The sequence below is a fragment of the Narcine bancroftii genome, chromosome 5 (assembly GCF_036971445.1).
Source record: "Narcine bancroftii isolate sNarBan1 chromosome 5, sNarBan1.hap1, whole genome shotgun sequence".
NCBI lineage: Eukaryota > Metazoa > Chordata > Chondrichthyes > Torpediniformes > Narcinidae > Narcine > Narcine bancroftii.
The window spans coordinates 90,113,541-90,185,629 of record NC_091473.1 but is presented as its reverse complement, the minus strand read 5'-3'; the positions used below and the strand labels follow the sequence as shown (position 1 = coordinate 90,185,629).

Sequence of the window (72,089 nt, the reverse complement as noted above, 5' to 3'; positions counted from 1 at the left end):
TAAAACAATAGTACATGAAGTTCCAAAAATCTCCACCACCACACTGAAAGAAAGGATTAAAGAGTAGTGGAGCCAGGAATAGCCAGCTGAGAAGAAGTTTGTGCTCCTCCCCTGTTTCCACCTCCTTCCCCCATTTTATTCAGGCACCTGCCTACATTTTGCTCATATCTTGATGAAGGGTTCAAGCCTGAAACATTGGTTATGTATCTTTATCTTTGCTATATAAAGTAAGCAAATTGACCTGCTATGTTTCTCCAACATTCTGTTTTTACTTCAATCACTGCATCTGCAGATTTTCATGTTTTACTCAAAAAGAGTGTTAGTCAGAATACTGAGATCCAATAAAGCAACAATTATATCAAATTAGCATGTAAATCACAACCCAGTTACTTTACATTAACTCATTTCTCTTTTCACAAATGCTGTCTTACCTACTGTATTTCCAGCATTTTCAGATTTTATTTCAAAATTTCAGCAAGTGCATTTCCAACTGGTTACTGTGCTTGATTCTGAAGCATGTTAGCTGAATTTGGACTAACTTTATCTATATTATACATATTATGTCTTCCCATAAATGTGGGTGTGTATATTAAAGACCAATTATAACTGCTTTGATACCCTTAGCCCGATAAACTATTGAATGAAAGATAAGATCTTTTTCCTCCAGGAATAGGATACAGATCTAGAGGTATCAATTGTCAATCACATTTGAACACTTGGGTTCATTGTGATTTTATCACCAAGACCTTGTGTTTCGAACCACTCTGCCAATCAAACAGCCTCTCTTCCATCTGAAATATTTTATAATTTTTAAAATCACAATTCACAAACAAAATTTAAAAAGCAAGAAACTTCATAATACTGTAACCCTTTATTGTACTATCATGAGTTTATCTTAGCAGTGGCCAGATGTATCTACAAATGCTCAAGGTTCAAAGATAACTAATTAAAGCATCACTACGTCCAACATCTTCTGATTAATTTTGTACTTAAAAAGTTGCCACCAGGACTGTAACTTTTTTTTCCAGAACTGCAACAATTAGCTATAATAATTGGATGCAGAGCATAATTTCTTTTTCACTCATTCAACACTGAACCTTAATGCAACTTCAGAGGAGTATCCATATATGCATTTGATACCCATTTCCCATACTGCCACCTTGTGGTACCTTGGTGAGATTACCAATTAAGTGCCAATTAATATTGAATGGAAAATTGTTGCCCATTTTTGGATCCTATGTCTAATGGGAAAAAGATGATGAGGTGCATTTCAGGTAGAGGAGTCAAAAGATTAGCAGAAATGTTGAATAATTAGTCTGCCCAGACTTTAATCTCCAAGACTAGTTTTTATATTGTTATATACACTGTGGCACAAAAACAAAGTGCAAATGGAGATTATACGACAAAGGCCAAATACTGCAGACACTAGATCCTCATGTCTGTTATGAGTTTAAAAGGGGGGGGGGGGGCAACTGAATTAGATGGTATTACACAATTTTCAGATTTTCAAATGTCTGATGCAATTTCCTTTCCCAATGTTTAATTTTGTTTGTGAACAAGGAAGATATCCAAGCACCTGCTTTTCTTTTAATGAGAAAACTAGGCAAAGGGTAAGGCCCACAGTACATGGTATTAATAAATTTGAAAAACACAGAAAAAAGGTAAAATAGAAAAACATTTACCAGATGAATGACTGATTATAGAATAAAGTAATAAATATTGCATTTTTGAGGACCTAAAATTATTAAAGTATGTAATATTTTGATATTTCCACAATGAAAATAAAGGTTTATATGTAACCAGAATAAAAAGAAAACTTAATATGTATAAAAAAAATAAATAGGCAGAAGAAGCAATATTTGAAGTTTCAGTCTCAGTGTTTATGTATGGGAATATTTTGGATTCACACACATTTGTGCAGCATTTGTAAGATCTGGAATTAAATGACCACTTTTATTATGTAGTCTTCATTAATATGGCTGTCTTTTTTTTCTTAAACTAATAAAGGATGTTTAGCAACAGGAGACTTTGGGAGTAACTCACCATGAACTGCCCTAAAAGAAAAATAATTCTGGATCAACTAGTGATCAGTCTTGCATTGCAGGAGGGGGTAAAATGAAAACAACAGGCCAGACCAATGCATTTACCGTGATACTTAACAGCAGGACTGTTCTCTATACCAAAGCTCAGCAGTAACAAAGCATAAACTTTTCCCACTTCTTAGAACCCCAGGAATCAATTAATTTGAAACAAAATTAAATGAGCAACCTGGTTGAAGCTTATGTGTCAAGTAATGTTATTCATAGCGACATCAGTATTTCAGCTTTCCATTATTCAGTTTGTATTGCCAATTGTTATAACATAATTAAAAGTAATATGGAAACATGCTTTATGTCCAAGCTGTTAGATGAACATGTTAATGATTTGATTCTAAGATGAAAGGTATATTGTGTACATTGTTTCAATTAAAGCTTAAGAATATATTTTAACTAAATCTAGAAATATTTAAATGCACTGCAGCCCCAAATCTGTAAATTATAAACACTGGTGTCACAACCTTTGTGTACATAGATTTCTTTTTCTTCAAAAGGTCAGAGGTCAATGTTAGAATATCCCTATAGCAGCCATTAACTACACCCAGTGAACTTATTCCATATTGATCTGTGTTTTCAAAGTATTCATTGTGTCACAGATAAAAGATGGCCAGATCATAGCGTTCTAAAGCAGATAATTCATAAATGGTGCAAAGGGTCATGCAGACTTGATATATTACCATTCCACTTCAAAAATTGGTTAAAAGTCACTGAAAATGGCTTAATATCACTTGAGTTCTTACTACTACTGGCATGAAGAAAAATACAGCTGAAATTATCTGCCTTGCTTTGAGAGCAAGCTTTCAAGATCCACAACGTGCAGCAATGAAGTGCCTTAATTATTTCAGAGGAAAGGAGAAAAGTCAGATTATTGCTTACATTATATTCTTCTTTTTCTCTTCATTCCAGAGAATGCTAATCAGTGTTAACAGCTCCACAAAAAAAATGTCAACATTCATACAATCAAACTTAATCCTGTCCTTGTGCAGCATCTATAATCAGAGGCTTACCAAAAGTTATCACAAATGAATATATGGCCTGGAAATTCAAGCCTTCCCTTCCCAACCCTAGGGGAGTTGGAGCTATTTATACAGATCCAAAAGCCTGGTTTATCACGGGGTTAATCACCTCTCAATAATCACTACAGTACAACTATGAAATTATCTGCTCTCTTTCATTATGCCTCAAAATATTGGAGGGCAAGAACAGAAAAAGGATCCATTTGAAATATAAGAATGTTGAATGTAAACTAAGAAATGTAACCAATATTGAACATGTGACAGAGTATATAGATATGTTTTTGATAGATAAATTGGGAAAGGTTTTTAGTGTAAGTCACTTACAAGCACTTTAAAACAGATCTTACTTAAAATACTGGAGCTCTGCTCATGCAAGACATGTTGGGGTCAACATTCTTTGCAAAAGCTTTGGAGAGTGCCCAAGAGACTTCACTAATGGATTGTTGTTTACAAAAAGGCAACAGATGAAAGAGCTTGTCAGAGCCACATTCTGTCTGGAGTGGAACTTGATGTTCTAGGAGAGTCATGTGGTTTTGCAAGCAGAAAGAGTAAAACAGGCTTTCTCTCTGAGAGAGAGAGAGAGAGAGAAAGAGAGAGAGAGAGAGAGAGAGAGAGAGAGAGAGAGAGAGAGAGAGAGAGAGAGAGAGAGAGAGAGATCAGTTTTACAGTCAGCAGCAGCAACTAGGACTGGAACAGGACAAGCTGGAAAGCTTGTGGAAAACCCCATTTGGAAGACAGGTTGTGAGTGCTTAGTTCAGCCTGGTCAAAAAAGCCCTTGTGGATCATGGAAGAAGAGAGGATTGCCTGTCTAATGTTTCACTTGAAATAGGAAAAACAAAAAGGCACTCTGTAGTGACCTGAAAGAAAGAGGTTATCATCTGGAGAACCCTGAGGGGGCAAGTTTTGTCAGCAAGACACTGAAGTGGCTGATTAAAAAGGAATCAGTTGTGGGTGAACAGCGAACAACAAATCTCTCTCTGAAAACTGACAAGAACCTTCCCGAGCGGTAACCATTTACCTTTCAAGCACCAAAGCATGGTGAACTTTATACATGTTAAATTCTGTGCACAGTATAAGAATTGCCTGCAACCAGTGAACTTGGAGGAATGAGAAGTGAGACTGGACTGTGAATCAACGAACTTTTCTGAACTTACACACACATTACATACACGTGCGCTTAGAATTAGAAGGGGGTTAAGTTAGGTTAGTTAAGTCAATAGTGATAAATTAAAGTGTGATTCTGTTTTCATGTTTAAAGATAATTAAAAGCAATCTTTGATTAAATAACCATTTGTCTTGGTGAATATCTATTACTGCTAGGTTTTGGGGACCTCTGGGCTCATAACAAACAAATGAGGAGTGGTCTGTATGCTACACTAGATTGGCCTATATATTGTGATTATGATGGTCAAGACTTTTAAAGCATGACATATAGCTGAAGATCAACACTATTGTAAGGCAAAAGAATGAAAAGAAAGTGAAGATTAGGAGAAATACCAAAGTTGAAATACTGGCATTGAAAATATTGAAAATCCTGAATAAAAAATAAATAATTTTAAAAAAGCAGTGAGACAGAAAAGGGCAATAGTGTGATCATGTGGTGTCTATAATCAGCCTTATGACTGACATAATAAGAGAAGTATTAGGTGTTCCCATTTCCATTTTAGTGTGATTGTCACTTTAAGAGAAAACAAATCAAGCTGCAAACATTCACAATTATGGAGAGAACTGAGATGGCAACAATTAGGTAAGGACTGTGCCAAAAGTTGATACTTTGAAGAGAAGAGAGGAACATTTGTTGCTTTTATCCAGTCACAGGTGTGGGAAGACATGTGACCATCATCAGAAAGAGACAGCACATTGTTTGATCAGGAGCCATTTTAAGGAAGCAGCAGCTCTTTGGAAGAATACTGTGCTGAGGTGGCTTTGTGTGGTAATGGACAATTTGTTTGATTTTCCCTGTCAGGGAAATTAGTGTACCACACCAAAGAAAAGGTGTGTTAGGATTTTTGGAAACAGAGGAAATACTTTGTTTGGATCATGACCATTGTGATGGTCAGTTCATTTGACCCATATCTGGGTCCTGGAAACTTTGTGAAAGTCACTCGCTTTGTTTTCTCTTCGCAAGGAAAAGGGGTGTTTTGACTACCACTCGTCTAAAAGAACATTTCTCTGGAAGCAACTCACAAGAATTTCATGAGTTTCCAACAGTCTGGTCACCCAGTCTCTCCCACCTACTTCGTGATCATTTATTTGTATCAATTTAAGAGTCTTCATGTCAATACTCGATTTCTAAGACTGACTTTGGAATAACTTTCCAGAATTGTACGTTGACTTTAATGGTGTGGGTATTTTACACACACGCACTTGCACATAATTGGGGGTTGTTTCGATAAGCTTAGATACGTTAGATAAGGTGTCATATTATTGGTAATTAATAAATTAAGGTATTTTTTAAAACTAAAGCTAACTTGGTGAATTTCTATTGTTGCTCTCTGAGTATGTAACAAGAGACAATAATTAATCTGAAAAGCATCTTTAATTCCACTTTATTTTTATCCTATTTGATGCTAAAGAAGAATATGCTCATCAAGGAAATACAAGCTCTACGATAGAAATGTTAATTTTCTCAAATAGTCGAAAGGATAAAGGTCCCATCTATGTAGTGTAATGGATAAATATTGGGAGAATTTGGTAAGATTTAGAGTAGGTTATATAGATACACACATTTTAAAACAGATCTTATTTGAAAGACTGAAGAATTCATGTTCAGTAACATTGCAGGATCTATGGAGACTTTTATGCACATTTCACAAGTAGGTAATAATTGAAATGATATCATGAAATGAATAGAATTCCATTGTTTGGAATTGGAAACAGAGTGGATGGTTGGATAACTACAAGTCTTCTGACCTTTCTGCAAAGTGCTCACAGAATGGTCTCTCCTAGGTTTTGTTTATCTAAAACAACAGCTTGACCAAGGGGGAGAATTCCTGTGGTTTGCTGAAGAAGGTGGGGGTTTTTGCAAGTGAGAGAGTCACATGGGCTTTCTGCCAGTCTCAGCTGGAGAGAGAGAGAGAGAGAGAGAGAGAGAGAGAGAGAGAGAGAGAGAGAGAGAGAGAGAGGTGAGACCAATCTCAATAAACTCTCTCAGCTTGTGTGTCTGACATTGAAAGGAGCTGAACAGTGCAAGCCAGGAAGAGCTAGTTGGAAACAGAAAATTCCAGAGCAGTGAGTGACTGGAAGTGCTATCTGATGAAGTGCTATTCTCTTGGAATAAGAGGAACAGAAATCTGTGGTCGCCTGAATAAAGAGGTTACCATCTGGAAAACCCTGATAGGGCAAGTTTCATCAGCGAAACATTGAGGTGACTAGTGGTGGTTCCTCAGTTGTGGAAATCCTGGAACAACAAATCTCTCTCTCTGCAAACCCTACAAAAATCTTCCTGAGTGGTAAACATTTATCTTTCGAGCACCAAAGCCTGGAACTTTATACATGTTAAATTCTGTGCACAGTATAAGAATTGCCTACATCCAGAGAACTTGGAAGAAGGAGAAGTGAGATTGAACTGTGAACCAAAGAACTTTTCTTAAATTTACACACACATTACATACCCGTGCGCTTAGAATTAGAACGGGATTAATTTGGATCAGTTCAGTATAGAGATAAGTTAAAGTTTGATTCTGTTTTCATGTTTAAAGTTGATTAAAAACAACTTTTGTTTAAATAAATATTTGTCTTGGTGAATGTCTCATGCTACTGGATTTTGGGGTCCTTTGGGGTCATAACAGCAATACAAATATGATTCAAACCCAGGTGAGGCCAATTTATTTATATTGAGAGGCAAAATAGCAATTAGGAAGTTGTATTTGGTTCCTTTGATAAGGGGAAGACATGTAACTTTCCATCACAATTCTCGTATGTGTACATATCCATTAAGCAAGGGTAGCATGGCATGTGATCTCATTTTTAACTGGTATCCAGATGGCATGACTGTGAAACTATCATCTTACACAATATTAGAACACAAGGAAAGAAAGGATCAAATAAAAAGAGATAAAATGATTCCCTATTGAGACAAGGAAAGAATCGGAATTTATTGTCATGAACATATCACAAAATTCTTTGTTTGCAGCAGCATCTCAGGTACAAAATTTATATAAATAACATTTTTTTTAAAAGAAAACCCTTGTTTTTAAATCTATTGTGTCACAGAATAAATTATGGTCAGATCCTTCCTTACCACAACTTATTAGGCTATATAACTGAGTTCAATCCTTGATCTGTGTCAAGTCAACTTATGTTAGTTGAGAATGCAGCAGGTGTGCAATACCAATTCTCAATTACCTTTGCCTGAGAAATGACAAGGGGAAAGATTAATAAATACCCTTGCATCAAACCAGGTTGGGAATCTGGTGAATGCACTCAACAGTTTACACTTAACAGAAAGCATGACCATGGTGGTTGAGGAGTTCAAAGAAATTAGCAAATATTGTAATGTTATATCTTTTTTTTAATAAAAAGGATACTCTTGAAGAAAAGAAAGTTAATTTTTGTTTGAATTCGAGATTTAATATTTTCAAAGAACACATGAAATGAAAATAATCGAGTTCTTTTTAATTCTGCAATGCTTGAGGCTGCAAGTAGTTTCTCACACGCTGGGTTTTTTAAAGCTATTCCTTGGTTTAGTAGATAAATCTAAGGTAATACTCAAATTGGCGGGCAGCAACCTCCTTTGAAGAAGACCGCAGAGCCCACCTCACTGACAAAAGGCAAAAGAGGAAAAACCCAACACCCAACCCCAACCCACCAATTTTCCCCTGCAACCGCTGCAACCGTGTCTGCCTGTCCCGCATCGGACTTGTCAGCCACAAACGAGCCTGCAGCTGACGTGGACATTTTACCCCCTCCATAAATCTTCGTCCGCGAAGCCAAGCCAAAGAATACTCAAATTAACAATTTGATTAACAATTATTCAGTTTTTTTTAAATGTTGATCCTTTTTCTGATGTAAATTAGCTATCTGATCCGGGCAAGATCTGGGCTAAAATTTGTCTCCTGCATTGCGTGTAATTGAAGATCTACATTTATTGTGAAATGCAAGGGTGGGATAAACAGGGACGAAACAAATCAGCCAGCGTTTCAACCTCTTCATCAAATCAGGTGTTAATCAGGAGATGTTGAGTTCAGAGTATATCAGACATATTAAGAAACAGTTGCTTTGGTAAGAGAATTGTCCAATGTCAAGGAAAATTTTTGTAAATATACCTGTTGAGGTGCAGAACAAATGAAATATTTAATAATGTTTTACATCCCTTTTTGAAGGCTGTGAGAATTCCATAATTCCAGAGACTGCCATTAATCTATTTAAAACATCACTTTATTTGCATGATTAGTGAGATTTGCAGTGGTGTATTTGAGAATAACACTGCAAAATGCAACAAGGCTTGCAATTTTAGTGTGTTTTTTTAAAAAATCTAATTCTATTCAGACACTGGATAAAAACCATAATCTGGACAACTCAAAATAATCCCTTACAATTACACAATCTCTGAAATCTGCTAACAGCTGAAATGCCTGTTATTAGATCATGAAAATTTATGGTAAACTGTGCTGAATCAATTATCTTTATTATTTATAAAATCTATACAGAGCTCACTACCTCAGGTTCAATGTTGTGCTAAGCTAACTAAGATGTCCAAGATGAGCAACTCAAGTCTTTCAAAGCCTCCTGATAATATTCTTTCATGCCAATTAGACAAATTTTGCATGGTTATGGCAGCAGCCTCCATGACACAGGGTTCAGTTTTCTCAATGAGCTTTTCAACTACATTAACCTGCAAATAAAGAATAGTTAGCACTTGTTATTTGCAGTAGACAAAAATCCTGGAGAAACTTACCAAGTTGCACAGAAAGTAAGAGGCAGTCGATGTTTTGGGCCGAGCCCTTCTTCAGGAATTATCTGCATGTGTTTTACATCACCCCATAGAAGAAGCAAGGACAATAAGTTCTTAAATGTTAAGCAATTGAAATTTCAACCTCAACCAGCTCCTCCTCCTGTGCCTCAACTTATTAAGTCATAGATTCAATTCATGATTCATATTTTAAGAAAGAAAATTCTCTCATTTTCACCTCCCCAAGTATCATTATGCAGGTGAGATCAATAGAAACTAGGATGCACATTCCTGATCTGTCATTGCCAACATTTCATGGTACAACAAATATTTTCTCATTCATATAATTTTCTTTCAACCTTGAAATCCTAATTGTTATTCCATAACCAAATAAGATAGATTCACTCTCACCAAGTCTTGATTTTGGCCAAAAAATGTGTGCTATTTTGCTCTGACGTACCAAACACTTGATCTTAAAACCACAAGGGTATGAACTGTCAACGTTTGTGTACAAATGCTGAAAGGCTCATGTTACTATTTTACTCCCCACTCATTTTGAGCAGATATGTGCTAATGTAATCAGGGCTAAATCTGCGTACCTAAAGTTAACTCCCTTCAGTTTCTAACTGATGACCTACTTGACAGCTCAGAAAGGCAGTGGAAAAGACGAAGACAAGTTTCCAAATGGATTCTCCTCCCTTTTGGAAGACTAAGGTTAAAATAGTCCTAGAAAAACAGGTTAGTGTAGTGGTTACTGCAATGTTGTTATAGCGGCAGCGACCCAGGTTCGAATTCGGCACTGTCTGTAAAGAGTTTCCACGGTTTCCCAATGATCGCGCAAGTTTCCTCCAGAAACTCCCATTTCCTCCCACCTCCAAAAAGTGTACGGGGTTTGTAGGCTATTTGGTTTATTTGGGCAGCGCAGGCTCTTGGGCCTTTTGTTGGACTGGATCACTAAAATTAAATTTAACAAAATTGTAAACTTAAAAAGTTTCTTGTGAAAGCACTGATCAATTCTGAAGTACAATTCACAAGTTGTGGGCTTTCTCTAAAATTTCATTTAAGTAACTATCATATTAATATAGTTTATGATTATGGCATTTCACTGTGAGGGCATTACGTCTGATTCAATGTTCATTCTTTGACCACTTTCAGTGCTGATCATTTGAAAACCAATCAAGGAAGCAAATTTAGAATCTCCCTTCCTTGACCCACCTGCACCACACAAGGTTGCAGTCCCCAATCATAGCCATGAACCACAGCCTATTGATTCAGACCCAATATTTACAGGATATGTGCAACTCAGCCCTACTGACTCCCAAAATCCTAAGACTTCAGGATCTGATAATATTGTGACTGTTAGGATACACACAGCTAGAAAACAATTCAATTCCATTAAAGGGCATGATTTTCATCACCAATTTAAGAAAATTATTCTAAGAAATATGCCATAAGTAAAGTATCAGTTTAATTGGAACAGATTGAACTATTAGGCAGTGATATATTCTTTAACATTTCAATATAATTATGCAAGAAACATTAACTTTAAATGTAGTAAATCCTTCTGCAACTATGTTGGATATTTTCATAAAAACCTCTAAATGTTAAAACCATACCAAATATTTGAGTTATTGTCTGTAAGAAAATAAGATTAGTGTTAGATCATCTACACTGGGAATATGCCAGAAGTTTCATTTTCAGAACTTCCAGTTTACTGTGTTAGCTGATCTGATCTGGGAGTAGAAAAATCAGCTATGATTTCTGTCCCTACCTTCTATCTAATAACCACTGTCAGAGTGTAAGTGGTTGTAGGTATTGGGTGAGATGGAAGATGGGATTGACTGTGATGTACATCCACAAACATGGGGATCACCTATTCTCTCCATTATTTCAAGCCATGAGGCAGGAGAGGGATATACCCCAACCAGAACCCACAAAATTGCACATAGTTAACATATCCAGCGTTGAAAATATACAGCTACCTACAGAGATGGACAAAGTGTTGGTCTCTCAAGCAATGTTTGCAACCTTAAAAAAAGAGTAACAAATTAGGCATTCGGCAATCAGCCTAAAGACTTCTGATAAGTTCATTAAAGTTCAGAGAAAAGCAAAATTTGAAGTACTCTTTGAAACAGCAGTATAAAAGAGTTAAACAAGAAAGTCTCCAGATGCTGGGGGTCTCGTGCAATACACAAGAGTGCTGGAGAAACTTAGCAGGTCACGCAGCATGTAGAGGGAGTAAAGGGTGGCCAACATTTCGGGCCTGAGCCCTTCGTCAAGGAGCGAGCACTTTTGTGGATTGCATCAATCTAAAAGAAGTGGGCTTGTCAAAGAGTATGCTATTAATAATTAATTACGTGCAGCAGCTCTGCCTTGTTTAGGCCAGCACTCATTTGGCCCATCTTCAGGTTGCCTATGCTTTAACCCCCTGCCATAAATGTCCTCTCGTCTCCTTCCCCTTTCAACCCCTTCCCTCTCTCTCTTTCGTGCACTCTTCCCCTCTCAACCCCTTCCTCTCTTGCCCCCTTCGTTCCTTTCCTCTCTCATCTCTGTCCCCTCTCAACCCCTTCCTCTCTTGCCTCCCTTCCCCTTTCACCCCCCCCCCCCCATCCAGTGGTTTCCCCAATGTAATCCCAACCCCAAAAGTGCTCTGTGATTGGTAAGGGATTGAGAACCACTGCTCTCGACCCGATTGTGACTGAGATATTTTGCTTGAGAAAAATTGTCATTGGCCCATTTCCTTTGGAGTTATGAAACGAGTCAATTGGGTACGATTATTACACTGGTTCTCAACATTCCTTTTCCTCTCGCATCCCACTTTGGGATTACTTAAAGTGGTTGGGGGGGGGGGGGGGGGGCTGCTCTTCACCTTCCAATCTTCCCATCCTCGGGGCGGGGTGCTTGCCTAAACAGCCAATGAACGAGCTCTGGCGGGGATGGCGCACTGGGCTGGGGGGGCGTGACCGTGCACGTGGCCCGTCGGCTGACGCTGAGCGGAGAGCTTGGCCGCCTGCGAGGTCGTGAAGGGGACCCTGGAGAGAGAAATGCCCGTTCCTCGGCCGTCAAACCCGAAAGAGCACTGTCTGAAAGCCAAAGCCCACTCATGACCAAGTCTTGGCGCGAGAAATTAGCAGCGTATTACTTCTCCTTGGAATGCAGCCCAAACTAAACCCCTATTTAGGTCCCGCAAACTTATTTATGTATGTCATAGAAAGTTAGATGATGAACTCGGCTGGTTTGACAGCCACCCACGGCACAACTACAATGGTATTGCTGCAGAATTGAGCCGAACAGACAGATCCTTAACTATTATTTGCCCATTATTGGATCGAATTGAATGTCGCCAGCCTTTGGAAGCGAATAATAAAAGATCTGTAGGCATTACAAGGCTCCGTCCTCCCATCGTGCAGGTCTAAATTCCCAGGGGCTCCATTGCAAGCACTGGCTCAGCTTGTCCGATCATTTATCCATAATTAGAAAATTAATATTTTAGATGGGAGCTATGATGAACCCATTATGGTGATGGGCCCTGATATCAATTATAACTTCAATTTCGATTTCACTTAACTGCAAGTAATGGGTCCTGGTGGCAGCGTAGTGATGGGATAGGGCCGCGGAGCGTGACGAATACAGATCACTGCACATTAGGATGAGCAATTATTTGAACATGTATAAAAACTATTTACAAGCAATGTAATTGACCGGGGTCAGAGGGAGATGCTGAAAAAATGGACAGGTTGACAAATTTTTGTTCCATACCAACAGAAAAGATTTATTAATTTCTTTGGCTGTAATTGAATTTTTGAAGGGTTCTTGTTAAACTCTCATTGCATTGCTCATCTCCCGCGCTGACCTTACATAGATCTAGTGCCATACTTTCTTGTTGCCTTCATAGCCCTTGGCAGAGAGATTGCTGATGGAATTTATAAAAAAACAAGCAGACGGTTTAGAAATTGATTCCATGCACTGGAGGGGCGGGTGGAGGGAGGGAGGGGGGGGGGGAGTGGAAGAAACAACTGCGGTAACATACTGCCGGCTATCTTTATACCAAAAGAATAATTACCCGCTCGAAAAGATCTCTGCATTTTTAAGTAAGGGAGAAGCAATTTGTGAAATATATCGGGTATCTTATTTTCCCAATTTTCAATGGCCTTGAGAGGTACCTGCCTTTTTTACTCTGACAGTCGACCATGCATTCTCAGTTGCTCGTTTGAAGCAAGACGATGTCAGTTTAATTGTTCACTGTCAGGGGTAGACCAGCAGATAACAAGCTTAGCAAATGGTGTCTGCTGTAGCTACACATTGATTAATATTTTACATGTTATTATGCTGTGTCCATTACGACAGCAAATTAAACTATAAATCACACCCTCTGCTTGTGTCACTGAATCATAAATTGTCTTCCCTTCGTGCTCGAGTGCAGCAGCTCCCAGGGCAGTCCTTCATAAGGCAACAATGCTCAGAAAGTGCCTGTATTCTTTACACTGAATTATGGACTAGTCAGAAGCATAGTATACATCAGGCCTTATGAAAAATGGGGAGTTTATTCTGCCATAAAAAAGAAGACAACCCTACACCCTAGGTAAAAGTTTGCAATCTTTCTCCTTTTTTAAAGATACCCATAGTGTCGCTGTAGTTCCAATATAGGATGAGGAAAATTGTCTACGATGACCATTGGATTTTGAAATTCACCAAGAAAATTCGTTATAATGTATGAGAGTTAAAAGCGCATCTCAGAAATATTTGGGCTGCAAATGTACAATTCTACATTTTTTTTCTCTCTCAGGGTTTAACGAATGGCCAGTTAGGGTGTAGCATAGAATGATGAAGCAAAGCACACTAACTCCAAATATTAAAAAATTATAGAAGACTAAAGAAAATGCTATACTATATCTTAAAATTCCAATATTGTTTATAAACCTCAATTCTTTTAATTTTAATGATCTTTCAACTCTCTCATTTACTACCCCTCAGTGTTATTTTAAAGAAATACTAGAGTTCCGGTTAATACTGAGCCATCAAACAACTCAAAAAGCAGATGCATTTCATCATTTGTTTAAATAATGTTTCAGGGATCTTCATTGTTCCTGGATTAGTTCTGAAGGGATAGGGTGCATCTTGAAAATGTAATGGGTGCAATATAAATGCAAATTCATTTTTTAAGTTTTTGCTTTACTCTTCTCTACCCAAATGCATTCAATAGTACTGTTCTGTGGCACTATCCTAGCTGATGATTGCTCGGTCCCTTTGACCATGAATGTAGACATGAGAATATATACAGTACCAATCTTAAATCTCCCTTTTGTAATTTGCCTGTGAGAAGTTCCAATGTTCTCTTTGTGACTCAAATTACTAAAAAAAAATAAATATTTGGAAATGCTTAATAATGAAAATTACTGATGAATTCCCTCAATGACCCTGCCAATTATACAACAAAGCCTTGCAGACCAGGCGAGCCTGAAATTCAATCCGCAGCCTGTATCAAATTTGTGACTCTCAACGTGGAGAGTGGTAAGTATCCCTCAATTGCTTTCAGCATGGTGGGTTATAAAGGAGAAGGAAAATATTAGCTAGCTTCATGTCTTTATCCATTGACTCCTTCTGACAGTGCTTTTATGTGGATGGCAGGTGAGGACAGCATTGGGGGTGACTGTAGTGCCCCTTGTGTTGAATATATTTGCGTAATCCACTGTCACTGTTCACACATGAATGGCCTTTTGGCAAGCTATTGGAAAGTCTCGGCTGCTCAGTCACTAGAAAATAATTACTACCTGAGGGAAAGAACAAAAGGATAAAGGTAAAAAAAAAACAAAATTTCTAACAAAAAAACGGATAAAACCAAAAAATAGGAAAAGAAACGTAAATGCTGGGATTACTTATAAAATGAGTCAACATGTAGAAAGGAAAGATAGTGTTAATGTTTCAAGTGGCAATTTTAACATTCCACATCATTAATAACTCATGATGATTTAGAAAAAGTAAATGAATGTGCCGTAATAGGATGAATATCTTAAATATGTGCAATTGGATTTTAAGCTTTTATTTTTAATTTCCGCTTTCCAGTAAGAGACAATGTGTTTATTCACTTACTTTTCAAAATGATAATTACTAATAGATCTTATAACTTTTTAATGTTAACCTAATTCGTTTGCTGGGCTTTTTAATTTATTTATTTAAAGTGATCAGGGCAGCAGGAAATCAAGCAATAGCCAACTGTATTGTATCAAGTGGGAGGTCAAGTGATAGCTCTGTGGCCTAAAATCCAGGCTTTGTTAAGATGATGGCATTAAATGGGAATTACATCTGAGGTCAAGTGACCGCAATAACAGGGGACAGAAAAAGCCCCTGAAATCATTCACTTGGTGATGAAAATGACATGAAGCTGACACAATCCTCCATCTTCAGCAGAGGTGAGATGGGAGTAAAATCCATTGCTGCTGAACATTTCACCTGCTGATAGCTAGCCTGACCCCTGACTAGGCTTATCACGCCTGTGCCTTCATTGCTAGTTGCAATTCCATTGATAGAACAGAATATTCTAGTGCTTATATTCTCTTGCTGATGCTATTTAAATTATGTCCTGACATAGCTTTATTTTTAAATTTTGCAAAAATCACATCTTCAGACTCTATAGCAGCCATTCTAAATGGGGGCCGTGGCACATTTAAGGGGGGGGGGGGGCCACAGACTGAAATCATAAAATTTTTTTATGTTTTTTTATGTAGTTGGTAGGAGAGAAGTACATAAGAAACCAACTAAACTTGACTGCTTCACAAGGTTGGGGGCCTATAAACTTTGAACATAGTCCTAAGGGTGCCATAGCCAAAAACGGTTAAGAATAGTTGCTCTTCAGTACAGTTATGACCTGGGCTATATTTTGGGTTTCTTTCATTACTATGAATAATTCTAAATTTTTTTTGTGTAGATAGGAAAAAGAGGGGGTTTGGAACTGAGGATCTAGATTTTATATTTGTCTTTCTGTCTTCCAGTGAAAAACACTATCAACTGAGTTGTGTAGTACAGTATAACAGTTCCATTATTATGAATTAACTTGGTTCTCAGAGAGAACTGATTTGTATGAGGCTAAAATGTTCCACTTGCCATATAAGCCAATTTAAATCCTTGGCGAGTCTGTGAAAATCAACTTTGCAGTCGAAACTCTCAGAATTGGGTTAAATGTGCCCAAAAATATTTGCGATGTAGAAATATAGATCCCTTACAATTACCCATGTTTGTTACATCCCCTCAGTTTAGCTTGGATTTAAGATGAACTTTTACACCGCAACCTCTTTCAAGTTTCCTTCCTCTTATGACTTTCTTCATCATATTTAGGACAATATCATGTGGAATGTTTGAACAGAAAGGTGATTTGCTGACAGATTTTTGCCAGTGGTGTTCCGTTACTAATCAGTAGATTTTTGTACAGATTGCATCATGAAGTCATACTCGCACAAACAACATTAGCAGAGTAAAATATCCCACATTACTTACTGAGAACATTATCTAAAAACATTGAATTACATAGCTGATAATTAGATCCTGATCAAAGATGTAGGGTTTAAGAATATATTAAAGGGGGAAAGACAGTGCAAGAAGAGAATAATGAGAGGAGTGCTGAGATTTATGGGGCATGGAATGTGAAAGGGCACAAAGGAAAGGAGGCATGACAACAGGAAAGAGGACTCCAAGAATATTAAGGATAAAAGGAAGAGGGGGAGCAAAACTTTGAAATCACATTCTTGGACTCAGGTCCAAAATAACAGGCAAAATGCACTTACACCAAAGAACCATAGAACACTACAGCACGGAAATGGACCTTTTAGCCCTTCTAGTCTGTGCTGAACTATTTTTCTGTCTAGTCCCACTGACCTGCACCCATACCATATCCCTTCATACCCGTCCCATCAATGTACTTGTCTAAATGTCAAAATTGAGCCTGCATTTACTAATTCAGCGGGCAGCTCGTTCCACACTCCTACCACTCTCTGTGTGAAGAAGTTCCCTCTAATGTTCCCTTTAAACTTTCACTCTTAACCCATGTCCTCCAGTTTTACCTCACTTGTGAATTAATGCAAGGAAAGTCTGTTTAAATGTGTCTGATTACATATTAAAATTAGGACTTGGTTTCAAATGAAAAAATAGAGAGGAATTTTTTGGACAGAGTCTGGAATGAAAGATAAGATATCTCTGTAGATAAAATATTAACATGATTAGATAGAGTTGCTAAAAGTATTAATGAACTGATGACCAGCTTGAGATTCTGTAGGTAAGTCCAACTGACAAGCAATCCAGAATGAAGAGTAAATGATCACAAAGAACGATAGAGGTATTTCCATTGGTATGAAGGGCCATGAATGTAGGGCAGAAAGATTATGGTCACTTGACACCATAAGACAAGAAATAAGTTGAATGACAAATTGTTCAATGACTTTTAATTCCAGTCAGTAAATGTGTATGCAGAGAACAATCTAATGTATATATTTTTAAAATTTATGATGAAAGACAAAATTATTTCCAACCATTTTACACTATCCACCAAAGTGCCATGTTGTTGGAAATAACCACAAAATGATGGAAACCATCAGCAGGCCAGGCAAGGTCAACGTAATAGTAATAAGAATGAAACTAAGATAACCTGCTCTGTTCAAAATACATTATATATTGTTTTGCATGACTGCTTCACATGGGTTAAGAAATTAAGGAAATATCCAATAAAAAAGGTCTAAATTTCAATGTCTTCAGACAACTAGGAATGGATGAAGAACAAGTCAATTTACAACACTAAGCCACCACTTCCTCAGTTCCTTTCGGGATGTAACCTAATATCAATTTAATTTCCCATAAGAAACCTTTCATTGCATTTCCCTTGACAAATAGGAAATCCTAACTTTTATATTTTCATCATTCATTCCTGACCTGATGTGCTTCAGGAACAAGCACTGTTCATTCCTTTCCATCTATACAACTTCCTCCCACTGAGATTTGGATTGTCTGCATTTATTCTTATCACTACAATAAGCAGGATTTATTTGACTTTGACTTCTTGGTTTGGATTTTGCAATTGAAATGCGTACACCACTTCTAGATAGAAATATTTTGATATCATTAAATGGGAGGCATAGTGGTTAATGCCAGTGACCTGGATTCAAATCCAGTACCAGCTGCAAGGAGTTGTTCGTTCCCTCCATAACCTGGGTGGCTTTTCCCTGGTTTCCATGGTTTTTCTTCCCTGCAAAAAAGTTTGGGATTGGTAGGTTAATTGGATGTAATTGGGCAGCATGGGTTTCAAAGGATTTCACATAAATTTAAGAGATTTAGGAACTTAAACCTAGAAGTTAATTTTTTTTTAATTGACATAATTGCTAACTGCTAATCATTAATTCACTCTTTAATGACAAACTCAACAATAAAGAACAATTTCGGAGTTTGTTAGATTTTAGTGAGCAATTTTCTTTGATGTCAGCAGAGAGCATTTTGCAGTCAATAAAATTATTAAGATCATAAATGTTATACCTGCATTTTCTAATTTTGTATAAATAAATAACTCATCTTACTATTAAGTTCAGAATTCATTCTTACTTTGTTCCAAGAATCATCCTCTCATTACAAAATGAATTATATCTATTATATAGTGGTTGAAAATAATCAACAAAATTATTTTAATTAAATAAAAGCTAAAGATCAGTGGCTGTTTCAAGTGTAACCTACTTCAGAATCAAGTTTCACTAAAAGTCATTATTTATAAATATATATAAATTTAATTCCATTTGAAATCTCTGAAATATAAATAGTGTGAGGTCATTTTCTAAAAGTGGTGGTATAATTCTTGCCTTCATTTGACCTCAAATCAAATTGCCAAACTAAACCTTAATACATGAACCTTTTTGCAGGAATGCAAAGAATGGTACAAATAGCTCATTTCTGTGGTAGTACTTCAATGTTATCTGAGCAGAAAAACAAACAAACGCTAAATTGTGGATTTTGAAGGGTAACATCCAATCATAGATAACAACATGAAAACAGATTACTCAGTCCATCAGGTCAGTATTGGTATCTTAATCCATGAGAGCTACTAATTCTGGACCCAATTGCAAGATCCCTATATCTTTTAACATAGCTCCTCTGAAATTATCAAAATCATTTTTAAGAGCATTTAAGAACTCTAATTTACAGAGGATTTTGACAAATAGTATTCTGATCATCATCTGTGTAAAATTCCTTTTATTAATTTTGAGGTCACCTAAAGTTTGTGCCCTTTTAAAATCAGTGTGCCAATCAGTGAAAATTATCCTTCACTTCATTACAAACGCCTCAAAAATGCCTGAGGATCATGAGCATTTTTGAATTCGGTAAAGGACGAACCCAAGAAATCAACTAAGAGAGGAGAAATAGAAAATGAAAGTAACTTTGGTAGATGTTCAGAAAGGGAAAAAACTAATGAGGTAAAAATAGGCCTCTTACAAGAGAGGAGAATTTATAGACGAGGAGATGGCAATGAAATTAAACAAATACTTTGCGTCTACATGGGATTTTACAATAAATTTCCAGAAATAATGGAGAACCAAGGATTGAGTGTAGATGAGCAATTAAAAGACATTCAAATTAAAAGAAAAAATATTGCTAGAGATGTTAATGAGACTGAAAACATAAATGAAGAGCTTTGAAAGATGTAGTTATCATCTTCCAAAATTCTATAGATTTTGGAATGGTTCCCGATTATTGGAGCTTTGCAAATTGTGAAGGAAGAATTAGAAAGGGAAATAAATACCAGTCACCCTAAAATAAATAATTGACAAAATGCTGGAATTTTGAATGCTGGATCAAGTCACAGAAAATCATAATATGACATAATATAGTAATGTTGAGTCAATATAGATTTACAAAAGTGAAATTATGTTTGACTATTGGTATTCTTTGAAAGTGTATACAGTGGAAAAGACAAGGGGAAAACAGTGAATATGGTGTATTTGGATTTTCAGGAGATATTTGATAAGATCCTGCCCAGGAGTTGGACAAAAAGGTTATAGAATCTGTATTTGAGATCATATCATGATTAATAGATAGAAAATGAGGAGTAAGAACAAATGGGTCTTTTGCAGGTTGGCTGAGATTACTGGGGGTTCAATTTATTTTAAAGGACCAAAAGCAACATTTCAAGTTTGCTGATGACATGAGAAAAAGTGGGAATGTGAATAGTGATGACAGTGCAAGAGGATACCGGCAAATAGATTGATTGGACAGCATTGATGGCATATGAAGCACATGACCACACCTGGAATATACTTGGAAAAAGAGGGCACCAAAGATTCAGGTGTCTGGCAGTTTTTCAGCACCCCTGCAGAATTGCTCAGGCCCAAATGTTGACTGCCTTTTACTTGACCTGTTGACTTTCCCCAACACTTTTGTGTACTGAACAGAGATCACCAGACTGTTTCCCAAGATAGTGTATAGATATATGAGGAGAGGCTAAGCCTTTCGCAGCAGAAGTAGTGACTTAATTGAGACACAAAATATTTAGAAGACTTGACAGGGAAAGTGCAGGGAGAATGATTCTCATTATGGAATAGTTCAGACTCAGGATCACAGACTCACAATAAAGGGATAAGAAATTTATTTTTGCTTAATGAGTGTGAATCTTTAGAATGTTCTACCCTAGGTGACTCTAGAGGTTCATTAACTAACTAAGTTAAAAACAGATTTCTATTTATCAGAGGAATCAATGGAACTGAATATGAAAACAGGGTTTAATTGAATGGCAGCCCAGACCTGAGAGGCTAAATAGTCTACTCCTATTTCTTATAATTTTTAAAAATGTTTTATTTACATTTTTTAAGCCAAACATGCAATCAACAAAAGTAAAGAAAAAATTAAAAATAATTGTCTATGATATGTGATGGCTATTATCCCCCACCCCACCCACCCCCCATCCTCCCAAGAAGAAAGTTCCAAAGAAAAAGAGTGAAGAGATGGAGAGAAAAGAAAAGGAAAGGAAATAAAGAAAGAGAGAAAGAGAAATTGTCAGGGATCCATCATCTACCCCACAAGTTTCACATTTCCATGATTTACCTGGATCCCGATGGGATGTTAGCATAGGTCTCGTGGATGGGATGGGGCACAATTAAAAATATTTTGTAGATATGACTGCCATATTTTTAAGAATATGTCATACTTATTTCTTAGGTTATAGGTAATCTTCTCAAGGGGAACGCCACTATACATTTTTCCATTCCAATGGGCTATCTCTCGATGTGAATCAGACTTCCGAGAAACCTCGATACATTTTCTGGCCACTGCCAATGGAATTTTGACAAATATTGTTTCATGCTAAGGACAACTTCATTTTAGGTCTTATTCCCCAGTAAGAATAGTTCTGGGTTCCTGTAATTTGCTCTAAGAGTTTCCCCAGATCTGCCCAAAAGAGACTTACCTTGGAACATGCCCAAGTTGATTGTAAAAAAGTTCCTATCTCCTCACTGCACCTAAAGCATTGATCCAAAATGTCTGATTTTAATTTATTTAATTTTTGCAGTGTGAGATATAACTAGTGCAAAAAATTATATTGCACCAATCTGAATCTTACATTTATTGTGTTTGTCATACAGTCCCGACATAAATCAGACCAGCTCTGATCACCAATACTTTATTTAAGTCTGATTCCTATCTCTGTCTAGACTTATGTAACCCCTATTTAGGGATTCCATTTGAAATATATTGCTGAAGTAAATTTCTTTGTGTTTCCCTTTCAAATCAGAGTCTCCACATCACTGCGCTTTGATAGAATTACTTTCAGGCCCAGTTTATCCTTTAAATATGCTCTTAACTGAAAATAGCAATACAGTACTTGTTTTTTAATTATTCAAATGACATAAGTTGCCCCTGCTCATAACAATCCTCATTAAATCTGATCCCTTTTCGGGACCAGGTATCTAAAATCTTACTACTCATTGTGAAGGGTATAAAGCTATTCTGAGTCAGGTGTTTCTGGAGGTAGTTTCCCCCCCCCCCCCACCCCCCCTACATTTATTATGCTCCAAATATTAATTATATGTTTTAACCAGGAGGTTTCTTTCTCACCAGATATTAATTTTGATTCCCATTTATATATAAAATCCTTTTATATCTTCTCTCCCACTTTATTCAATTCTTTTTTCACCCATTAATGCATCTCTTTCCTCAAATAGGGAGGTAAGAAATTTAGTCTGGGCTGCCCAATAATAATTTTTAAAGTCTTGGAGTTGTAAACCTCCAAGCTCATATTTCTATGTTAATATTTTCTATGGAGACTCTAGTCATCTTACCTAGACATTTTCTGACATGTTTATTTAGTTCCTGAAAAAACCTCTGAGGCAATGGTATGGGCAGTGATTGAAAGTGATATTGTACTCTTGGAAATATATTCATTTTTACACAATTGACTTGGTAGAGACATCCCTACTTATTATATTCTTAAGTAGAAATATCCCAAATTCTAAATTCCATTTATGTATCAGTAATGCTCAATCTCTAATAATTTCATGGTAAATCTGTCTACTATTTCCATTTTTTGACCATCAGTCTTGAATTAATTACAATATTTAAAAATATAGACCAATAAAGTGACAGAAGAAATCAGTATTTTGCCATACTTTGAAGTACTTAACTTCAGAAATCAAAGCCAAAAATTATGTTTACCTGCTTTGTGATATTAAGTATTTTGACTGCTATCGAGATCTATTATCTGCAGTCCAAGGTCCTCTGATCTTCTAAATATAAAACCAATTCCACAGTTTGTTTTGAAATAAATTAGGAGGACAAAGAACTCAACAATTTGATAGAACTATTTGGAAAAGTACTTGCCATTGAGACAATTGTACCAATACAGGTACACAATCCTTTATCCAGACATCTAAAATCTGGAAAGCTCCAAAATCTGGCAAGTGGGGAGAGAGTCAGCAGCACGAGTCGGGCGGGCAAGGGGGGGGGGAAGAGACAGCAACGCGAGTCGGGCGGGTGAGGGGAGGGAAGAGACTGGCAGCGTGAGTTGGGTAGGTGAGGTTGGGGGGGGGAGATGGCAGTGCGACTAGAAAGGGGTAGGGGTGGATACTCAAGTGGTTTTAAATCTGTCTTTCCGAAATCTGGAAACATCTGAAATTTGGAACACACTGTCCCCAAGGGTTCCGGATAAAGGATTGTGTACCTGTAGTGTATAAGCATCAGAAATATCATGCAGGATACTGTTGGCACTATGGTTAAGTGAAAAAACACACAAATGCTGGAGAAGCTCAGCAGGTCAAACAGTGCCTTTATGTAGCAAAGGTACATCACCAACGTTTCGGGCTTGAGCCCTTCATCAAGTGTTGGGTAACATGAGAGATGTCTGAACAAAAGGGGGGGGGGTGGTAGTGAGGATGGGAGATGATGTGGAGGGGAAGGACCATAGGAAGTGGGGGAGGAGTCTAGGCTAGGTAAAGAAAGAAAGGATGAAGGAACTGGAATGACTGGGGGGGGGGGGGTGGTGGGAAGCAAACTGATTAGTGGAATGCAGTGAACTCATTGTTCATGCCCTGGAGTTGGAGAGTGCCCAGATGAAAAATAAGGTAGTGGTCAGGGTTGGGTAGTGTGAAAGGCCATTGACAGACGTGAGCTTGAGAGTGTGACTTAGAATTGAAATGGTTGGCTACAGGGAGGTCGCTCTTGTTGAGGACAGAGAGGAGGTGCTGGGCGAAGCAATTTCCTAATCTACGACCGGTCTCTCCGATGTAGAGAAGGCCAAAGAGGGTGCACTGGATGCAGTAAATGAATTCTTTGGAGATACTGGTGAAGTGTTGCTTCACTTGAAAGGTCTGTTTGGGACATCGGACCGTGGTGAGGGAGAAGGTGTGGGTGCAGGTATTACACCTCCTACGACTACATTGGAAGGTGCTGGGGGGGAAATGGGTAGGGAGGGATGAATGCATGAGGGAATCACGGAGGGAGCCATCCCTATGGAAGGCTGATAGGGGAGGAGAAGGAAAAATGTGTCTGGTGGTGGGGTCCCGTAGTAACCGCCAGAAATTCCAGAAGATGTATTGGATGTGAAGGCTGGTGGAGTGGTGGGAGAGGACAAGGGGGATTCTGTGTTTATTGTTTCTAGGGGCGGGGAGCTAGGGCAGATGAGTGGGGAATGGAGGAGATGCAGGTGAGGGCTGAGTTAATAGTGGTGAACCTCCAAAGAACTCATTTACTGCAACTGGTGCACTCTCTGTGGCCTTCTCTACATCAGTCACAAATTAGGAGATTGCTTCTACCAGCACCTCCTCTCCACCCGCAACAAAAGTGACCTCCCCATAGCCAATCATTTCAATTCTGAGTTACACTCTCAAACTCACATGTCTGTCCATGGCCTTTCACACTACCCCACCCTGACCACCCGCAGATTGGAGGAACAACACCTTATTTTTCGTCTGGGCACTTTCCAACCCCAGGGCATGAACATTGAGTTCACTGCATTCCACTAATCAGCTTACCTTTTTCCCCCCTCCCCCCACCTTTACTAGTCATTCCAGTTCCTACTTCCATTCTCTCCACCTAGCCTAGACTCCTCCCAACTTCCTGCAGTCCTCCCCCTCCATCTATCACCTCCACCCTCACCACCCCACCTTCCCCCTTTTGTTCAAACATCTCGTGTTCCCCACACCTTGATAAAGGGATAAGCCCGAAATTTTGGCAATGTATCTTTACCTTTGCTACATAAAAGCACTGTTTGACCTCCTGAGTTTCTCCAGCATTTATGTGTTTTTTCTCTCTTTCACATCTGTGGATGTTATTCATGAAATAGAACAGTTAAAAGAGGAATTGTCTGAACATATCAGAGAATATTTTTGTTACTAAATTTAATCACACTGTAAACTGTTTCTTTTGCAACAATTACATTTTATCATTTCATTCAGCAGGTTAATTTTAAATCCTGAAATTAACCATATATGCCTGGAAAAATGTCATATCATTAAATCCCAAATTTTTGAATTCAAATCATTTAGTTAAAAAAAGCATGGAAAAGGAATTGGTTTGAAAGTTACAAAACAATTTGTTATGGCTGGAGTTTTGAAGTGGAAGTAATTTTATTCTGTATATCATCCTTTGCTTTACCTGATAATGTTTCATGCTAACTCCAGCAATACCTTCTTCAACACTAACAATTCTCACCTTGATTAACACAAAATTCACATTTTAAAAATGTTTAAAACCTCATTTTTGGTACAATCTGTATTATAGCAACACATGTAACTTTAACAGACACATTTTCATTTCAGTGCTAATTGTGTATTTATTGAACATAATTGTCTCTAATGTTAATTTCACAAAGCAATCAGCACTAAGTAATAACCCAGTCTTTTAGTGTGTCTCATCAGAACAGAAACCATATCTGAGTCGAACACAGAGAATCAGTGTCTTTAATAATTGGAGTTTCACATGAACTACATTCAGACTGTCAAAGCACCTGTCAAACCACAGATGAGATTAAATGTCTGACCTCCTCATCCCTAACATTGCCTCACAAGAGACAGTTCTGTCACAAGCTCTGCCATTTTGCTTTCCAAGGTGTTGTAAAGGGCGACCTCTGATACATTTCAGTGTTGTTTATTGATTTCTGACCCAATGGTTAATAGTTTTCCCAGTCCCTCTGAATGGCTTTTGTAAGCAATAGGGTTTGTACATCTCTAGAATCAATACCTTTTATATTTACAATAAAATTGAAACTGCCTCTTCTGGGGGCGCAGCATCTTATTTGTCATCCTTCTGCAAGAGAAAACTATGTCATTATCTGAATTAAAACATTTATTTCTGATTAAGAGAATGTCCTATCTCATTAATTTCTCCATTTCCAATATAAGGAGAATAGAATCTTATTGATTTCTGCAGTTTTACAGATCTACAGTGCTGAGAAGATAATTGAGAAGTTACCCAGAGTAAATGAACTTTCAAGGCTCTCTGCTTGGCTGATAAGTTCTAAATTTGAAGTGTTTTTATGAAGCAAAGGTTTTAATTTTGTGACAGGCTGCAGCAGCTGAGTAAATTGGATTAAGACTAGAATCTCCTGAGCAATGCCCCAGCAAAAAGCAGAAGAGGTTGATCCCTCTGGACAGCTTCCTGCAGATTAACACTCAGACGGCTTCCAAATTACTCATCCTTGGAACTCAAAGTAACTTCAGGGTGTTTAAATTAGTGAAACCATGGATAGCAGAAGTGACTTTTGACTTAAAGTTCCCTTTTGTCTAATCTTTCATTTGCACTTAATGTAGGGATTCCAGTCACTACAATGACCTAGACCTTCAAATCCACTCCAACATCTGATTATACTTTATTAGAAATATGAGATTAAATAAAAATTGCATTTAAGCCTTTTGTCTGTAAGTTCTCCACAGAGGAGATGAACATCTATTTGTTTACAGCTACATATCTACAGATATAACAGATTCCTGAAAATGTAAGGATTCAATATATTTGAAGATAAATTAGTTAGGTCTGGTTAACACCTGATAAGCAATGTGTTTAGGTTGACCTTCCAATATATAAGATTTCTTTTTAAATACTTTATTTTAATTTTGTGGACAGCGGGCATCAAGAAATAACCATTACTTAAATACATAAATCGGAATGAAAAAAACTCAGTGGTACAAGTCGTCCATATCTCCAAACAAATCCCATCCCCCCTCCCCCAAACAAATCCCCGAAATAAAGAAAAAAGAAGTAGATAAGAAAAAAGAGAACAGAAAAGCAAGGAAAGAGAAGAAAGAAGGAACTGTCAGGATCTGGTATCCAGTTCAGAGGATCTAATTCTTTTTCTTACCTAGATCTCAAGTAGGGGAAAGAACCAGGTTGAAGAACTCAGGAACAGATTAAGTGTCCCTAAATATTCAACTTTGTATTCTGCGAATGTGGCTGCCATACCTGCAAAAACATATTATACTTCTTCCTTAAATTGTAAGTAATTTTCGCCAGTGGATCACATCTATGCATTTCTGCTTCCTTTGGGCTATATCCAGAGGGGAATTAGACTTCCAAGTAACCACAATACATTTCCTGGCCACTGCCAATGCAATTTTAAGAAATTCTAACTGGTACTTCGACAGTTTCATTTTGGATCTATGTCCCCAATATTTCCTAGGAGAAACAATTCTGGACTTTGTGGTAATTGTTTCCCAATAATTTAATAAAATTCTTAAATTTTCCCAAAGAGGTTTCACTTTAGAGCATGACCAGGTGGAATGTAAAAAGGTTTCTGTTTCTTCACTGAATCTAAAACATATATCCAATAATTTAGAATTTAATTTATGTAATTTCTGCTGGGTAAGATATAGCTGATGCAAAATGTTATATTTCCCCAATCTATATCTTACATTAATTGTATTGGTCATGCAGTCCTGGCATAAATCAGACTAGTTCTTATCACCAATACTAATATTCAAGTCTGATTCCCATCTTTGTTTTGATTTATATAGCTCCTGCTTGAAGTAAGGAATACATTGCAAATGTAAACTTGTGTTCCCCTTTCAAATCAGAATCTCCATTTCACTGCCCTCTGATAACGTCATGGTCGGGCCTAATTAATTTCTGAAAACAACCTCTTAATTGAAAGTAGCATAAGATTGCGTTGTTAAGAATATTATATATATTGTTTAACTGCTCAAATGACATTAGTTGCCCTTGCACATAACAATTTTCCACATACCTGATCCCTTTACGGGACCATGTACATAGAATTTTATTATCCATTGTTAAAGGAATTCATCTATTTTGGGTCAAGGGCATTTTTGGAGATATTTTCCCCTCTTTTCCAATTAAATTATTAAATTTGTACCAAATATTCAAGATATGCTTTGTTAAAGGTCCTTTCTTTCCACCAGAATTAGATTTAATATCCCATTTATGTACAAGATCTTCTGCTACTTTCTCTCTAACTTTGTGCAGTTTAATTTCCACCTATGAAGGCTTGTCTCTTCCACCAAAGAGGGAAGTGACAAATTTTATCTGGGCTGCCCAATAGTGATATTTAAAAATTGGGAGTTGAGAACCCCACTCCCCACCCCCCACCACCCCCCCCCCCCCCCACCCCATATGGTATTTCCAAGTTAATTTTTCTATGGAGACTCTGGCTAACTTACCTTTCCAAAGAAACTTCCTAACTAACTTATTCAGATTTTGAAAACATTTCTGTGGTAATGGTATTGGAAAAGTCTGAACGAGGTAATGTACATGTGGGAATATATCAATTTTAATACAGTTAACTCTTCCAATCAAAGTTATTGGAAGAGTTATCCATTTATTTAAATCTTCTTCAATTTTTTAAGCATGGTAGTAGTTCATTTTATATAAATTTTTCAAGTCATTATCCATTTTGATTCCCAAATACTTAATCCTATTCTTTGACCATCTAAATTGCATAATTCTTTGACAATTTGTATAATCCCCATCAATTAGTGGCATTACCTTACTTTTATCCCAATTTATTTTATACCCAGAAACCCGCCCATAGTTTTCCAGTTATAAATGCTACTTTTGCAAAGAAGTTTCCGGTTCTGTCAGATATAGTAATACATCGTCTCCAAACAGACTAATCCTATGTTCATGTTGGTCAACCCAGAACCCCTTAATGACTGGATCCCATCAAATAATGTCCGACAAAGTTTCTATAGCTAATGCAAAAAGAGCCAGATAAAATGGACATCCTTGTCTGCTAGATCTGGATAGTGGGAATGTTCGTCACAACTCTACCCTTAGGTTCATTATATAGGGCTCAAATCCAGTTTATAAAGTTTTGACCTAATCCAAATTTCTCTGGTAATTTAAATTTTTAAAAATCCAACCCCAAACTATAAAAACCTTTTTCCACATCCAAGGCTACTGCCACACTTAAATCACCTCTTTCCTGGGCCAAATTAATTATACTAAGCAATCTGGTTACATTGTCTGCTGATTCCCTTTTCCTAACAAATCTTGTTTGATCCTTATTTATCAATTTTGGCAAGAATTTCATCAATTTGTTTCCCAAAACCTTGGCTTGTATTTTATAGTCTGTATTCAACAAAGAAATCAGTCTATATGATGACGGCTTCAATAGATCTTTATCCTTTTTGGGAAATACCATTATTTTTGCTTTTGAAAAAGAATGCAGCAAGGTATGTGATCCAACTGCATGATTCAGAAACTCCATAAAAAGAGGCAATAACAAATCCTTGAATTCTTTATAAAATTCCAATGGAAAACCATCCGTGCTGGGAGATATATTAACATGTGATGAATTTAATACCTCCTCTATCTCCAATTGAGTAAAAGAAGCATTGAGTTCCATCTACTCACCAGATACAAATTTAGGAAGACCAATTGTGACAGACAATCATTTATTTTATTAATATCTCTTTGAGATTCGGATTTATATAATTTGGAATAGAATGATTTGAAAGCCTCACTAATTTTCTGTGGCTTATAAGAGATTCTATTGGCTTCTGTTTCAATTTCATTAATTGTTTTTGAAATCTGTTCTGTTTTTAGTTGCCAAAATAAGACCTGTGAGCTCTTTCCCCCAGTTCAAGGTACCTTTGTTTTATTCTCATTATTGTTTTCTCTATTCATAAGCTTTTTATTAAATAAGTACTCTTCGTTTCTGTTCTGAGCTCTTCAACTGCAGGTCATTCTCCAAATGATGTATCTCTTGTTCCAATTTATCTACTTTCCTCATGTATTCTTTTTTAATTCTCGAGGTATAACTAATTATTTGTCCCCTTAAATAAGTTTTAAAGAGTCCCATATAGTAAATTTATTGCAGTAGAATGACAGTTAGTCACACAAAAGATTCCAATATGTCTTCTTATAAAGTCACAAAATTCATATCTTCTCATCAACAATGGGTTGAAACATCATCTGTATACCATTCCCTGTTTATCAGACATAACAAATGATAATAATAGAGGAGAATGGTCTAACAGGACTCTTGCCTTAAACTCATTTTCCATGATTCTATCCTGCAAATTCCCTGAGAGTAAAAATAAATCTATCCTGGAGTATGAATCATGTTTATTGCAGTAAAAGGAGTAGTCCCTTTGTCTTGGATGTAATTTCCTCCAGGTGTCCATTAAATTCATCTCTCTCATTGAAACTAAGGTGCCCCTAGCCATCCTTGTTCTGAGCACTGCTCTTGCTGATTTGTTCAAAATGCCACTAGTATATTTTCATGTGCATCCACCAATTGAAAAAAAGGTATATTTTCTTAATATACAAGAGTTCTCTTTTCTTTTTCACAGGGTTGTTTAAACCATTAAGATTAATACTAACAGACTTTACCATATTTACCATTATTACAGATTATCATTATGTTAATTTCTGTTATCCTTTGACCCATCTATCCACACTCTCTCCCTAGAGATCAAAATGTCCCTTCCTTCCTCAGCTGGATCCAAATCTGCTGACAGTTTCAATAGAAAAAGATCAAGTAGAAGAATATACAGAAATAGAAAGATTTAGATATTTTCATATCTATAAATAAAATAAAATCAAAACAAAACTTAAATCCCCCTATAAGTGTTGAGAAATAAGCCCAAAACACTACCCAACTTAATATTATGGGTTGTGACTAACGCACAAACACATATCTGGTGTGAAGAAGTCAAACCCTGAGCCCCAAACCCCCCTCCAAAAATTAACATTGTACAAGTATTGATTTAGTTTCTTATTTACAAGAGGAATATTTCCAATCTATTACAATGATTACATACAAATGTAAAAATAATATTATTGCCATCTACTAAGTTCTATCAACCCTAAAGTCCAGCAGTTGATTAACAAAGTCTATAGCACCTTTTGTATCCATTAAAAAATCTATTTTCACCATTTAGTATCATAATCTGCAGGGTGGCAGGATGGCATAAATCAAAGTCATAATGCTTTTTCCACAAAGAATTCTTTATAGGGATAAATTCCCGTCTACGTCTCAAAAGTAATATGCTGATGTCCGGGTAGAAGAAAATCTTTCCCCCTTTATATTTGAGCGGTTCCCCCCTTTCCTCTGTTCCTGTGACCGCTGCTCTAAGAATTTTCTCACGATCCTGAAATCATAGACATTTAATCAACACGGAACAGGGCTTCTATTCCGGAAAAGGGGAGGGCATAAGTGATCTGTGCACTGTCTCTATATCAATGTTTTCTCCCACTTTATCCTGTCCCAAAATTCGAGGTAGACAATCTTGAAAATATGTAACAGGGTCAGCACCTTCAATTCCTTCTTTAAGGCCTACAATTTTAACATTGTTTCTCCAGCTAACATTTTCTAGAACATCGATTTTGTTCCAAAGTCTGAATTTTTCCTGGTTCCAAATGCTAACATCTTTGTCCAAACTTTTCCATTGCTTCTTCATATTTCTCTTCAACAACATTAACTCTTTCATTTAATGATTCTATAGCTCCTTCCATCTTCATCATTAGTTTTAAAATATTATCAAGTTTCTTCTTTGTATTTTTTTGTTTTGAATCCAAAGCTCTTAAAACGTCTTCTACATTATGTCTAAACTTAATTTTCTTTACCTTTTTCTTCTCCATTGCTCTGGCAGCCTCTTCCACTTCTTCTGCTAAAGTTGATTCTTCCAAACTCTCATCGGAGTCGCCATTTTGTGATGGTCCTCTTCTTCGATTACTTCAGACTTTTGCAGTCAATCTGTTGAATTGCGCATGCACACAATTATGTGCCTACACGCTGAGTCAAAGGTTCCCCCTGCAGCTTGTTCTGTCACTAACACCATTGACGTCGCAGCACTGGAGCCAGGAAAAGACATTTCCAATTGAGAAGTAAGAGAAACATCATCTCCAGGTTTCTTGCTATGTGAGGGCCTTTGCTCCCATATATCTTCCCTCTGTTGACGTGTTCCAGAGGCTGCCAGGCACATCCTGTTCTTCTTTGAACCCATTACTAAATAGGTTCAGATACCATTTAGACAAAGAAAGTTATAAAAAAGTTGTACGTGAAACCTTTTTTTAACAAATTCCAGGAGGGCTGAGAGTTCACGTCCAATCTCTCACCACATCATGTGACTCCCCCTATAAGATATAAAAATTGAGCAAAACCAAAGTGATGGGCAATCAAGTGACTCCACAAGGCAGTAGATTGGAGTCAAAAGGTTTTTTATTAGGTTAGACGTTAGCTGGGGCTCAGAGAGAATCTGGCCTGGATCTGAGCAGGACGTGATCTGGGGTCAAGGTCTTGGGTCAGGACCTTTATTAGGAAATCTCCTGGGAGGGGTCAGAGGGAATGAAGGGGGGGTCCAGGACAGTACATACAGTTATTACAGTGGTGTAATACCTTATACCACCACACAAAGAACACAATAACATTGAAAAATACGAGAGAAGTTAAAATAGCTAAAAACCTTCTTCATGTACAGCCCTCCCTTATATATTTAGTGGATCTCACTATGTACTGCCTTCCATTCTCTCTCTAAAAAAACTTCAATACATCTTGAAATAATAGGTTAAATCAAGATGCATTGATGTAAAACAAAAATGAATTATTTTATTATTATTATTATTATTATGATTTCAAACTTTTTGTTTGCATTCCTTTAGATTTCACTGCCTCTTACTCCCATTGGCTTTTAAAATTCAAATGTGGTGACATTGAACAAATAACTCTTGACTTAATTTCTACATCCTTTTACTTTTTCTGACCGTATTCTATAGTCTTTGGCCATTCACTCATGTTTCTTGTTAAAAAAACAAAGCTAATGAAGCCTACCATAACAGAACCACTTCAGATAATTACTTGTCTGGTTACAAATTTGAAAATATGAACATTGAAAATAGTAGATTATTTGGTCCTCCCTTTGAGCATGTATAAAGATCATTGCTGATCTATCTCAATGCTAATGCTCATCACTATCCCTATTTCCTTTATATTGAGGCATCTCTTGACTTCTATTTTAAATAAACTTGATGCCTGAGCACCCTGAGTCATCTGGAATAGAGAATACCAAAAATTCACAACTGCTTTGCTTGAAGAAATCTCTCTTCATCTGAATCCCAGATGGCCTGCCCTTTATTCTGAGACTGTTACCCATGGTTCTAGATTCCTCAGTATGGGGAAGCATCCTCACTGCATACAGCTTTGTTAGAAGTTTGTAAATCTGTTTTTATTCGCATATTTTCTGCAATATAGAAAGAGGCCATTTGGTATATTTAGTCATTCTGGCAACTCAGAGCAATGCCATCAATTCGATTTGCCTACTTTTTCCATACAACCCATTCTCTCTTCTACTGCACCAATTCTCCCACCATCAACTAGGACTTGAAGTAATTGACATGGGCAATTAATCTACCAACCAGCATGTTCTTGGAATGTTGGTTGAAAAAAGCTATAATTACAAATTCTTGGAATGTTGCTTGACAAAACCCATAATTACAAATTCCATAAAAATGGAACTGGAGGCTAGGTTTAAATGTATGTTGCTGAAGCTGTAGTCAACCTGTTGTGCCACTGTTTTGCCCTAATGAGATCTTCCCTCATTATCCTGGAGCAGCCATTTTCCAGTTTCTTTTTGGCTATGGCCCCCTTAAGATTCTGCTTAAAGTTTGTGGGTCCCCCTTCCCTATGAAGTAGTCCAGTTTAGTTGGTTTCTTCCATACCGACTACATGAAAGACATAAAAATATTTTATGATTTCAGTCTGCGCGCCCCCCCCCCCACTAAATGTGCTGTGCCCCCTGGAATGGGGGCCATATGACTCCCATTGAGAATGGCTGTTCTGGAGAATATAGATCTAATCTACTCAATTTCTCTTTAAAAGGTAAATCCAACATTCTGGAAAACCATCTCGTAAATATTAGCTGCCTTCCCTCTGGCAATTATATCCTTGTTCAGACAAGGAGGGCAAAGCTGTACTCAGCACAATATAAAATATAAATATGGGATAAAGCAACTTGGGTGTACAAGATAATCCCTTCTGATGGACTCAGCTCAAAACCTGGATACATACAACTGTGATAATATTGATTTTAGGCAGTGGTGTGAAATATAAAATCAGCCACCAGTCTCATATGTCTCAATTTTTATTTCCATTGAACTTATCAAATTTAGCTCTTGCTTTTGAGCATGAATTAATTTTGGGAAGATATGATTCATAATTGTAAACCTTACTAATGTGGAATTCTGGAATAACAACAAATGTCAGTAGGTTTAATGTTAGTATGACCATAAGACATCATTTAATACAGTAATTCAATTTATCTCAAATTTCAATCACAGTTCCAGCATCTGTCTCAGTTAGAAAAGTTTTACTGATATGGATCATTACAAGTTTGGACTTGCCTATAATTTCCTGCCAGCCCATATTGCATGGGAACACTAACATTTTTTGATTTACACACAAGCATGACCATTAGACAAACTACTAAGGATGGTTTGCATTCATAAAATCTTATGAAACAAATAGTGAACATTTGGGAGAGGGTAGAAGATAATTAAAAATAGTTATTAAGTAGTTTTGTATTGTATAGTAATCAATAAAAATTGGTTAATAGAAATTAGATTGGAGATTGTGTTCTATAATATTTTAAATTCATATTTACAGGTAATTTGAGAGGAGAAATAGCATAAATTTGAAATAATCTTAGAATAACATTAATCAGATGAAACAAAAAGGGAGATAGAAAATCATCCTCAATTCCATTTCAAGGTGATTAATGCAGTGATTTCTGTTTCATGCTACTTCCTCTGATGAATGTCTACTCTTCAGAAGATAAAGGCCTAGAAACTGGATTGGTCCACAAATGCATAAATTGAGCTTCTGTTTTAATTTTCATCAGATTGAAAAGCTGGGGATATCTGTGGAGTAGCCTCAGGGAAAGAGTGTTTCAAGTTTACATTGCTGGCAGCAGTTCTCAGATGAAGTCCAATAATTGGGAAGAACAAGAAGAAGTAAGGAAGCAATGTGGTGTGACTATATGGAAATATTCCTTTAGCTTCCAATTCCATATTCTCGCTGTATTTTACAAAGCACACCATTTTGCTGGGGCATTCTCCAGTGTTCTATTTAATGTGTCAATTGGATTGAGCTCTGGGCTTTTTTAGAGGTGTTAAAACAGATCTAAGATCTGTATTGGCTAATGTAAAAGAACTATGGCATGACATTGCAATGAATAGTGCATGTTACTTGCACATTTATGCAGTGAATCTTGCAGATGCCATGTTAATAAAAGTGTAAACCCTATACATCTACTTGCAGAAAAATTGAGTCCAGCAAATCAAGTCATTAATTGGCATGCAATGCTAATATGACATCAGTGCTGCCTTTTTGGTGTGAAAGGCCCAAGCTGTTGCTCTTTATTCACATGTTGAGCATTTATTAAATACTAGAAAGTGTCTGGAATAAAAAAGCTGGGGAGGGAAGAATGGGCAGCGGGAGGGGTACAGAGCAACAGACAAAATGTGTTAATTGGATATGGATGGGATACAGGAACGAAGAAAGATGAAAATTGACTGGGGGAGGGAGGGGTTTGTTTGGGCCTCTGTGGAAGCAGAGCTAGAGAAAAGGAAGACATAGGGAAAGAGGGTGGGGTGGGGGGGGGGGGGGGGGAAGGTGAATGGAAACCGAAGACGATGTTAATGCCATCCAATTGGAGAGTGCCCAGATGGAATATGAGTTGTTGTTCTCCAGTTTGCAGATGGTCTTAATTTGGCAATGCATTAAATCCTAGACAGACATGCCAGCAAGGGAATGGGATGGGAAATTGAAATGGGTGGCCACTGGGAAATCCCCACTATTGCAGCAGACAGAGCTGAGTTGCTCAACGAAGCAATCTCTCAGTCTGCGTCCTGTCTCTCCGATGTAGAGGAGACTATAATGCGATGCAGTAGATGACCCTGCAGATTCACAAGTGAGGTGTTGCTTCACTTGAAAGGACTGTTGGAGGCCCCAAATGGTGGCGACGGAGGAAGTGTGGGCGTGTGTAGCACCTCCTGCAGTCATAGGGGTAGGTACCAAGAGGGCGATTGGAGGAAAGGGAGGAGTGGATGAAGAAGTCAGAGGGAGTGGTCCTTGTGGAAGGTTGAGAGGGGAGGAGAAGGGAAGATATGTCTGGTGGTGGGATCACATAGTAGGTGGCAGTAATGGCAGAGAATGATATGTTGAATGTGAAGGCTGGTAGAGTAGTAGTTGAGGACAAGGGAAATCCTGCCCTTGTTGCAGATGGGGGTGGAGGGGGCCAGGGTAGATGTGCAGAAAATGGAGGATATCTAGGTGAGCGCCGAGTTGATGGTGGTAGAAGGAAAGCCACGTTGTTAGAAGGAGGACATCTCTGATGATCTAGCATAAAAGTCCTCGTCCTGGGAGCAGATGTGATGGAGATGGAGTAATTGAGAGAAGGGAATGGAATCCTTACAGGGGACAGGGTGTGAAGAGATGTAGTCAAAGTATCTGATGCACCATCGATAATCACAAAAGACTGGAGTTGTGAAACTGATAGTCTTTTATTAACTATAGACTGGATCAGCCATCAACCTCATTGATTGATCAAGGCAGAGTGGAATGGGGAGCATGCAAAGGGCTATGGATAGGATCGGTCTCAGAAGGCATGTCCAGCCAGCAGCATCCAATCAGAGCATAACGGTGGTTTACCACATTCACCCCTCCTTTTTAAGAAGAGTCCTGCGGGGTGAGAAAAGAAGATGAAACAAATATACATATTATACATTTTACAGATTAGGTCTGTCAGGGGATCTCCTCTGCAGCAGCGAACGATATGGTAATGATTGGGGTGCCATCATAGCATCCTGAGTAGCTTGTGGGGTTGGCCTGTTATCACCAGTTACAGTTCATGTGGTGGAGGGGTCAGGTGAGGGGGTAAGAGAGTGTGGTGCTGGTGTATCATAGGTGACAACAGTAGCCATTGGTGGCGTGTGGTCATCCACAGGCTCAGGGACCCCTAAGAAAGCAGTGGGGGAAAGTGTCTGTTGGTGGTCAATGGTGATCAGAGGGGCGCCAGATCCCGGATTGAGACCATCACAATCACTAGGCCTAATTTTAAGGGGCTAATCTATTTATTATTCCATAGTCCAAAGAAATAAACTTTGACTTATGAAAGAGTTTTCCTTGATCCTTTTAAATATTGCAAAATACACCTGTATTATGTGATAAGAAAGTCAAACCAGCTATCCTTGGAGATCCAAGATAGCAACGAGGGGCCTGAAGGATGATCCAAGAGCTCCCCAAGGAAAAGAAAATAAAGGATAGATACAAGAAGATCCCCTAAAATAAAAAGACTCCAAAAAGAAAGAAGACAATAAAGAATACTAATAGAACAAAGAGTGAGGAGGGAAAGAAAAAAGATGGGAAAAAGAACAAAGAGACAGGATGGAGGAAGATACTCAATGCGTGGTGGAGATGAAGAGGCCAACCCAAGGTCTAGTGGGATGTCGACAGTGATGGCAGTGCCAACTGAGCCCCAAAGCTTCCCAAGGGAATGGGACTCACCCGGGAAAGAGAGAGAGGATGGCCCCGATAAGGTTGGATCTCGAGGGGGCTGGGGGAAGGACATGACTGAAGCGTCGGGTGCGGGAGATTCAGGGACCTGAAGCTGGGGGAGTTAAGTCGAGGTGGAGACAGCAGCGATGCTGGCAGCAGCAGAGAGAAAGACCCCGCAGGCTGGAAGAAAAAATAAAGTTGAAGACAAGGACTTACCTGGTAAGGCCATCCCAAACGGTGGGCGTGAAGAGGTCAGGTCCAAGGCATCAGAAGGTATTGAGGTGTTGGGCCTGGAGGACTTCAGGAGCAGTGCAGCCAGACGGGATTTGGAGGGAAAATAGTGTGGCAGGACAGCCTGGAGTTAGAAAGTGACATGGAGGAGTTGTAAAGCGAGGACTTGAAGGAGGAAGAAGAGGAAGAATGAGGGAGTAAAAGAAGGACATTACTGGGAGGTGAAAGACAGATAAAGGGGTCAGAGGGTCTGATGCCTTTTGTCAGAGAGATACTGGAGGCCATTGGCCAGATAAAAAGAGCTTTGAAGACTGGTGGCAGGGCAGGGGGCAATCAAAGAAAGGCTGGAAAATCTGACAGAAAGGGTATCTGAAATGGAAGAGAGAATTGAGAGAGTGGAAGAAAGATTGGATAAGAGAACAAAATAAATGTGTGGAAAAGGGATAGGGTTAAGGATGTGGAAGAAGATAGATACCTTAGAAAACATCAGCAGGAAGAATATGGTTAAAATTATGGGGGTGAAGGAGGATAAAGAGGGGAGAGACATGGTGAAGTTCCAAAACAAGTGGATCCCAGATATTCTAGGGAGGGAACAAATTGGAAATAATCTAAGAATAGAATGAGCCCACCGGTCTCTCGTATGCCTCCACCCAGGAACAAACCAATGGCCACGTTCTATCCTGGTAAGGCTCCTTCACTATCAGGATATAGAGAAGATTTTATGTGCGGCAGCAGTGGGTGCGAAGGTTAGAAGGGGTCGGTGGAATGTGAGGGGGATAAGATTTTATTCTACCCAGACATAGGCATGGCGCTATTGAAATGCAGGAGGAATTTGACCTGGTTAAAAAGAGCCATAAACAAAAAGGAATCGAGTTTACCCTCCTTCACTCAGCAACGCTAAATATAGTAATGACGGGATGGGAAAAAATCTTTTTAAGGATTCAAGGGAGGCCATGGACTTTGTAAGAACCCTGCCACCAATTCAGGATTAAATGTAAATGTAAATAAGGTGGAAAGAGGGAATCAGGGGAAAAATGGACTGTAAATATTGTAATTGTGAGGAATATGAGGGGATATGAGTTTTTTTTCCAATCATGTTAATATTTAAATATGAATGTATATTAGAAGTAAAAATGAATATGGGGAGTTCAAGGAAAAGGAGGGAGGTACAAGTGGTAGATGGGTGCATTGGCCTCGCCTTAAAATGGTGGGGGATTGGCACCAATAGCTTGGTTATTGGTGGGGGGGGGGGGTTAAAGATAAACTTGGGATGAAAGAGGAAGTGGAAACTTATGGGGTGATTTTCATTTGCCATTGAGGCAATTGATGGTACTTTCAGTTGTTAGAGGGTTGGGGGGATTAATACAGACTATATGTTACATGAATGTTAAAAAAGATTATAATGTTTGATGAGTCTATGAAAATTAAAACAAAATATTTTTTTTAAAACCAGCTACCCTTGATATTTAATGTTATTGCTGTTAATTGAATTCTAACACTTCAATATCCATTGATCAGCTGTGCAAGTTGAAAACTCTGTCTCTTCTCTCGAGTAATATTTGTAAAGTGACCACATGGGTAAATTATCTGAGTGCCCACTTCTTGTGGTAAAAAATCTGGACATTTTGGAGAGGAGATATTGGAAGGAATAAAAGAAGACCATTAAACTCTATTCTGGAAGCCAAGAGCTTATGTTTGAAATAAAACTCATGAAATATTATTTTCACTTCTTTGGCAGAATCTGTGTTATGTGTCTACATGCAGTCGCCATGAGAAAGACAATAAAAGTAACATTTTTATAATGCTTGGACTAATTTCCTCCATGTCATTCCATGATGTCTTTCTAATTGAGGAAAGTAAATAGGGGCAGAGTACACACACACAAAAAAAAATTTTTAGAATTCATTTCCAGTCATTACAAAAGGAGCAACACATCCTAAAACAAAACGTAGTGAAGAAGCCTTTGTTAAGGATACTATGATTAAATAAAACATATTTTCACAAATGAAAATGAAGTACAAAATGAAAGATTTCCAAAATTATGATAGTTTACTCCATTTAAAATATTTAAATTCAGGTCATCACTTTAATATGTCTTCCATAACCTCTTGAAATGTAAATGAACAGACACAGCTATCTCTGCTGCCACAGCTTGTTTCTCAGGAGCTGCTATGTATAGTTGTCTCACTGCTTGACATGTATCAGAAATGTCCAAGTTATTCCATATTCTACCATTATGAGAAAAAAAGGGCAAAGGAGATGGAGGGTACAGATCCTTTTAGATATACCCTCTGACATTATCAGTATCAATTGTCTTTTGCTCGCAGTAGTCATCACCTCTATTATCTGGTGTCCAGTGTACCTGATAGGTTTTTCCTAAATATATTTTATCTGTTGATGGGCACTGAATAATGACAACTAGAGAAAGATGGGCAGAATATAATAGAGGTGGAGCAATAAAGACACAAAAGAAGATGAGAAGTACTGCAAGATGAATGAAACCACCTTGAAAAATTGATTCATTTTAAACTGCTCTTGTATTCAGAAATGTCTGATCTTTGTTTTTATGTGACAGAAAATAGTATATACATAATATATACATTTAGTGATTCACTTTCTTATTTAATTTGAAGATTTTGTGCAGAGATTCAATGGTGTTCAGGTCATATGTGCTTATTATGGGAAAGAAATCATGAAGCTTCTAAAGTTTCACCAGAAATAGACATGGGAACTTTTAAGTTTGATACACTTAAATATGGGTACAGGATGTGTAATTACTGTGCACCTATTAATTGCTTTACAGAGTATTGCATCCACTCAATAATGGCTATGAAAGTGGCAAAATGAAGACTACCCCTGGAGTCAGCGAGAGCAGGGGCACAAGATGACTCAATGGCAAAAAGGCTTAGTAACGGAAATTACCATGAGCCAGATGATCAGTATTGGAACTGATAGATAAGCCACTCAGGGAGGACAGAAATGCCAGAGTTGCATCTGTGGCTGGACGAAGGTAAACTTGGAGAGAGGCCTTAAGATCCATCAAGGCAAGAAAAAGTGCTTGACAGAACTTAATGAGGGGCCTCACATTGACTGGTTTTAAAGAAGTAAGTCAAATCAGTCAAATGAAGTCCACAGGGTATCAATATCTCAAACACAATATCAATATCTCAAACAATTGCAGACCCAGCAACAACTAGGAGTCCTGAGTCTAACCAGCCAAAACCAGCAATTGAAAGGAAGCTCAACAGGTGCAAACTAGAAATATGTGACCCAAGTCCTGCAAGAGACAAGAATGGAAGTCAATTAACACAGATCTTGTTCACTTACTAGAGGGGATTAAGGGATCTGTGGAAAAGAAACTGAAAAAGATGAGAAACATCATATACAGTATTGGGGCAAAGAGATATGGAGTGAGGGAACAGAAAAAGAGGATACAGATCAAGAAAGCAATGGGAAATCGAGAGACTTGTAAGAGAAAGACGGCAACTGAGGAAACAATAGAGGAAGGCGTCAGAGGAGGAAAAGGGAGGAATCAATGTGTTATATGCCATTCTGTAAAGAGCAGAGGGCCTGAGAAGGCAGCATAGAAAGAAATATCGGGCAACAGTGAACTTCTACAAAGGTCCTCAAGTTTATCAAAGGTATTTTCCTTTTTGAAAAGAGTGGAACACTCAGAGTGCCAATGAGGGAACTTGAGGAAGACCCATGCAGATAGCCTGAGGAATGATGCAATTAATATCCCCCCTGACATGCCAAAATTCACCAATCAGAACATCAGCTGGACGAGACAACTCCTACATAGAAAGAGTGAACCTCTGCATGGAGCAATGTATCGGAACCAGGATGCGAGAGGTTGCTGGAGGGTTCCTAATCATATCGGAGGTTTGAATCTGGAGCTCGGGTTGCTGATGGTTTGGACTGGACTCTGTGTGGATGTAGAGATTGCAGGAGTGCTGGAAGCGAATCCACGGACACTCAGTAACTCTGGGGAGAACTCTCTTTTGCTTCTCTTTCTCTGAGTGCAAGAGGCACTTTAGGCAATTTCTGCTGATGACAAAATCTGTCTGCCTTACAGCAGACAAAAGCATTTTCGAGTAATATGACACTGTTTATATTACATGGCAATAAATTGAAACTTTAATTTTGAATCTTCATCTGCCAACTTGCTGATCCAATTTACCTCATTATCATCCATATCACTGATATAGATGAAAACAATAGTCCCAGTACTGATCCCTGAGGGACACCACTAATCACAGGTTTCCAATCTGATATGCAAATATCCACCCCTACTCTGGCTTCTCCCATTCAACCATTGTCGAATTCAGTTCACTTCTTCACCATGAATCTGAGCATCTGAACCTTCCTGATTTACCTCCCATACGGGATAATGTGCTGAGACCTGGGCCAGAACACCAGATCTGATCTCAGATAGGTACTGGTAATTTCCGGTGGAAAGATGAGACGCTGGCTGCAGTCTACAAGCAATTTCCAGTCTCTGGCTGTGCTCAGTTGGCCTATATCTCAGAATGAGAAGGAGTGGGTCCTGTGACTTATTCCCTCCCAGATGAAAAGTATGAGGTATGGGAGGGCATTTGAGTTTTGGGTATGTGACAGCAGGTATTTTTTCTTTGAGTTCAACTGCTAGACATCCCAATACTTGATTGTGTTGCTGGGTATATCGACCTTGGGTGAGACTGACATTGCACCCAACCAAATTATGCTTGAGGGGACATGCTGACTCCTCTCCCAAACAAAGATTTAGGTTTGTGGGAGAGGGCAGGACATCATATGTGGCTCTAATGATAAAGCTTGTTCTATTTGACTCCTTATTCCACAGGTCCTTCCAGGTTAGCCTCCTCCTTTCAATGCCCTTCCTTCTTGTCCATTGCTCTTGTTTTGGTTGTTTTGGCAAACCTGATTGCTTCTCCTTGTCAGTGCATTCCTCCACCACCAGCTGCCGATGATCTGATGGACTTGCTTTCTGCCAGGTGGGTTTCGTTATTTCTAAGCCAAAGCCCACTCTTCCTTGTTGCACATAACCCACTATGTCCTGATATCGGAGTGCTGATATTGCTTTCAGTACTGCTGCAGCTGACGTCCATTTTGTGCCTGTTGATAAGGCTGGGGCAGCAGCTCTTATGCACAGGTCCCATAATTCTCTGAGCGTCATCTCCAGCCTCACTTTGGCACATTTGTATTCCTCCACAAGGCTAGACCATGGCCACCACAGGATTCCATCCCCATAAAGCCCTACTCTACTAAGACATCTCGGGTAGCTCAAGCCACTTCCTCGTTTGTTAGTTTATCAGTCTCTCCATTTTCCCAACATTTGATAGAGCTGCTTCATATATTATTAATGGCCACATGAGTCATGAGTTGTGATAGCAGGCCGAACTGGAGACACCGCACCTTTACCTTCCCTGGGAGAGCAGTGTCGATAATTTATTTAAGGCCACTGAGGAAATCCTGCCTGAGTTGGTCAACCTGCTCAGTGTCCTTTAGGGTTGCATTATACTAGTAGTTTTCAAACTGCCCCCCTAAACTCACTTTCCACCTGAAGCAATCCCTATGCCGTAAGTGCTCTGTGATTAGAAAGGGATTGCTTTGGGTGGTGTGTGAGTGGAAAGAAAAAGTTTGAAAACCACTGTTTTAATCGTACCTAATTGATTTGTTATGTTCATGGTTTCATAACTCCAAAGGACATGGGCCAATGACAATTTTTCTCAAGCAAAATATTTCAGTAACAATTGGGTCTAGAACAGTGGTTGTCAACCTTCCCTTCCCACTTACATACCACCTTAAGCAATCCCTCACTAATACAGAGCACTTATAGCATAGGGAATACTTAAAGTGGAATGTGAGTTTGGGGGGGGGGGCAGTTTGAAAACCACTGCATTATACCAACATCCGAGGCTTTTGATTGGCTTCTCCACGATAGTTGGTATTAGTTCTTCATTAATGCAAACCTTCTGCAAACCTGCCCTTGACAATGGAAATACTGTTTGAATTTTATTTGTGCCCATTTGATGTTGCTATGAAGCTTATCAAGAAGACGTTTAATGCAGGCCTTTGTTTTGTTAATGTCATGTCATCCATGTATGCTCTTATTGGAAGAGAACGTATCCCACTCTTCAGGCACTCCCCTCCTATGTGATGCACTGATGATGAGCTCCTTTGCTATGGTGAAAGCAAGTAGAGAGATAGTGCAACCTGCCATAATGCCTATTTCCAGATGCTGTCGAGTAGTAGTGTATTCCTGAGTTGTAATAGAGAACTGGAGATCCTGAAAATATGCTTGGATGCGATGCATGGTAGCTGGATCGAAATATCAACCATCAATCATTCAGGAAACTATTGTGGAGAAACCAAATAGGCTTTAATTCACTTGAGAAGATAGCAAATCCTTACTGTTCAGCTGTCCTGCACTGAGTTTCAGGGAGTTGTGGGGAGCAGCCACCTTTATACAGGATTCTGTGGGGAGGGGCCACATGTACAACTGGCTTGGCCAGATAATTATACATTATAATTATACATTACAATGGTTTACCCCATTCATCCCTTGTTTTCAAAAAGAATCCCGTAGGGTGAAGTGGAACTTACAAAGTTACAAGTTTATAATTTGGAAGTCCTAAGTTCAGCCTATCAGGCAGTCTGGTCATTCGCTGGGACCGTCATAGAACTGGTTACGGCTGTGGTGCAGCAGTAGAGTCCTGGACAGTCTCGGGCACCTGTTCGTATCCATCAGTATTGTGCTGACGAGTAGTCACTGTGCCTAGTGTTCCTTTCCTCAGGACGGAGGCAGGATATTAGAGCTTGGGGGCATCATGGGCATCCAGCGGTGAGGAGGGTGTGGGGTGATTAGCAGCGGTTTCCAGGGCCACTGAGGGAGCCAAGTCCCTAATGGAAATGATGTCCTCGTGTCCATCCAGATATGCCACGTAGGCATATTGGGGGGTTGGCAAGGAGAAGGTGGACCCTTTCAACCAATTGGTCAGACCTATGGTTCCTCACATGCCTCCGGAGCAGGACAGGCCCCGTCCCTGGTCCCTGTCGCAGATTTCCCAAAAAAGGAAAACATATGTTTGTGTGGTGCAGCACTGGTGGCAGTCCACAGCAGGGATCTGATATAGTGGAGGGCCTCTGGGAGGACTTCCTGCCAATGGGAGACTGGGAGGCCCTTTGACCGCAAGGCCAAAAGGACTGTCTTCCAAACCGTAGCATTCTCGCTCTCCACTTGCTTGTTATCCCGTGGGTTGTAACTGGTGGTCCTGCTTGTGGCAATGCCTCTGGCCAACAAGTACTGGCACAGCTCGTCACTCATAACGGAAGGCCCCCGGTCGCTGTGGATCTAACTGGGGAAGCCAAATAGAGCGAAGAGGCTGCACAGGGCCTTGGTGACTAAGGCAGCGGTCATGTCTGAGCAGGGGATGGCAAATGGAAAGTGGGAGTATTCGTCGATGATGTTAAGGAAGTGTATGTTACAGTCGTTGGAGGGCGGGGTCCTTTAAGATCAACACTGAGTTGCTTGAAGGGGCGTGGCTGGCTGATAGAAGTGCAGCTTGCACTCAGCACAGACCTGGCAGTTCTTTGTCATAGTCCTAATCTCGTCAATGGAGTTTTGTGCTTTGATGAAGTGAAAGAACCTGGTGACTTCAGGATGACAGAGATTATGATGGAGGTTTTGCAGTCGGTCAATCTGGGTGCTGGCACAAGTCCCACGGGACAGGACGTCTGGTGGCTCATTAAGTTTCCCCGGCCAGTACAGGATATCATAGTTATAGGTGGATAATTCTATTCTCCACCACAGTATTTTATCATTTTTGATTTTTAAACATGAACGCAACAGCGCATTGATCAGTCAGTAAGGTGAATCTTTTACTGGCCAGGTAATGGTACTAGTGCCGCACTGCCTCGACAATGGCTTGAGCCTCTTTTTCGACTAAGGAATGTCAAATTTTGGGGCCCTGCAGGGTGTGTGAAAAAAATGCTACGGGCCTACCAGCCTAATTAAGGGTGGCTGCCAGGGTAAGTCTGATGTGTCGCTTTCTACCTTAAAAGGGGTGGATTCGTACGCAGCATTATTCGTAGTCTTGGTGATGTCAGACTTGATGTGGCTGAAGGATGCACAAGCCTCCTCTGTCAGGGGAAGTACATTGCTTTGATAAAGGGGCTGGCCTTGTCCGCATAAATGAGGACCCACTGAACATAATAGGAGAAAAACCCAAGACACCTCTTCAGTTCCTTGAGGCTGTGTGGGAGCAGAAGCTCCAGGAGTTGTCGCATGGGTCTGGGTCCAGGCCAATTACACCATTCTCCACAACACAGCCGAGGATGGCTATGCGAGTTGTGTAGACACAGACTAGGCCTTGTTGTATGTCAGATTAAGGACCTTTGATGTCTCGAAAAATATCTGGAGATTGGCATCATGGTCCTGTAGATCGAGGCCACAGATGGTGACATTGTCGAGATATGGGAAAACGGCCTGCAACTTGTACTTGTACAAGTTGGAAGACTTGTACTTGGAAGACTGAGACGCCGCTCGTGACGCCAAAGGGGATCCACAGGAAGTGATAGAGGTGGCCATCCACTTCAGACACCCTATACTGGTGGACCTCTGGGCAGACGGGTAGCTGGTGATATGCTGACTTTAGGTCAATGGTCGAGAAGACCCAATACTGGGCAATTTGGTTGACCATGTTGGCAATTCGCGGAAGGGGGTATGCATCCATTTGAGTGTATCTATTGATGGTCTGACTGTAGTCGATGGCCATTCTATTCCCTGTTCTGTACTACCACTACTTGCACTCTCCAAGGGCTGTTGCTGGATTCAATAACCCCTTCCTTAAGTAAGCACTGTGCCTCCACCCAGATGAAAGTCCTGTCCCTGTAGATTTTAGTGGTGACGGGTTTGCAATCAGGTGTGAGGTTGGCGAATAGCGATGGAGTGGGGAACTTAAGTGTGGAGGGCCTGAAGGTGAGTGGTTAGGTTGGTGGACGTGTACGGTGGAGGGGTTGGCTATCGAATTGCAGATTACAAATGGTGAGGGGTGCATGGGGCCCATCAAATGCCATCATCATGCTTTTAAGATGACATTGAAAATCAAGCCCTAACAGAACAGCAGTGCAGTGCTGTGACATTACCATTAGCCTAAAGGTGTCATATACAGTACCCTGCACGGTTAAAGACACAATACAGAAACCCCAAACATCTGCTGTAAATGACTTTGATGCCAGGAAGACCTTCTGGTTCACTGGCAGTATATGAGGCTCTGCACCGTGTCCGGATGTATAAAACTCTCCATGCTCCCACTATTAAACAAACAATTTCGTCATGTGGCCATTTGCCTTAATGTTCATCATCAACCTGACGAGTTGGTGCAGACTGTCCTGGTTGAGGGTGATAGAGGCTATGGTCGGGTCACTGCACATTGCCGCTGTAGAAGGAGACAGCATCCAAGATGGCAGACCCCAGGGCCCGCACGCAGTGTTGCCAGATCTGGAAGACAGCGGCCCAGATGCGGCACAGCTGGGTCCTGAAGGTGATGTCCAAGATGGTGGCCCCTGTGGATCGCACATGGTGCAGCTGGCCCTGGGTGATAGCAGTGTTGCGGAAGATGGCCCCCATGATCTGCATGCAGCGCTGCTGGAAATGAGTAATGGCCCTGCTTCCAACAGTTGGAGCTTGCCCAGGCAGCACAAGTAGCACTTTAGGTGTTCCCTGAACACCGCAGCTGCTGTTGAGTGGTTACCAGAATGGGTTGAGAGCATTGGAGGGTTTCGCGGAGCACTGCTGCTGTAGTCTAGTCATTAGTGGAGTGGAGGGGTGGTGGTGCATCCCAGGATGGCTGCGACTGGAGTGACCATGAGTTGTCCACGTTTTCAGTCGAGTAGGCCTCCATGTTCTGGAGAGCCACCTCCAGTGTACCTGCCAGCTTGACTGCTCTCCACAGGCTGAATTCCCCTTGCTCCAAAAGCCTCTGTCGCATGTAATTCTACCTGATCCCCGTAACGTAGACATCCCAGATCAGGTCTTCTGTATACTCCACGATGGACATGGCCTTGCATTCGCAGGCCCTTCCAAGTGGTCTCAGGGCCTGAAGATATTCGATGTTTCACCGGGTTGTTGTTTGAGTCAAAAGAAGGTATCTAGCATAGACAACGTTGATCTTACGCAGGTATTGCCCTTTCAGGATATCCATGGTCTCCTCGTACATTGTGGCGTCCCTGATCACGGAGTACACCAGGGTGCCAACCCAGGAGTGCAGTATTTGCAGTTTGTCAGTCTCTGATTGCTCAATGGTAGAGAAGGCCTGCAGGAATGCCTCAAAATCCGGTAGTTAGAGTTCAAAGCTGGTAGATGCCTCAGGCGATTAAAGGTCGATTTCCAGTTTTTCTGGTTTGAAGATCTGCTCCATTGCAGAAAACCAAGTGAATTAAATTGATGCATCATCAGTCATTTAGGAGTCTATTGTGGAGAAACCAATAGGTTTTAATTAACTTGAGAACATAGCATATCCTTACTGTTTGGCTGTCCTGCACTGAGTTGCAGGGGGCTGTGGAACAGCCACCTTTATACAGGACCCTGTGGGGAGGGACCACAGATACAACTGGCCAATAGGTATGCTTGACCAGATAATTACACAGTGATTTACCACAGAACTATGTACAAATCTTTTTTTTCCCTCTTGGCTGTTTATTTGGTTCCAGATGAAGCTAGTGTGTTCTAAACATCCTGAGAATCCCCATACTCCTGCTTTCTGCACTAATGTATCAACAAACAGTGTTCACCAGGTACGTAGAAAGTCATTAAGCCTTGACATTGAAGAAAATCTTTCCTTCCACGTTCATAAGACTGATCTGTCGGAATTGACTGATGGTTGAGGAGTTCTTTTCTTTAGGAACCTCCTGCTCTCCGCCATGCCTTAGGTATGATTCCTCTCCCCTATGCTACTCTCTTCAAGTTCCAGAGGAACTTCAGGATGACAGGGTGTTCTTATATGAAATTCCATTGGGCCCTGGGGCTGATGCTGTTCTCGTGCCCTTTACAGTGCTCTTCACTCTTTCCATATAAGAGGCCTTTCATCGAGCTAATGTTCTGGATGGTGAATTAGGGCATGTCATGACAAAATTCAGTGTGGATGCCATTATTATTAGCAAGAACATTCCACACATTGCTCCATGCAGAGGTTCAGAAAGAGGAACTACTCTTTGAATCCTCTGTGAATTTTATGTCTCCACCTCCTCCCCATTCTAGCACACTTCCTTATGGTCTGCCTGCCCTCTGTTCACTCTCCTAGATTTGCTGCATCCTGGTAGCTAGCAAATGGATTAGTAGAATCTTTGAAATGAACAAAAAGTCCTCTGATTTGGCCAAACATGCCATGTAGTCAGGGATGGAAATTACTTATGTTATTGGTCCAAACATGTAAATTTCCTACCATTATGGTCACATTGCAAACATACCTTTGGATACCTTTTTATCAGTACACAGTAAAGTTTCATACTGCATTACCTTCACCTCTGCCAAGAGCCCAAGATGAGCAACTTTAACATGTATCAGCAGGTCAAAGGAGATCAACCAGCAATTAAACAATGAATAGTTGATGATCATTTCAAATAGCACTAGTGGCAAGGTGAGTTAATGGATCCATTCTGACACTTTACACATGTGCAGCTTTGCTCAGAGACTGTTGGGAGGAACCTTCAGCTTCAAAATGTCAATGCAGACATCAATAATGCCATAATCGACCTTTTCTGCTTATCTTCTGTTGCCTTCAGTAATATAACATCTTGTTTAATTCACTCCATAAGCATGCACAAGAATCCATTTTTGATCCCTGAATAAAAACTTCTGTCAATCATATTTCTCTGTTTTTGAAGCTTCTCAGATTTTTATTCTTCTAAAATTGATGTACTAATTTTGAAAGAATTTTGGTGAATAAACTGCAGAGGGAATACTTTGAAGGCAGAGATAGAAAGCCACTTGACAAGCAAGAAGGTCTCATGTCACTGTGGGCAGATAGCAATATGGAGTTGAGGTTACAGTTAGATCACTCATGATTTGCTAAAGTGGCAGAGCAGGCTTGAGAGGCAAAGTGGTCTAATTCTGCTCTTAATTTGTATGTTAATATGATGGGAGCATAAAGGATAATTAAACATTGTGGGTGATTTATCAAGGAGTTTATCAAGGAGTGAATCAGCTTAAAAGTATTGTTCCTCAGCATCAATTGTCCTCCATGTCCTTGTATCATCCTTTTATTGCATTAATCACAGGCATTGATTTTCTGTAAAAATTCATGTTATTCATATATTTCATATGTAATTCCCTTTCACAGTCATTTCTAGTGTTCTCTTTAATAAGCTTCTCTGGCAACTTTCTGAAATTGTGTAAAACACATTTCACAAACATATACTTATTCTGATCAGAGCTTTATTTATTAGTTGTCCCTATTGGCTGTGAAATCTTCAGGAAAGAAGTAGAAACTTAATTTTATAATCCTAAACATTTCAGTCAATTCTACTCCATCTTCTTTTTGTTGCAAAAGAGAACAAACCTAGCCTCCTTCCACATTCTTCTGAAGATGAGCTCCTCCTGAGACCTGTAATCATACTGGTTGCTTGTCACATGCCCTCCAGAGCAATAATATTCTTCCTGCATTTAGGAGAGCCTGTGTTTCTTTCATATGGAGTCAGACCTATGTCTAACATAGCAACAGTAAGTTCAAATGTTTGTGCATTCAACCATCCCGAGGTGAGACTGTACACAAAACTGACGTTTTATGTTCTCAAGGTTTAATTTGCAACAGATGATTGTATTAAGCAAAGTAGTTAAGATACAAGATTAAATTAAGCCATACTTGTCTCAAGAAGTTCAAGAAATAAAAGTTAAAAACTATAATTCATAGTATTGTTGAGTAGTTGTTCATTTACCTTGATTTCCTGTGAGAAATGTCTTTTAACCAGCCTGTGTAATCAGAGAAAAACACTATGTGTAAGCAAACCCAATTTCCACTTTTTTTTGTTCCATTGATTGGAAGCATTTCAAGAAGTCAGTGGCCAATCTATAAATAGATTCACCTTTTCTGCTGTGTTCAGTCAAATATTGGTATTGTGTGCAGCAACCTAAATGATGACAAGCCATCTAAACTAAATTCTTATGAAGGATCTAACTTCCCTTTAAGTGCTGTAAAAACACAGTGCAAGGTGTCCTTTATATAGCAAAGGTTAAAAAAAATACTTAACTGATGTTTTGAGCTTGAGCCCTTCATTTCATCGGCAATTTTTAACCTGGTAAACAGTATGTAAAAATGTTGGCGATCTTTGAAATGGCTGATTCCAGAACATGTGTCAACATGATCTGCTGGGAAATATTTCTGCATCAATAAATAAGTGAGAAAAAAATTGGAGGAAAGGAAACCCATTCAAGGAACAAGAGCTTTTAAATCTAAGAATATGATGATACATAATTCTATTGCAGCATTATGGCATCATGTTAGATCTGTCATTTTTCCTTAAACACCATTCAATGAAAATCTAGCATCAGAAATTTGCATTCCAAAAAAGGAATAACAATTGTCAAGGATTTTGTTAGAGCTGTTCCTGCTGTACTTCAAACTCAACTCCCTGTGATAAAATCTCAACTTGAGTGAACTGTGTTTCTGCTGTAGTGCAAAAAGAAGCAGTTCCAAGGAAATTTATGGTTTATAGGGAAGATAAAAATAAGAATTTGAGAATGAAGACAATAGAAAGCTACGATGACAGCATTGTGAATTTTAAGGAATAACACATTGCAAAATTCTTCAGGATGAGAAATATTTTAGTGATTTTCTTTACACCTTCTGAGAAGCCTTCACATCTTTGCATTGTAGATACTCACAACTAGACATTGCACTCAAATTTTGGTTGAACCAAAAATATTCACTATAACTTTGTTGCTCCATTTATAAAGCACATTTGCTTTCTTTAACCATTTTAAACTATGCATATAACTCCCAGACCTTTATCTTCTTAAAACTCTTTTAGAATTGTGCTCTTATATTGACTTTTATCCTTTCTACAAATATGTTATGCTTTATATTTCTTAGCCATTTATCCACCCATATAATTAACATGTTTACCTTTTCTTGAACCAGGGCATCAAAGTTATCACAACACTGTTACAGTGGCAGCAGCTTGGGTTCAAATCCAGCGCTCTCTGTAAGGAGTTTGTTTGTTCACCTCATGTCTGTGTGGGATTCCTCTGGGTGATCCAGTTTCCTCCCACTGTTCAAAAAAGATCAATTGGATGTAATTGGATGGCATGGGCTCGTGGGCCGAGAGGGAGTGTTACATGCTGTACATAGGTCTAAATTTATATTGAAAGTATACTGTATTATTATCCTCTTCATACTTGACAATGCCTCCAAATATTGTACCATCTGAAAAGCTGGAAATTAAGCTTTTAAAACCAAAATTCAAATCATTAAAATATAATAGAAAAACTATTCTTTGTACTGTCTTGATGCAGGGTTTAACCCAAAATTCAACCATTTCTTTCCCTCACATATACTGCTCAATCCACTGAGTACTGACAGGAGTTTGTTTCTTCCTACATATTCCAGCATCTGCAGTTTTGTGCATCATCCTACTACTGGGCCCTGAGTAAATCCACTGTCAATTTTATTCCATTCAGGGAGACAACCTGCAACCCAATATCCACCCAATTTCCTAACCATACTACAATTGCCCATTTTATCACAAGGTCTTCAGTCTTGATGATTGCATAATTAACATTCTCTAAATACATATTATGTGGTAGAATATCAGTTATTTTACAGCTTAACTTGACAGTTGTAATTATCTTACTGGGACCATCAATGCGCTTCTGGTTCAAAAATGCATGCCAACAAAAATATTTCCCAGAAGAACTAAAACTTTGTTAATAAGAGTTACTTTATAAAGAATGAAGTCCATCAGGTAACAATATTTATTTATATATAATGCAATCTTATAGAAGGCAGCAGGGCCAGACACATACCTGGTCGGGTACTAAAGGACTGCGCAGTCCAATTGATGGAGGACTTTATGGACATTTTCAGCACCTCATTTCTGCAGTGCATTGTCCGTGTGGATTTGAAGACAGTCACCATCATCCCAGTACCAAAGAGGGTGACATAAACAGGCCTCCATGACTACTGGCCCATTGCACTGACTTCCACCATTGTAAAATGCTTTGAGCTTCTGGTGATGGCACACATCAAAGCACACCTCCCTAGAGACACTGGTCCAATTTACCATTCCAGAGTCAATGCTATAACTTTGTCCCTCCACTCTGTCCTGACACACCTGGAGAATGACACCTCATAACCAGGCTGCTGTTATTCGGCTTCAGCTCGGCATTTAATACGATCATTATCCAAGAGGCTGGTGGAAAAGCTATCTTTGCTGGGACTCAACACCCCTCTCTGTAACTGGATTCTGGACTTCCTAACTGAAAGACCACAGTCTGTCTAGGTCCGTAGCAGAACATCGAGCACCATCACGCTGAGCACAGGTACACCACACACCACAGGACTGTTTGTTCAGCCCGTTCCTGTTCACGCTACTGGCCCACGAGAATCATCAAGTCGGTCACATCAGCAACAACAATGAGTCGCACTACAGAGAAGAGATGGAAAATCTTGTCTTATCATGTGAGAATAAAAACCTGAGTTTCAATGCTGTCAAGAAGAAGGAGATTGATCATGGACTTCAGGAGGACCAGGATCGACCAACCTCAAATTGCAACAATAACTCGGTAGCAGAGAGTGTAGAGAGCACCAAGTTCCTTGGAGTCCACTTAACAAGTGACCAATTGAGGATACACATCTCCTCACTTGTCAGGAAGGTGCAACAGTGACTACACTTCCTGTGAAGATTAAAGTGGGCAAGGCTCCCAACCACCATCATGTCAACCTTGTACAGGAGCTCTATTGAGAGCAGTGTGGTACAGTTACTGTAGTGAATTTGATCGGAGGTCAATCCACAGGACCATAACATTGACATGATCACTGGGGCCCCTCCCCCCACCATCGACATGATCTACCAGGAAGGTAGAGGGCGTGCAAAATCATTGAGGACCCCTACCACCCCACAAACAGCAGCTTGCAACTGTTCCCATCAGGAAAGAGATATAGGAGTATCAAAGCCAGCACCACCAGGATGAGGAACAGTTTCTTCCTGCACCTTCCAGCTGGCAGTGAGAATGCTGAACAACCAAAGGAACTGCTCACACTAACCATTCTAGACTCTAATATTTACAAAACAATCTTTATTTATTAACTTATTTTTACATATGTATATTTGTCCTGCATATATATTGTTTTGCTGTATGTGTGTCATGCCTGGTTGTGCGCCTGCATGTTTTGCGCACTGAGGACCAATGAAAGCTTCTTCTTTGGGTTGTGCTTGTGCAATCAGATAATGATAAGCTTGAACTTGACCTGACTTAAAAGCAGTGTATGATAAACAAAAGGATTTGTTAAGCACACAACTACAATGCAACATTTCACTATGCTGCAAATATTTGTTTAAAATCTTTAATGCATAATTTAATGTATTTGTACAGCTGCCCTTCCTCCTCCAGACCTTTCTAACTTTTGGACAATATTCTTAAACAAAACCCTTTCATTACATCATTCCACTGGGTTTCATATTCCTAATTACCAATTCTAACATATCATCTTCATCTTCAAGTTCTTTGGTCATCTTGACTCATTTGTTACTTTTTCATATTCCTAATTACCAATTCTAACATATCATCTTCATCTTCAAGTTCTTTGGTCATCTTGACTCATTTGTTACTTTTCCATCCCAACTTATATCCTCTGGTCTTGAAATTCCTTTTCCACATCCCTCTCCTTAACTTTCAACATTACAAGAACATAAAATTTGTGGTCTCTAGTCCCTCAATCATACTTTGTTTTATCAGCCACCTCCCTATCATACAGTCAGTTATTTTCCTCTTTCTAATGTATGTAATAATCATACTTTTTAATGAGTGTTTTATTTTCAATTTGCCATGAAGTGATTGCATATGCACATTACTAAATGTGCTCATGTATGTTTGTATACATACTTGTGTATACACATAATTTAGTTAGGCTGTTAGAATAAGATAGAGGGTGTTTTCTCAAAATGTTTCCTCAAATACATCAATTGCCATCAAGCTGGGTGCCCAGACTCTGACCTGGTAATATGCTTGCTAATACCGTCAGCAGTATCTGCAGGCCAAGATAGAAATCTGCAAAGAAAGCAGCTGACTTCATAAAAAAATATTCCTCTTGAGAGTTTTGTTTCATCAGGTCATTTACAGATATACATAAAAGGTTCCATCTCTCCAGTCCTGAATCCTGACCCAAAATGTCACCTGTAATCTGACCACTGACCTTATTTGCATATTCAGGCCCAAGGTGATTCAGTGGATCAAATGATTTTCCTCCCCTTTCAGTGCTCTGTTTTTCTACTGAGCTGATTGCAAATGACAATATTATAAGGAGCTTAATGAAGATCCCACAAACAATTTGCACCTTGGATTTACGGACCTAATCTCTTGTAAAGTTCCCAGACTTGCTGACAGAACAATTTACGAATGATATCTAGTTTGGAGGACTTACTTTGATTTTCATTTCACCAGAATGATTTTACTCTAAGCTATGACATTCAAGTTCTCTATTTTACCCTTAGCAACCTGTCTTGCCTTTACATATTTTAGCAATGCGTCTATGGACATTGCTACCTGAATGCTTGTCTTTTATTCTTTTTAAACCCTGAATAACCTGCCCTGTGGGGTCATTCTCCTACCTGATCTACATGAAAATTAAGAGTCAACATTGTAGCTACTAGTTTAATTGTTTCTTTCTGCAGATTTGCAAGCATGAAAATCTCTAACTCCCTAATTATCCAACTGTTTCATTGAAATTTAAATCCAGCCATAGTATCATCTCTTCTTTGGCTTGGCTTCGCGGACGAAGATTTATGGAGGGGGTAAAAAGTCCACGTCAGCTGCAGGCTCGTTTGTGGCTGACAAGTCCGATGCGGGACAGGCAGACACGGTTGCAGCGGTTGCAGGGGAAAATTGGTTGGTTGGGGTAGGGTGTTGGGTTTTTCCTCCTTTGCCTTTTGTCAGTGAGGTGGGCTCTGCGGTCTTAGTTTGTGAGCATCTTTTGAGGGGGAGGACGTGGAGGGGGAGGACGTGGAGGGGGAGGACGTGGAGGGGGAGGACGTGGAGGGGGAGGACGTGGAGGGGGAGGACGTGGAGGGGGAGGACGTGGAGGGGGAGGACGTGGAGGGGGAGGACGTGGAAGGGGAGGACGTGGACCTGTCCTCGGGCCTGCGCAAAGGAGCTTTTAGGTGGAGTGCAGTGCGCGCAGTACTGGCCCCACCCTTTACACCCATGGTTCGTGTGCCGTGGCCAAGCAAGCTGGGACGTGGCAGCGAGGTCCTTGGGTCGTAGGTTTTATATCGGAGTGGCCTTCTCCTATGCAGGTTTCTTACCCGGGCTGGAGGGGCCTGCCTCCCTTCCTAGGTCGGTCCATACTGCCCGGACCGGGGCCGAGGCCGCCGCAGCTCTCCCTGTGCCTGGACTGGGGCCGCCGCCTCCCACTCTCTGCCTGGATCGGGGCCTCCGCCTGCCTCACTCGACCGAGGCCGGGGCCGCCGTCTCCCCCTTGCTCCTGCCCGGATCGGGGCCGCCGCCGCCTACCCTTCGCCCGGACTGGGGCCGGGGCCGCTGCTGCTCTCCCTGTGCCCGGACTGGGGCCACCGCCTCCAACTCTCTGCCCGGATCGGGGCCTCCACCTGCCTCACTCGACCGAGGCCGGGGCCGCCGTCTCCCCCTTGCTCCTGCCCGGATCGGGGCCGCCGCCGCCTACCCTTCGCCCGGACCAGAGCCGGGGCCGCTGCTGCTCTCCCTGTGCCCGGACTGGGGCCGCCGCCTCCAACTCTCTGCCCGGATCGGGGCCTCTGCCTGCCTCACTCGACCGAGGCCGGGACCGCCGTCTCCCCCTTGCTCCTGCCCGGATCGGGGCCGCCGCCGCCTACCCTTCGCCCATCAGATAAATGGTTCAGATATATTGCCTGGTAACCCTCCAGGCGGAACCAGCAGAAAAGGACAAGTTCTACACTGATCTGCGCAACCTCATTCAACGCACCCCTACAGCCGACAAGGTTGTCATCCTTGGCGACTTCAACGCTCGCATCGGCAAAGACTCAGAAAGCTGGCCAGGAATCCTGGGCAAGCATGGTGTCGATAAGTGCAACGACAATGGGCGCCTCCTGTTGGAGCTCTGCGCAGAACAGCGGCTTGTCATTACAAGCACCCTTTTTCAGCAGAGGGACAGCCTGAAGACTACCTGGATGCATCCCCGATCCAAACACTGGCACCTCCTGGACTACGTCCTGGTGCGAGAAAGAGACAAACGAGATGTGCTCCACACCAGGGTCATGCCCAGCGCGGAATGCCACACTGACCACCGGCTGCAAGCTCAACCTTCACTTCAAGCCAAGGTCCAGGAACTGTAAAGCCCCCAGAAAGAGGTTCAATGTTGGAAAGCTGCAGTCAGACGAAGTGAGAGGAAACTTCCAGGCAAACCTCAAAGCAAAGCTCGAGGATGCAATCCGCCTCATGGACTCGTCCCCTGAAACCCTCTGGGATCAGCTCAAGACTGCCATACTGCAATCCACTGAAGAGGTACTGGGCTTCTCCTCCAGGAAAAACAAGGACTGGTTCGACGAAAACAACCAGGAAATCCAGGAGCTGCTGGCAAAGAAGCGAGCTGCCCACCAGGCTCACCTTACAAAGCCATCCTGGCCAGAGAAGAAACAAGCCTTCCGTCGCGCATGCAGCCATCTTCAGCGCAAACTCCGGGAGATCCAAAATGAGTGGTGGACTAGCCTCGCCAAACGAACCCAGCTCAGGTTATTTGTTTAAATTGAAAGAAAATATCATAAATAGCAAAGGGAAAGATGAATTCTTCCTTTTATATTTTCTGATTTTTGTCTGTTTATACAGTAGGCTCGACATGATTCATTTGGAATGTTTCACTTTGACTGTACCAGAAAAATATCGAAATTTACCCTGTGTAACTACTTTATTCTATTTCTGAAATGCAACTTGGATAATTGTTCCTTTTTTAGATAATGCTGCTTTTGACTCTGCCCTTTCTGAAATTGTAATTAAAATATTCTATATATGGAAAGTATATTTTCCTTTCCTAACTTTTGAATGTGGAAGAAATGAATGATTCATTCAGTTTAACAAAAAGTTCATTTACTATGTCTTGGTCTTTGTAAATTTTACTTCCAACCAAAAGCAGTTTATTTCCTGATATATACACTGGCCGGAAATGCTAGCTAGAATCTGAGTTGTTTCAATCCTGTCAGAAATCATTCACAACCTTTCTGAATAAAAGATACAGCTTGCATTTTACAGCTATATCTTAAAAGTTGTTCTTGCCACATGTAATATATCACTCTGCGTGCACATGGGGAGCAGAGAGAAAACCAGATTTCATTCCAGTACAACGAAAATCAAACTTGTTTTTGTTAAACTGTTTAGTATTTGGGTTGAGATGATCATTTAATGATTTCCAGTTTACACTGGAATTACAGAATGAAAGGAAACACAGGTTAAAATTTGTTGCTCCATCCCTTAGTGCCCTTATACTTACAGTATGACCATTCACCCCTCAATGTCAGTCATACTTCAATGGAAAAACTCCAGTTTGAGCTACATTTACTCTGTATGAAAGGGGTAATTTAATGTTAATTATGCGTGAAAAATAGTTAGCAATGAAGCATATTCTATCGTTTAAAAAATATCACTATGGTTTCCATGGAAATACAGATTGCTTGACAATAGATACAAAAAATCTTTGGAGCCATACAAAAAAGATTTCTGATGATGAGCAAGGAGCTAGAAGTCTTAGAGTTGTTACGGGGTTAAAACTTCCCACCATGCCTCTTTCTCAATTTATAAAATTGAAATTCTTCAATAAATCAAAAGTTACAAACAGAGTTTGCAACTTCATAAGTCTTGTAAAGCCTTACTCTTTGATTGATTCCTGTACACACATTTCCACCGATTACCATAATGTGTTCTTGCGGCACAATTTGAAAAAAGTGAGAGAGGAGCAACTCACACAAGTAAATAACAAATGGCCTCAGCTCCTCCTCATCTGGAGTGATTGTGGTACAATGTTCCATCATATCAACAGCAAAAGAGAGTCTTCGGGTTTGGGCAATCAATTACAAATATGTGTAGAGGCAGACACAATCATTTCCCTGATTGTCACCAGTCTCAGCTTTTGACACAGCAAAGTGATCCATCAGTCTATTTTCACTGACACCCACAGAGAAGGATGGCCAATTCTTACAGCCTGACTGGTTACTGGATTGGCTGATGCTTTCTTTTCCTAATATAACCTTCTTTGCTGTATTTTTAATTTTAATGATATTTTTGATTACTTGTTTTTTAGGTATATCCTGCAACTGTACTTTTTTTTTCCAAGTTTTAAAAAAGGAGAGGAATCTGTTAAAGGAAACTTTAAATCAGTGTATCCAAACTTAACATTATTGCAAACTTCATCTGTCTTTTGTTTGTTTTCTCAGTACTTGTATTTAAGCAAACAGCAAGGACAATATATTTTGGCAATTTTTTAATATCAAAATAATGTTTAGCTCTGTTTGAAAAAATGAACATGGCCTTGAACCTAATTTTATTTCAATCATATGTAAACTAGGTAATCCATCAAAGGCTCAATCTCATAGCTAAACAAAACAAGGAGAATTCTTCTCCATTTCCGTGTATCTCATAAGATCATTAATCTCTAACTGCTTGTGGTCCTCTCTCAAAAGGGAGATTAAAAAATCTAAAAGCATTTTGATAACCCTTTTAGACTTTTGCTATTGATAAAACATTTCTGTGTTCTGTTATGTGACTATTGAAGCATTGGGATTTCAGGGTGTAAACAAGCAGTCCCAATGCAATCTTTTCTATGGACCCATGGGAATTTAGCTGTGAGAAGAAAGCATTATTGGTTGAATGGGAGGGTCAACTAACCTTGTCCGTGCAATTCAACTGCATTGTACTGAAAAAGAATTATAAACATATCACTGCATTTGTAAAGTTTCAAGTGATGCATTGGCATTTATGACATGCTGTAAAGGAATAGTTGAGGATTTATCTACCACCATAATTCTGAATGTATAGAAACATATCAAGTATATTTTAGTGCAATTCTGGTTACTCTTCATTCATTTCAGATCTAAATTATATATTACATGCTCGAGGACATTTAAGGTCTTCCTCGATTCTGAAACAGACTTAAAAGACGACAATCCCCAATGATCATTTCTGTGAGTAAATTTTAATTTTTTTAAAAAATTTATACATGCAGCACGGTAACAGGCCATTTTGGCCCACGAGCCCATGCAATTACACCCAATTAACCTACACCCCAGGTATGTTTTTTGAACAGTGGAAGGAAACCAGATCCCCCAGAGGAAACCCACACAGACACGGGAGAGAGTACAAACTTCTTACAGACAGCGTGAGATTCAAACCCTGGTCCCAATTGCTGGTGCTGTAATAGCGTTGCGTTAACTGCTATGCCAACCATGGCACTGAATGAGATAAACTGGGGAAGATCAGTTGTTGTCCCGGCTAAGTTAGCTTATGTGGTATTTCCTTATGACATAGGCTATTCAGCCCATTGAGTCTATATTAGTTCACAGTGCATTCTCCACCTCCGTACTTTCTTCCCATATTTCAAAATTCTACCACTCACCTGTAAGTTAAATAAGCAGTCAATAAGCCCACCCATCTTTGTGATGTGGGAGGAAACCAGAATACCAGAGGAAACCCACATAGTGATGAAGGAAATGTCCATCTTCACAGGGACAATAGTAGAGGTCAGGATTGAACCTGGGTAGCTGGAGGTATCAGTAGTTGCTCTACAAACTTAACCATTATGCTGCCCTAATAATCCCTGATGATACAAAAGGAAAGAAAAGCCAGAGAGTTCCAAGGGAAAATGCAATAGTCTGGATGGTGCATGAGCTTGAATTGTGCTGTAATTCACTTTTCACCCCAACCCCACCAACCAAATGTATAGCCATCATGAAACCATTGTGGGTGAAAAACTGAATGTAACCAGTAACTGAAATTTTCTTGCAGCCAACAGAAAAAGAAAAAAAAGGCATAGTTTAAAACATACTGCTAATTTTATGCTGCAGTCCCAAGATAAATTTTATCCCCTTAATCTCAGATCATTTCTGATCAATGGATATGTAGACAAGTTTCTAGGGGGCATACACTGTTTTGTAGAACAGTATCTGAATAAGAAATTAAGACTGAAAATGTACACATCTGTGAAGAAACATGATAGACCAATAATTGGGGAGCAGATTCTTCAGCAGAACATTGATGTTTGACCTCTAGAGGGTTCTGAATAGGATTATCCAGTTATAATATCATCCATTAAATCAGTTGTTAGCACCGGGTGTCAAAGGTGAAAAATTAAATCATGCTACATAGTCAGAGACTTACAGCACAGAAACAGGCCAATCAGCCCAAGTTGTCTATGCCAAACAATGTGCTGTCCTGCTTTAGCCCTATTTGCATTAAGCTTATACCCCTCCAAAAGCCCTCCCATCCATATAATTATCCAAGTATTTTTAATAGGAAAATAACATACTTGTCTCTACCTCCTTGACTGTCAGCTCATTCCTTATGTTCATAACTATCTGAGTAAAGAGCATTCCCTCACGTCTCTTCTATATCCTACCTCCTCACCTTCTATTTATGTCTTCGTATCTTAGATTCTGCTACTATCACTATTTATCTGATCTCTGTCACACAATATAGAGTGAAATAAGGCAAAGAGGATAAGGTTTCAATATATACTGTATATGTTTCAATATTATCAACACTGTGGGCTGAATGGCCTGGACTGTACTGTATGTTCTATATTCTTGCAAGCATCACAGTTAAATTATGAACTTAACCCTATGAAAAGAAGTCAGACCAAACCTTGCTACCAATTAAGTTACCAAGAAATGGCATTGCTACGTAAATATGACTGAGAGGCAATTAAATGTGGAAATGTTGGACAAACAGTGACCATAGGAGGAAAAGATATATAAACCATATTTCGGGCCTGAGCCCTTCTTCAAGGCTTGAGTAAAAAGTAGGCAAGCGCCTGAATTAAAAGACTGGGAGAAGGAAAGAAAATCACAAGGGGAGGAGTACATACCACAGACAAAAGGTGTTAATTGAATATGGATAGGAGGACAAGAGAGAGGAAAAGTGAGAATTGATCAGGGGAGGGGGTTGCTCTGTAAATGCAGAGAAGACATAGGGATAGATGGGGGATGGATATAACCCTTTTACAGAGAGATCCCACTAAATTGGCACGTCAACGACCTGTGTTTAAAGCCGTGTCAGATCAGAGTGTTCACACTGAACCAAGAAAAGCTGTTCAGTGTGACCTTTTACATAGGGACCCAGCATCTCAGTACAAAAGGAGGTGGGACCTGCAGCAGTAAAGCGTTGGCAGTTCTCAAAACACATTGGCTCTGATACTACCCACCTTGGAGGGTAAGAACCAGGATGAAAATGATTACCCCCATCCCGGTTTCATCATGTGCAAGATTGTTAAAAAGCAGTTAATTACTGTCTTTCAAGGGTAGTGTAAAAGGGCCTATAGAAATTAATGTTAATGCCATTCAGTTGGTGGGTGCTCAAATGGAAGATGAGATGTTGTTTCTCCAATTTGCAAGTGGTGTCAGTCTGGTTGTGCATGAGACCATGGACAGACATGTTAGCAAGGAAATGGGGTAGGGAATTGAAATGAGAGATCCCGCAATTGGACCAGACAGAGCTCAACTAAGCAATCTCCCAATCTGCATCCAGTCTCTTCGATGTAGAGGAGATCACAACAGGAGTATTGGATGTAGTCGATGACCCCTGCAGATTCACAAGAGAAGTGTTACTGCACTTGGAAGGACTGTTTGGAACCCTGAATAGTGGTGAGGGAGGAGACATGGGTGCAAGTAAGGTACCTCCTACAGTAACAGGGGTTGGTGCCCAGGGAGTGATTGGTGGGAAGGGAGGAGTGAATGAGGGAGTCATGGAGGGAGCAGTCTGAGCAGATGGTGGCGAGGGGAGAAGATGGGAAGATGTGTCTGGTGGTGGGATCACGTAGTAGGTGGCAGTTGTCTGCTTATTACTCATTCCTTGAAGAAGGGCTCAGGCCCAAAATGTTGAGTTCCTCCAGCATTTTTGTGTTTTTTCTATAATCAAAACATCTGCAAACTTTCATGTTTTATGGCAATTAATTGTGCTTCTGAATAGGAAAGTGTTTGCAGGATATTGTGATAAGTGCTCGACGTAATCCAAAAGTTTCAGAAGGAACATGCTTGTTAGCTTCATTGACGTCTTTGAAGATTCTTATTGTTATTTAATCATGTTCCATAATGGTTCATTCAGAAAATGATTAATTACACTGGACAATGAAAATTTGCTTCCAGAACACTTCTGGGTGCATTTTATGGATTTTGGACTGCTGATCATGAAAATCACTTTAAAATCTTGTTATCACATACTTTTGTTTTAAGATATAACTTATTTTTGTGATTTCCTGTCATATTTTCAATCTACTTCAAGCATATAAATCCATGAAGTGCAACATGTCATTGAAAATTCATTTTCTGCATCCACACTTGGACATCTTCCCTACTGATCTTGGTGCAGTCAGTGGCGAACATGGTGAAATGTTTTACCAGGACATTGCGACCATGGAAAACCGGAAGCAAGGCAACTGGAATCCATCAATGCTGGCTGACTATTGTTGGACACTGACAAGAGAGGCATCAGATGCTGATACAAATGAAAATCAGCGGCAAAACAATTTTAGGTGAGTTGAACTAATGCAATAAGTCAGCATCATTATCTGATTAAATATACTAAATTCAATAAAAGTTAATTTAATGTTTCTCCAACTTCCTACGTGATGCAGCAAATCTGAAATTATCTTTGTGTTCAGTTTGAAGTTGTCCTATCATAATCCCCAATTCTTTTACAGGAAGCAAACCTTTTGAAAAAAAAAATTGTCCAGTGTTATCAAATGTTTTATTTCTTGATTTTTCTTCCTTTTCTTCCAAGATCCATCTATGTTAGTGATTTGGATGGTAATGTAATTAACACGATTTTAGTAAATTTGTAGATGATGCTAAAATTTATGGTGTGGTGGACAGTGAGGAAAGAGATCTAAGTTTACAGCATAATCTTGATCAGTAATGAAGATGGACAAAGGAGTGGAAGATGAAATGTAACTCTTGACAAATATGGAGTGTTCAGTCAAACCAGAGTAGGATTTACACAGTAAGTGGTAGGAGAGTGCTGTATAACAGATACCTAGGGGTACAAGTGTATAGTTCCATGAAAGTGGTGCTCAGGTGGACAGAGTAATTGACATGTTTGCCTTCATTAGATGGGCTACTGAGTACAAGAGTTGGGACCTCATAATGCAGCTGTACAAGGTGTTGGTGAGACCATATGGAGTGCTTTGGGCAGTTACATTCACCCAACTCTAGGAAGGATATGTATAAGTTCGAAGGAGTGCAGATGAAATTCTCTAGGATGTTGCCAGGACTGGAGTGGCCTTGAGTTATAGGGAGAGGTTGTATATGTTGGGTCTTTATTTCCTGTGATGTAGGAGGCCACGGGGTTACCTTATAGAGATATATAAAATAATAAGGGGCTTGTTCACAATCATCTTTCAAGGGTAGACAATTCGAGAACTCGAAGGCATAGATTTAAGGTGAGTGGGGAGAGATTTAAAAGGAACAACTTTTTCACTCAGATGGCAGTCCATATCTGGAAGGCGACAGCAGAGAAAGCTGTGGAAGTGGTTACAATTTTGAGGTTCCAAAGATTGTTGGACAGATATTTAGATATGAAAGGTGCAGAAGGATATGGACCAAATGCAAGCAAATGGGACCAGCCCAGAATGCTAATTTGGTCAACATGGATGGGATGGGTCAAATGGCCTGTCATATGCTCTGCTTTGAAGATCAGCAGAGATTTTTTGTGCATGTAAACTTTCAGAAGGCTTTCCACAAGATGGCACAGAAGAGATAGATGAACAAAAATGGAGTGCACAGCATTCGGATTTATGGACGTAAACAAGAGTGTTAATAAATGTCATTTTCTAATTGAGAAGGAAGTTACCAGTAGAGTTCCACAGGGATCAGTGCTGGGGCTCCAGTTGTTATGCTTATATCTGTGTTTTCATGCAGAGATTAATGTATGCAAGTTTACTGATAATACTAATCAGTATGAGATGTGAGGAGGATACAAAGATGTTTCAGGCGTATATACAAGTTAAGTGAATGGAGAAGAACATGGAATATATAATAAAATGTGAAGGCATCCATTAGGTAGAAAAATAGAAATACAGAGGTCCCTTTCAGATGATTAAGTCGCATGAGTTCCATGATGAGATAGTGGGTTGAATTCAAAACTGGCTTGGTTATAGAAGAGTGGTAGAGCTGCATATTTCTGAAAAAAGGTCTGTGGCCAGTGGTATTCACAAAGGACAGTGCTGGGATCCTTGCTTACATATATATATTTTATTGTGTGCATTTCTGCTCACCACATTTCACAAAGGTTGTGGCAGCTTCAGAGAAGGTGCAGAAGAGTGTTACCAGGATGTTGCCTGGATTGGAGACCATTAGCTAAATGAAGAGAATAGTCAAATTGGAATTGTTTTTTATTGGAATGTAGGAGGCAGACAAATGGATGGAAAAACGAATGGAAAGATATACAGATCATTGGTAGCACTTCTGGCAGTCACGGAGGTAGGTATCAAGGGGACGATTGATGAGAAGGGATGAGTGGATGAGAGAGATGGAGAGGGTGCAATCCTTACCAAAAGTAGAGAGGGGAGGGGAAGATTTGTCTGGTAGAGGGATTCTGTTGTAGGTGGTTGAAATTGTGGAGAATGATTTATTGGATGTGGAGGCTGGTGCTGTGGTAGGCAAGGGTAAGGGAAACCTTGTGACATAAAAGGTATTGAAGAATTGATGAAGCCATTGAATGTATGATGGAACACAGAGATGTCGAGCTGTGTTCCCCTGGAGGAAACTACCTATAATTTAAGAGGAGACATGACACATTCGTTAAGGTGTGGCAGCCATACTTGTGATACATTGAGATGCAAGTGTGATTAACCTTCCCAATCCCTCTCTCAAGAGGAAACAGTGGACAATAGGTCCACACAATAGGCTCACACAAGTCCTGAAATGTCGAAAATGAGGAGATAATTTAGAAGCCTGGTTGGCAACCCCCATCCCCTTTTTTTTAAGTGTATTTGCATTGTTGCTGTCTTTGTTAATGTTGGGATGGGAGGGGGCAAATAGCACCTTTGGAAGACTACACAAAAGAGTCTGGAAAAACAATCACCTGAAGAAACACACAAAGATCAGCGTGTACAGAGCTGTTGTCATACCCACGCTCCTGTTCAGCTCTGAATCATGGGTCCTCTACCGGCATCACCTACGGCTCCTAGAACGCTTCCATCAGCGCTGTCTCTGCTCCATCCTCAACATTCATTGGAATGACTTCATCACCAACATCGAAGTACTCGAGCTGGCAGAGTCCACAAGCATCAAATCCACGCTGCTGAAGACCCAACTGCGCTGGGTGGGTCACATCTCCAGAATGGAGGACCATCGCCTTCCCAAGATCCTGTTATATGGCGAGCTCTCCACTGGCCACCGAGACAGAGGTGCACCAAAGAAGAGGAACAAGGACTGCTTAAAGAAATCTCTTGGTGCCTGCCACATTGACCACCGCCAGTGGGCTGATCTCGCCTCAAACCGTGCATCTTGGCGCCTCACAGTTTGGCGGGCAGCAACTTCCTTTGAAGAAGACCGCAGAGCCCACCTCACTGACAAAAGACAAAGGAGGGAAAACCCAACACCCAACCCGCAACCAACCTTGCAACCGCTGCAACCGTGCCTGCCTGTCCCGCTTCGGACTTGTCAGTCATCAACGAGCCTGCAGCTGACGTGGACATACCCCTCCATAAATCTTCGTCCGCGAAGCCAAGCCAAAGAAGATGGGAGGGGGAAATATAAGGACTCGATATAAATTTATCTGTAATAGGGGAGGAGTGATCCCTTGTCATGTTTGTAAAGTTTGAGTCGACAAAACTACAAATAAAATTTTTCAAAAATAAAGTAATTGAATTTATTTTACCAGAGAATGGAAAAGACTGATCATTTAAGTTTTACAATTAAAGTCAGAATGGTTAGTGTAGATGAATGAAGTAGGCTAGTGACTCTTTGGAATTCTTTGCCCTGAGGGTGCTGGGATCAGAGCATAATATATAATTATGGTATAGATTGATAAAATATAGGGAATGGTTGGGCTGAGGAACTGTCAGAGAAGATGTGTTGAGCCCAGTGTAGATTGGCCTATTTTCATATTGAATGACTGAGCAAGCTTGAGGAGCCTGGTGGCCTATTCATGCTCCTAATTTATTGTGTTCTTGTATGTCATTCTGTTATTTAATTTATGGTTTCAAGAGCACAGTTCACAGATTGAAGATCAGCAAACATTCATAAGGCTGAAGATTCATAGGACTTTGTGCTTAGAACAAGTGAAGCATTGAATGTTCTTTCAACAGATGTAATTATTTCTTAATGAGCTCCTTTGTGACAGTGGGTGCATTAGGGGTTATGGGGATAGATCTAGAATACTCATAAATCTCTGTTGAATAAGGATGATTTTTATTTCCAGAGTTGCATACACGTGGAAGTCAACAAGGGTTAGAATTCCTAATAATCATTCAATATATTGAATACATGCATGTTATTATTTATTTAATGTGCCTCTCAAAAAAATCCTGCACAAGTCCATGCTTTTTGCACTTTTTTCCATGTACTGTATAATTTACTAAGTTTTGACTGGGTGAAGTTAACAAAGAATCTGAAATTCATTACATATACTACTCATGTAATCTAGAAATGCACAATTCTTGACTTTTTCTATATTACATTTATGATTACATATGAAAGGGACTTTTTAGGAAATAAAATGTCTTAGGATATCTGGCTATGAAAAGGTGTGATGCAAATTAAATATATGATAATTTATTTTTCAAACATATGGTTAAGTCTGATTTTACCCTAATATGAATAGCTTTAAGAGACTGATAAACATTTTTTTGTATTCCATGCTCTTTAATGTTTTATTGCTGGTGATCTATCTGTTGGCTCAGTATTAAATTACAATGCATTCACAGGTCAGTTTCACTTTTTTAACAGGAAATGTCATATTTCCTCTACTAAAATATACTGTACTTATAAAAATGTATTGTAGCATAGATAATATTTAATCATCAATTACAATATGGAGGAAAATAATCTTACAATTGCTTGAAAGTGGAAAATATTTTGCGCTATTAACTAATTTGAATTAAATTAAAGGGACACTTTTAAAAAATGTTGAACTGTTCTTCTATCCTTCACAATGTAATCTTATAATTCTGATGCAAGGCAGCTTTTTGGCATAATTGATATAACTGTGTTGGTGAAAAACAAACAAAATATTGTCCTAAATGCATTTTCCATGAAGAATATTTCCTTTCAATTAACTAATATGTAAAATCTATGGAGTCTGGAAACTCTGCCAGTTAAAGTCTTCAGATGATATCTTGATGGAATATTGATTGATATTCTGCTGGGGATCGCAGGCACTGGCTTAAAGAAAGAATTAATATAGTGATTATTAGGGCTAATTGCTTGTAAAAGATTAGCTTATACTGCTCTCAAGAAAGGTAGAGAACCAATTCTGTTCTTCTGAGAGAGCTGGCTGATAAGACTATTTAGTTTCAAGAAGGATAACCTGAAAATCATAGGCAAGGGTATACTTTCTGAGATTATTTTAAATTAATTTTGCATAATGTGTGCCTCACTAGCAAGACCATTTATTGCCTCTCACTAATTGCCCATGAAAAGGTAATGGTGAACTGCCTTCTTAAAGTATTGCATCTGATCTGGTGAAGGTACTCCTATGGTGTTGTTGGTTAGGGAGTTTGTGGATGAAATCCTCTTGCACAAATTTAATCAGTTATCATCACTACTGAGCAAAGTGTGGAGGCTCTATTTTGCTATTTATTGATCCAGCTAATAAACATTATGAGTTGAAAGTCTTCGCTATTATTCAATAAAACTTGAGCAAAGACTTTCCAACCATAAACAGCTTCACAGATACCCCTTCTACTATTGAACTGTATGGAAAGCATTTGGTCATCATGCTCTGAACCTTTTTTAAAATTCAAACTGCATAGTGATGAATCAAACTATTCTATTCAGTGTGAGATGTCGAAGGTTCCATGGAAGAGCAAAGAAGGTTCCCTAGAGTTCTAGCCAATGCTTATTCATATACGAGAATCACTAAAACAGTTTATCTCTTCTTAATCTAAACCATGACCTCAAGAGACAGCCTTTTTATATCTGAATTAAAGGAACAAAGTTAGACATGGCATCTTTCAATGTCAACATTTGCTAGAAATGCCCCTCCAAGTTTCCTGAGAATCTTTTTTTTTAAATATATTATATAAATATAATAAGTTATTACTATTATAGGATCCTGATAGATTAAAATTGGCAAATAATTTTCACAATGCAATTCCTCAAAGCAATTAATCATCTGGTAGGTCATGAAAGGCACTAATAATAATGAAGTTAAGTCACTCGTAAGTATGTATATGTGGCCCTGTCAGTGGGATGCTGGGTATATTTGAGAGATAATGTCATCAGAAAAATCTTTGAAAGCTTGAAGGCAAATAAATTAGAACTTGGCACTAGGGAATCAGTTAAAGTCTCCTTTGTATTTGGTAAAATGTGGCAATCATAGCTATCTGATGACTTGTGTTTGTAACTATGCATTTGTGGGCTTCAAGTTTTCATGCTCCCCCGGTGGACATTTTAGTGTCAGCCACATGTTTCAAATATTTACAACTGAAAAATTTAGAAAACTGGCTTATGATCTTTCAAAAATAAACTAATTTGGATAACCAAAATTTCATTTTCATTCCTATGTTAAGAATTATTTAAGTTGATCCAGACAAAGTAATGAAGAATAAAAAGTAAACATTAGGAAGTTAGAAAAAAAAGATATTTTGGAATTTTTTTCATCAAAAGTCAAATTAAGTTGAAAGAAACCCTATCAGTAAGTATTTGACTGGTATAAAGGACAATTACTGGAAAGAAAATAAAATATACATTATTTCAAGGAATTCTAATTGATGAATTGAAAAGGAACGGCCTTGTTGGGTATAATAACCCTTGGCGTATTTAAATATTTTATGTTCTTGTGCTGTAATGTATGCAATAATAAAAAAGAAAAGTACAATTACAAAAACATTTATTCTCATTTATATGTACAACCTGATTAAAAAATATATGCACAGAATAACATTTACTCTACAAATCTACAAACAGCTTCTGTTTCCTTACTTTATGACAAGGAAGAATTCAAGGAAGCCTTTAATAATATTACCACCAAAATGTGCAACTGAATCTTTTGATTGACGTATGTTTTATCAAAGTAGATGTCACCTATCCATAATATATCAAGTGCAGCTTATACTCCTATGTGACTTATATGAGTTCACAAAAACCAAGTGCTAAAACCAAAAGCAGGGTGTGATTTATGTTTCATCAAATACTGTACGTCTCTGTCTTAATGTTACTTTTCTGAAGATGTCGATATATTACCCAGCGCACACAGTGCCATAAAATTTTTTATAACACATCCATCTTGCATGTAAGGTGAGTCACAAAACATGAACTAGTCTTCAGAATTTTAACATAACTGCATTCTGCATACATTGTCATGTCATGATAGCCTACATATGAACCTAATGACCTAAGTTTTGTTCAAAGACTTCAATTCACTAACAAACACATGTTATAAAGAAAGAGATGTAATTAATATGAACTAGTTCTGACATATCAACTAATGATCAATTAGAAGTGATGTATCCACTCTCCCGGTTAGCATATGTACTATCCAATATGGTACTGAGCCATTCAGAGTGGAAAATGTAGTTCTTCAAGATAACGTAAATCTCTCTAAGGTAGATCCTGGAGTTTGCTTCAGGATCTTAATATGAAAGAGCAGATTGTTATTCAGTAACTCACGCTAGGAATGGGACTGTTGATCACTTAAACAAGATAATGAAAGATTGTCAGGATCAAGAGTTCATGGGATAGAAAATGGATACCACTAAAAACATGTCACGATGTTAGAGTAGCTGCTACAGAATCAGTGGCCACAGGAAACATAGATGACAAGTTTGCTCGTACCCAATCCTCATTCTCATGTCCCATTTCCTGCTCAACTCCGTATCTTTTCTGATTTATGACAGGCGATGGTGAAAGCATGTATTTTACTTGCCATTCCTCTCCTTCCCTCACCCCTCACCACCATTCATATCAGAGACTGGTTTTTCTCTGATAGCCACAAAGCCCCCAGCAAGGCAGCAGTGGTCAGAAAATGAGATTCTCTTCTGCAGAATTATGTGCATAACCTGAAACCCATTTATCCCAGCAGAAATGTGATCGCCAGGTCCACGTTAACATTTATCAGCCCAAGTCCTGGTTCAGATTTTGGTGCAATTGATCTGTAACCAGACAGGGTTGAAACATAAGCAATCAGACTCATACTTTGATAATCACTCAAGAAGGCTTGTGTACGTTGAATGGTTGGTGCATTGGAACATTTGTACAAGAGCTTGCCTTAAATGTTAAGAAGCCTAGAGAAATGTCTACCAAAATTAGAAAGCATTTGGTGCAGAACTTGGAGAACATCTTTACCAGTGTGTTGGCTAAGTAGGTTCACATAGTTATTTATGCAACTATATCAACTTATGTCTCACTTTCTCTATCTTAATTTAGAGATACGGCATGGTTTCAGGCCCTTCAGACCCATTAGCCCATGCCATTCAAATTACACTCGTGACCAATAGTAAAAAAATAAAAACATTTAAAATAATATTTTTTCAAAACAAACTAAGTTCATTAAAAATTAGAAAAAAAATAAAAACAAACTTATTTCCACTTACCTCTTCAATATTGTGCTACACAGATGAAGCTGCTGAGATAGATACAAATTGTTAAGTCCACTGATGGACTGGGAGGTCAGATGTTCCACTATTGAACTCCAGCATGTTTCTGACATGTTCACTGTAATGCACAAATGCAGAACTGAGGAACATATTGAACTATATAGAGTTATTAGACAGTGTTCTCTGCAGAATAGCTCGCTGAAGTGGAGAATGATCATGGCTACTGTT

The 72,089-nt window shown here is 39.3% G+C and overlaps 1 long non-coding RNA gene across 1 annotated transcript; it reads right to left on the bottom strand.

Annotated features, from left to right (window-relative positions):
• Positions 1–36,454: 36,454 nt before the first annotated feature.
• LOC138762745 (uncharacterized) lies at positions 36,455–51,031 on the bottom strand. Its single transcript, XR_011357110.1, has 4 exons — positions 50,944–51,031; positions 50,632–50,665; positions 37,684–38,279; positions 36,455–36,651 (listed from the first exon to the last, which is right to left on the bottom strand). It is a non-coding gene; the product is annotated as an uncharacterized lncRNA (long non-coding RNA).
• Positions 51,032–72,089: the final 21,058 nt, after the last annotated feature.